The sequence below is a fragment of the Aulonocara sp. 'chitande type north' Nkhata Bay genome, linkage group LG23 (genome assembly GCF_057382095.1).
Source record: "Aulonocara sp. 'chitande type north' Nkhata Bay isolate Kocher_YH1m ecotype deep benthic linkage group LG23, A_spYH_male_GT1.1, whole genome shotgun sequence".
Classification (NCBI taxonomy): Eukaryota; Metazoa; Chordata; class Actinopteri; order Cichliformes; family Cichlidae; genus Aulonocara; species Aulonocara sp. 'chitande type north' Nkhata Bay.
In genome coordinates, this window is record NC_141365.1 from 13,952,533 (window position 1) to 14,021,769 (window position 69,237).

The 69,237-nt window shown below is 40.3% G+C and overlaps 8 protein-coding genes across 12 annotated transcripts; 3 read left to right on the plus strand and 5 right to left on the minus strand.

Moving 5' to 3' along the window:
* Positions 1-6,704: 6,704 nt before the first annotated feature.
* LOC147301391 (hydroxysteroid 11-beta-dehydrogenase 1-like protein) lies at positions 6,705-12,141 on the minus strand. Its single transcript, XM_086283671.1, has 6 exons — positions 11,977-12,141; positions 8,696-8,826; positions 8,291-8,494; positions 8,115-8,208; positions 7,538-7,703; positions 6,705-7,456 (listed from the first exon to the last, which is right to left on the minus strand). Exons 1-6 carry the CDS (start codon positions 12,056-12,058, stop codon positions 7,273-7,275), a joined length of 861 nt encoding a protein of 286 aa, XP_086139797.1. The 5' UTR covers positions 12,059-12,141; the 3' UTR covers positions 6,705-7,272.
* A 5,367-nt stretch (positions 12,142-17,508) lies between these two features.
* On the minus strand, positions 17,509-24,045 carry LOC147301392 (hydroxysteroid 11-beta-dehydrogenase 1-like protein). The gene is made up of 6 exons (XM_086284626.1): positions 23,881-24,045; positions 20,667-20,797; positions 20,321-20,524; positions 20,150-20,243; positions 18,351-18,516; positions 17,509-18,262 (listed from the first exon to the last, which is right to left on the minus strand). Exons 1-6 carry the CDS (start codon positions 23,963-23,965, stop codon positions 18,079-18,081), a joined length of 864 nt encoding a protein of 287 aa, XP_086140752.1. The 5' UTR covers positions 23,966-24,045; the 3' UTR covers positions 17,509-18,078.
* A 261-nt stretch (positions 24,046-24,306) lies between these two features.
* micos13 (mitochondrial contact site and cristae organizing system subunit 13) lies at positions 24,307-27,403 on the plus strand. Its single transcript, XM_086284634.1, has 4 exons — positions 24,307-24,477; positions 24,867-25,023; positions 26,209-26,266; positions 26,518-27,403. Exons 1-4 carry the CDS (start codon positions 24,449-24,451, stop codon positions 26,613-26,615), a joined length of 342 nt encoding a protein of 113 aa, XP_086140760.1. The 5' UTR covers positions 24,307-24,448; the 3' UTR covers positions 26,616-27,403.
* On the minus strand, positions 27,116-32,160 carry LOC147301394 (spindlin-1-like). The gene is made up of 5 exons (XM_086284630.1): positions 31,873-32,160; positions 31,179-31,220; positions 30,607-30,854; positions 30,280-30,513; positions 27,116-29,311 (listed from the first exon to the last, which is right to left on the minus strand). The coding sequence occupies exons 2-5, from the start codon at positions 31,196-31,198 to the stop codon at positions 29,106-29,108; spliced, it is 708 nt and encodes a 235-aa protein (XP_086140756.1). The 5' UTR covers positions 31,199-31,220; positions 31,873-32,160; the 3' UTR covers positions 27,116-29,105.
* Positions 32,161-33,198: 1,038 nt separating this feature from the next.
* Positions 33,199-35,566, minus strand: LOC147301395 (serine protease 57-like). 2 transcript variants are annotated; one of them, XM_086284628.1, is made up of 5 exons: positions 34,695-35,566; positions 34,399-34,564; positions 34,109-34,238; positions 33,712-33,966; positions 33,199-33,611 (listed from the first exon to the last, which is right to left on the minus strand). In XM_086284628.1, exons 1-5 carry the CDS (start codon positions 34,732-34,734, stop codon positions 33,459-33,461), a joined length of 744 nt encoding a protein of 247 aa, XP_086140754.1. In that variant the 5' UTR covers positions 34,735-35,566; the 3' UTR covers positions 33,199-33,458. The 2 variants fall into 2 exon arrangements, with proteins under 2 accessions (XP_086140754.1, XP_086140755.1); XM_086284629.1 differs by having other exon boundaries at positions 34,399-34,552; positions 34,695-35,561.
* A 3,380-nt stretch (positions 35,567-38,946) lies between these two features.
* Positions 38,947-42,073, plus strand: LOC147301396 (uncharacterized). 3 transcript variants are annotated; one of them, XM_086284633.1, is made up of 3 exons: positions 38,947-39,274; positions 40,766-40,921; positions 41,347-42,073. In XM_086284633.1, exons 2-3 carry the CDS (start codon positions 40,796-40,798, stop codon positions 41,578-41,580), a joined length of 360 nt encoding a protein of 119 aa, XP_086140759.1. In that variant the 5' UTR covers positions 38,947-39,274; positions 40,766-40,795; the 3' UTR covers positions 41,581-42,073. The 3 variants fall into 3 exon arrangements, with proteins under 3 accessions (XP_086140759.1, XP_086140757.1, XP_086140758.1); XM_086284631.1 differs by having other exon boundaries at positions 38,948-39,183; XM_086284632.1 differs by lacking the exon at positions 38,947-39,274 and adding an exon at positions 39,981-40,072.
* Positions 42,074-42,138: 65 nt separating this feature from the next.
* On the plus strand, positions 42,139-44,080 carry LOC147301397 (uncharacterized). The gene has a single exon (XM_086284625.1). The coding sequence runs from the start codon at positions 42,243-42,245 to the stop codon at positions 43,545-43,547; it is 1,305 nt and encodes a 434-aa protein (XP_086140751.1). The 5' UTR covers positions 42,139-42,242; the 3' UTR covers positions 43,548-44,080.
* Positions 44,081-54,128: 10,048 nt separating this feature from the next.
* On the minus strand, positions 54,129-68,066 carry LOC147301398 (duodenase-1-like). Of its 2 annotated transcripts, XM_086282437.1 has the most exons (6): positions 67,961-68,066; positions 55,815-55,857; positions 55,580-55,727; positions 55,181-55,307; positions 54,847-55,092; positions 54,129-54,747 (listed from the first exon to the last, which is right to left on the minus strand). In XM_086282437.1, the coding sequence occupies exons 1-6, from the start codon at positions 68,048-68,050 to the stop codon at positions 54,583-54,585; spliced, it is 819 nt and encodes a 272-aa protein (XP_086138563.1). In that variant the 5' UTR covers positions 68,051-68,066; the 3' UTR covers positions 54,129-54,582. The 2 variants fall into 2 exon arrangements, with proteins under 2 accessions (XP_086138563.1, XP_086138562.1); XM_086282436.1 differs by lacking the exon at positions 67,961-68,066 and having other exon boundaries at positions 55,580-55,872.
* Between the last annotated feature and the right edge of the window lie 1,171 nt (positions 68,067-69,237).

A 69,237-nucleotide genomic window follows, 5' to 3' on the forward strand; every position in this document is an offset into this window, starting at 1 on the left:
CTGCCATATGGAAGAGATGAAAATCAGAGATGAGCGAGCCCGACATGTGGAATTAATGGTGCCCACGTTTCTACCTTCAGACTTTATACATCTTTTACTCCATCTTAATACAAGTGAAAGCCTCTTCTTATGTCCTCATTTTGAATTTGTTCCTCTTAATCTTTCTGTACTTCCTCTATCTTGCCCAACCACTGCTGTCTACGCTGACCTCCTACCATCGCTCACTCTCTTTCGCTCTCGCCTCTATTCTTCTTTCCCTCGGACAGACAATAAAGCAAGCTTTTCCATGGCTGACCTGCAATTCACCCCTCCCTGTGCACCATCCCATACCAGAGACAGCGAGGGTGAGTTACAGCTCAGGCTCCAGTGTGGTGTTGTGCCGTCGCAGATTCTGGACCAGAATTTGGGTCCCACAGGACCAGTCTGCTGTGTACCGTTCAGCACTGATGGGGTCACGTAGACTCCTGACATGCACGCACTACTGTTCTTTGGGGAGGGGGAGTGAGATTTAAAATGTAGGAAAGAGCCAGCTCTGGCAAAGACCTGCAGTTCCACTTAGGTCAAGGTGACTCCTCTCACATGCACTCCTTCTTGAGACAAAACCAGAGCAAATTTTGACCTTCATCTTATCCCACGTATGCGCTTCTCTGGGCTTATCTCACGACCCTCCTTTGACACAGACACATCGTCGACCTTTGCATCTGTCAAATTATTCTTCATGCGAATCAGATGTTGCAGAGACGGGAAAGAGAGTTCTCCTTTGCTGCTTGGCCGTCACTAGAGGAGGAGCACCTGTTTCCAAATAAATCTAAGATTAAAAAAAATGATACACCGCAGCTCGATTGTGTGTCTGGAAATGTGGGAATCTGATTCCTTGTGCGCACACAGATATTCCCTCCCACGTGAAGTCTTCATTTATATCTCCTCAGGTTGCAAGTTTTTGCTTATCTTAAGTGAATTTAAGAATTTCTACATTTGAAATACCGGCTGAGAGTCACATGTTTTGCCAGCAGCTTTCATCCCAGTGAGGCTCAGAGCATTTTGACCTCAGGGTCCCAGGGTTGAGGTAGAGGCGCAGTCAGCCCTCACTGGTGGAACCATGAACCGTGTCAGGTCATGTCAGCTCTCTGCTCAGCTCCCCTTACTTGAATGTAAATAAAGCCAGTCTAGCTTGGTTCCACATCAACAATACTACTGACTCTCTTTTGTTCGGGCTAACGGATGACATTCTGAAGGGAGGCTCTGTTATTTAAACCTCTTTTTTTTGCCACTTTTGAAAGCTGGAGCCTCACATTAAATGGACAGACGCTTGAATGTTGATCCTCTCACCTATTTCTCTGCTGGACAGTAAATAAACAAATTCATCGAAGATGCAAGACGTATTGTGACCTAAAAGGACTAATCAGATGTTTTCTTGGCACAAGCGAAATCCAAATCGAGCATTGCTCCATCGCCAAGAATAACCCATTTTAACTCAGGACCTCATCCCAAAGTAAAGAACAAGGAGAGCAGAGACCAGGTCCCAAGAGGTCATAAATTGTTGAGACAGACCCAGTTTAGGCAGGGAATTGAGCGCAAGCAGAAGCTCCCTTAAAGAGTCTAGTGCTCTCTGTTTCTCCCAGAGTTTAACCCTATCACCTCTTCTTACTGGCTGCTCCTTTATTCAGTAGGCTGATTTATTGAAGTTCACAAGGGAGAAAAACAAGCGTAGCATAACCATCAGCCCTGCCTGTGATAAATGACCCACACCGCTATCTTTATCTCAAGTGGGACCTACAGTTCCAGTGGGTGAGAATGAGTCTGTTGGCATGTAGCAGGATTATATTTTTATCTTATTTTATTGTTTTACATAAGAGAGACACTTTTATGTTGGTTTTATGCTTATCCTTGTACAAAAGAATTAACAATACATGGATATAAATATTTCAAAGCAGCTCTTTTTGCTGTACTTCCACTACTACTTTGTAGTTTTCTCTATTGTCTTCCACTGTGTCGCCCAGTGTCCCCCTTATCCCTTGTCGTGCCCCTGGCTGTCCCAGTGCAACATAGCCCCTCTTCTCCCCAAATGAAATTCTTTGGAAAGTCATTTTATATCACCCTTTGACTGTGCATTGAACTGTAAAACCACCCCATTGGAAACAAAATAAAAGGATAGGAGAAGGAGAGAAGGGGGTGGGAGTGGTGGTGGGGGTGGGGGCGCAAGGAGGAGAATTATAATTCTTTGCAGGCCTTTGGTATTAACCCAAACACCAGAGCTGTCAGCAGTTCAGAGAGGGAGGTGCGAGGGGCAAACATTCAGTGTTAATTGGCACTTTGTAAGCTCTGAGTCTTCCTTTTGTGAGGGGAGTGGAAGAGAGAGTGAGCGTGCAAGAGGGAGGAGGAGGGTTGGAGGGGGGAGTGGTCAGCAGAGGGGGGGGGGGGGAGTGAGCTTGTTCTTGTAGGTTTGTTGGGCCTTGTTGAGGGTGTTTACGGTTCACTTCTTATCCTTTGTTAATTGGGCATTCTCTCCCCCAATGAAAAAAAAGAAAAAAGAATTCATGTAACCCCTAGCCTGCCACCCATGCTCCCTGTGACTCACCCCACCACAAAGATCAGCAAGAGAGGGATAAATGACAGGAACATAACGAAGGGATTGTCCCGGGCATGTCGTTTAAGTTTTACATGCTCTCAGTTTGACCAAAATCGCTCTGACATTGTCCTGTTTGTGGCAACTCCTACCAAACAATTGGGAAAAAATAACATTGAAATTATGTTATTTCTTAAATTTGCTCTGGGAAAATTTGGGCTTGTTTATTCTTATTTTCTCTTATCTCGTTTCTTCTTCTTCATCTTTTTTTTTTCGCCTCCACAGATGCCAAAGAAGCAAACGTGAAATCCTCGACTTTATTTTTAAGAGTTAAAATCGTATTTTTCTCCTTGGGAGCAAGAAGACTTTCTTCCGCAAACTTCCATCTGATGCCCTGGATGTTAATGATGATAGAGGACAGCAGGGATAGAACAATGTTAGACCATTTGGTACAGGATGTGAAAACACCCTGTCTGTCCTCTTTGTGGATCCGCTTCTTCCGGCAATGTGTTTGGAGTGTTCTGAAATAATTAGACAGGAACAGACTGGCACACACACACAAACACACACACACACACAAATAGAGAAGGAACGATAGGAAGGCACCTGTGTTTGAAAAAGTTCGGGGCAGAAGAGGGGGGTGTTGTTGGAATGAGGCTGTTGCACTCGGCTTCACAGCACCTCTGGCCTCTATCTGTCTCTCTCCCACCGACTGATGTAAATAATAATAGAACCAGTACTGAAAAGACACAGGTGTCAACCATTGTGCTGCTCTGAATGGACCTGTGGGAAAGAGGTCAGGGGTCACAGGGCCACCTCAGCCACCTCGCACACACCCACAGTTTATATTCACACTGGCGCTCCCTTTCATAGGTTCTCATCTCGTTGCCCTGTCCTCCCCCGTCTCACTTGCACACGTTCTCCTTTTGTTATCATAGCTGAATGTTTTGTGAAAACTTTTCAGAGGTCACGAACGAGCTCGGTGTTCAGGAAGATTAACGTTCTTTTAAACCAAATCATCTCACACAGCTAAAAAAAAAAAAAAAGAATGCATGGAATATATAAAATCTAACACTTACATGAAAGAAAAAATGAGAATATTTATGGTGTTTGTTTTGCAGTACCATGCTGGTACCTGCAATTCACGCAAGCGGCTCAGAATTCACATAAATTTCAGACTTGACCTTACACTCACACTCTACAGCTTTAAAGCTGTTTATATTTCTGAGATAACTTATAGAAGAAAAAGGAACTCTTTCAGTTTCACACTGGCATTGTAATGAAAATGAACCATTGCTTTAATAACCCATTGCTTTTCTGGATCTCAGATTTTGAAGCATGTTATTTGCATTGTCTAATAATTTGTTTGTTGTTGCTGTTGTTGTCATTAACAAGCCCCATCTTAGTAATGGACAAATCAAATACTAGACTCTCAGAAGGACCTCACAGTAGACCATATTTATTAGAAATTTCAACATCCAATGACGGGATTTAGACGAGAGGAAGCCAAGCAGGCAGCTACTAGCTACTACTGCTGCTGCATTCCTGTCATAGTACATAGTATACATAGTATAGATCTGTGTGTTACCTTTGACCCTGCATAGATATTAACAGTACCTTATCATGAGACACCTATTTCCCATTCTCAGCATTTGGTCAATTATTTTCACTGCAGCAGTGACCGTGATTAATGTCAAGCACGAAGGCAACATACACAAGCCAGCACACATGCACAGCATGCCAAGGCCCCATTTTCTGTTGAGTTCGACGAAATGATGGATGGAGCGGGACAGAATTTGTGGAGTAGTACCTTTGTGCTCAAAGAAGCAGGACAAGAAAGAGTTATAAACTGGGACTGGTGCATCAGATTATTTTCATGGATGGGTGACTATTTATGGTGTGAAACATGACATGTCTGCTGCATCAGCAAACTTTGTGTGCAAATGTAAAACTGAGGACACACTATATGATATGTGCAAAAAGGTAATAGACTTATTTTCCATTTAATTGATTTTACTACTGTAGCACACCTAAGGTCTGTCTGTAGATACAGAGATTAAATCATGCTGAATCACCGAGAAAAAGCTGGATTCAAACTGCACTACAGGCCTCAGTAAGTAGCAGTCTGATTGGCTGATCAGTCGACTACCTTCCAACTTTTATGTGCAGTCAGTAAAGCAGAGAGGATCTACTTTATTCCCGGCCTTGGCTGTTTGCGGTCACAATGAAAATGTTTGATCTTTATTTACAGCTTTGACTAGGAAAAAAAACCCTTGATGATAGAAGAAATATATCTGTAGCATTTGCAGAGGTGGATAATAATGGAAAGAAACGTAAATAAAATAGTGGATGTTTTAAAGATTTAGTATTTACTTTATCTTCTGTGTGTATTCTGCTGTCACTGTTGTGGGAGGATGCTCCTCAGCATGTCAGAGCCATGCACAGCGCAGATAGAGATGCTGGAGAAGGGTGAGAGGATTTATTACCCGGCATTAGGAGCACTAATCTGTTGCAGGTGTTTCAGGCTGTTCTCCCAGGCCATGCCTACTCCCCTCTCCAGGAGGCCCCACCATTGTGCGTGCATGTGTGACAGAAGAGAAGACAGAAGGAGGGAAAGGAACGGAAAGATTTTTCTCTTTCCGTGCTGTCTACAGGGAGATTATACCATTTCCAAAATCCTCTCCAATCACCAGCAGTGTCGAGATAAAGACAAAGAGAACATGTATTCTTCTTGTCATCAGTCATATCAGTCACAGAAAACTGCAGCGTGCAAGTGAACTGTGAAAACTCCTTTATTATATATCAAGGACGTCGTATTCTTCTTAGAGAATTTCGTGTAAATATATTCAAAAGGAACAGTTTGTTTCTCAACTTTTCAAACTACTTTTAGTGAGTCTTTTTTGTGACAAGGACAGCTCACTCCTGGTATACAGTAGAAAACTGCTTTGACAGCAGGGGACAACTTCTAGGTTGTGTTACAATAGAGAAAGACCACCAGGATGGATTGAACCAACAGCTTCACAGGAAGCCTGTGGTGCCTTTGGGGATGATGAACAAAGGCACAAAGGAAGCCACTGAGAAAGTCCCGCTCTATAGGAAGTCTGCACCTACTGTGGCCAGCTTTGGGAAGATGAAACTAAATGAAATGGAAAAGAAAGGAGAAGGAGGACAATCCAGGGTTTGGAACACAGAGGGTCACTATTGATATGTTGATGGGAGCTTAAAAATCTCAAAATTCAAATTCAACACAAGTCTATTAAAGATAAAATCTTTGACATTGATTTGTTTCATTGCCATCAAATAATTGTTGCTCTGATTTTTAGGCTTTTTTTTTCTTAACTGTTAATGTGCTTGAAGCTAAGACACTTCAACGGTTTGGCACTACTGCCCTCACGTGGACATTCAAAGTACTGATCAGGTTTGTGTAAACCTTTTTGTTACCTTTAAGATGAAGTAGAACAAATATTGCACTTCTTTAATGCAAAATGGTGTTATCTTTGCGTTTATGTGTGTGTGTGTGTGTGTGTGTGTGTGTGTGTGTGTGTGTGTGTGTGTGTGTGTATTTTGGGCTTAGATCCATTCCTTCACTTCACATATCCACCCAGCTATATTACTGTAGGGTTTTAGGGTTCAGCAGGGAAAACAAAGACTTAAGATTATTTATATTGTTTGTTGTCACTTGCTTTTGTCCTTTTGTCCTATCAAATAAAAAATGTAGAGTTATTTAAAAAAACAAACAACATTGAATTAATAAGAAGTGCTTCCGCTCCCTTAAGGCCAAAACAGAGAGAATGAGGAGGAGCTTCTTCCCCCAGGCTATTTTGGCCCTGAATCAGGTGTAGGGCTGGACTCTCACACACACATCGCATCACCACACGCACTCTGGTTTTTCTTTTTGCACACTTCTTATAATTTATCATTTCTTTTTTAAAATAATTTCCCACATGAACTGCTATTTGCACATTTTTACTGTAAATTTCTAAGTTAAAATCTGTAAATTTTTGTAGTAATCTGTAAATCTGTAATTCTTACTGTCATTTAATGGTCGAGTATTGCACAGCAATAAGCATTTCACCTCATGTCATACTGTGTATGGTTTGTGTGTGTGACAAATAAAATTTGAATTTGAATTTAAAGTATGAGAGGAAAGAATATGTTTATTGCTTTTCATCTTTTATTAGTGAATAGCAGAAATGTGAAACTCTAATATACCATTCATGGCTGAAAATCATGAAAGGAAAGTGTGTGAGAGAGACAGAGATAGTCTTATTTGTAGTAAATCAGGTGCCTTCTTTCTGAATTTTCACTTAGTGGTGCAGTAACGGTTGGACAGCGGTGGCTGTGCTATGCAGATAGGAGCTAATCTCTTTGAGGGAGACGAAAATGAAACAATTTCAAGCCGTAAGCTTTTTTCCCCGTAGACATTTCATAACTGGACAGCTCTCAAAAGCAAGGTGAGAAAAGTGGAAACTGGAAAAGTCAAAGATTATGCCATAAAACTGGGTGTATTAAAATATGAAGGCTAAGATTCAGAGGAATGAAAGTGACATACACCGGCTACAGACGAGCTGTCCATGGTATAATCCTGCCCAGTGTGTACATCAACATTTAAAAAAATCAATGGCAAAGCTGTAAGCCAACATCCAAGCCAAATTTCTGTGTTTTTAATTAAAGAGGTGTAGAACTGTGCTTTAGATAAATGTTCTTCATGGGTTGTAGTTGTAGGAACGCTGGACCACATAGTCTGTAAAAGAAGGAATCCAATCTTTGGTGAGAGTCCAAATGTATGTGAACCAGGGGTAGAAAAGCTCTGGCTGTCTCGTAGCTCCCGTGATGATGATGTTCAGGGCGGCCTCTGTGGCGGGGTAGGCTGGCATGTTAACCTTTCCCCTAGGACACAAAAAATTCTTGCAATTAACTCATGTAAACAGCACAAATGATTTGACTGCAAATCTTTTTATGCATACTAACTTGACTTTGCTCATAGCTGTTTCGGTGTCAATGAGCCCCAGTGTGCACACAGAGATGGACACATTGCTCTTCTTCATAGCCAACTCATGACGAAGAGACCCAAAGAACCCATTCAAGGCACTTTTTGTTGAGACGTATGGAGCTGTTAAGGGACTGGGCATTTTACCTGTGAAGCATCAACAGCTGTTAGGAATTTTCTGGAGTTTTCAAACTTAACATGTCTCGACTTTCCTCTGCTAATCGATTCTTGGAGCTGCTTTTGGTTGCTCCATTATGTGGTTCGATAACCAAGGAGTCACCACAGCGGGTCGCTCCGCATGCTTGACTAGGCAGCTTTTTCTTTCTTTACACTGGATCCCCTCAGGGAATGTGTCAGGAAAACTGGATGGTCCACTACAGGACATTAGGCAAAAACACATATGATGGGTAAGGTGATAAATATCACTAATGTGGCTAAATTAATTAAAACTTGAAATTTTGATTTTCTCCGAATTATTGCATGGTCTTTACTTTACGATGTAAAGTGGCTTAAGGTGACTGTTTTTGTGCTTTGGTTGAACTATAAAAACAAACCTACCTGCAAGTGAGGAAACAATCACCAGCGATCCTTTATTTTTCTCAAGGGAGGGCAAAGCTTTCCAGGCCATCTGAATATAGCTGAAGAAATTGATCTTTGTACACAAACAAACATTCATGACTGAGGGCATTCCTTTCATTTTATGTTTCTGATAGAGCATCAAAACGCTCCGTTACCTTCATCAGCCACTTGGCATGTTCTACGTCTCCATCCCACATGGCGACACGGGTCGAGCCGATGTGATTGAGAACCAGGTAATCCAAACCTCCCAGCTTCTTCAAGGCAAAATCTACCACTCGATCAAGGTCAGACTCATTGGACATGTCTGCTGCTATATAAAAAGCCTCCTGGGCTCCCAAACTCAGACACTTTTCTACTACCTGTTAGTCACAATCAATAAGAATGGCATGAGTCATATAGCTAAAACTGCTACTCCAAAGAACTAAAGAATATCCTCATGTACCTCATACTGCCTTCTGAGCTGCTTGATTTCTAAAATATCATCCCTGACATGACTTACATAAACACTAGAACTAAATGACAGCATCTTAGTAGATTTTGAGTAGTTTGTATTGACTGACCTTCTGCAGTGTGTCCTTGCTTCTTGCTGTAATAACAATCTTGGCTCCAAAGCGGGCATAATGATATGCCATTTGTTCGCCGATGCCTTTACTGGACCCAGTCACCAATACCTTGGCACCTCTGAGAGATTCTGTGGCAAAGATTAAATATACTATACTAATGGCATGTCATTATACTAATACACAAACATGGTAAAGGTGTAAGTGAAGCATTTAATAGGAATAATGCAGATGTGTTCAACGACCTGGAAACAATCCTTGCTGTTAATTGTCACTTTAATATAATACAAGCCAAAACTGTGTCCTCATATGCTCTTGGTGTTATGGTCTGTTTTGACTTTTTGCAACCATCCAAATAAAAAGATTGCACTTTGTTATTTTTGCCCGCCCAAGTATTGCATTTGGAACCCCTACACCACACAACCTGAAACTTTCAGGTTGAAGGACATTTGGAAAAGTTTCGGCCTTGACAGTAATGTATGAGGTGGTTAAAAAGTCATATACTGTGCTTAATCAATAATCTGCCTTTTCAGGGACTTCTCTTTGTCCAAGAAACACTGTTTTGTTTTTGAAGTGATTCTGAGATCTTATCTTATCTTTTAATGTCATTGACATCCAGTTTTTTAAGTGTTCACCCCTCATGCTTGATAATAGTTAAAGTCTTGTTTCCACACATTAACAAAAAGGAGAAATATACAGAACTGAAGTTTGGGAATATCAGATATCAGTATATCTGCAAATGTCTACTGTTAGGATGCCTGGGTCGTTGACCCAGGGTGTTTGAGTTTATGTTATTATTTATACTTTCTAGTTTTTGGTTTCTTTGAGTTCCGTCTTATGGCTTATGTCTCCCCTATCACCTGCATCCCCTTGTGTAGTTCGCGTCTGTGTATCCTAAGTTCCTATATCCCCGTGTTCAGTCAGTGTTTGTGTCTGCCCTGTTCCCACGTCTCTGTTCCCTTTGTAGTGCCTGCATATGAGTCTGTGCCTTTGTTCAGTCTGTGTTATGTGTTTCCTGTTTTACTTTGAAAGTCCATGTCTGATGTTAATGTGTCTGGTTTTGCTTCCTCTTGTCTCGTTAGGCCTGATTTGCCCCAGCTGTTTCCCTCCTGTTACCCATTCCCTGATTGCTCCCTCTGTGTATTTAAGCCCAGTGTTTCTCTGTGTCTGTGTCGCGATCTACTGTTTTCCTAGCTGTGTGTTCTGTCATTTCTCTAGTTTAAGTTTGTTTTGAGTTTTTTCAGTTATGTTATATTTTGAGTATTAAATTAAAGCCTTTTTTGAGTTCACGTCTGTCTCCGGAGTCTGCACCTTGGGTCCTATTCCTGCCTGCACACAGCCTTAACCTAACATCTACAGATGGAAACAAATTAAATGCTATTGTCCATTTGTGAAACATGCTTATTTAAAATGCCAGAGTGATATACAAGGTGTGGTAGGTTGTAAACCGGCTGGATGCAAAGCGTTGTAATTGTTGAATGGAGCACATGTCATGTGCAAGGGCATAACCAACAGTTCATTGACACAAATCAGATTAATTCAAATTCATTGCCTGTAAAAATCGAGGTGCAAATCTCATAAACACATATTCTATTCATATAGAAAACAGAAAACATATCAAATGTTTAAAGTGAGAGAACATACTATTTAAATAACATTGATCTTGCAGGGCGAGTGAGGAATTATTATTATTATTTTGATATATATTGGGTGGCTGTAGCTCAGGTGGTAGAGCAGGTCATCTACTGATCGGAAGGTTGGTGGTTCGATTCCCGGCTTCTCCTAGTCTGCATGCCAAATATCCTTGGGCAAGATACTAACCCGAAATTGCTCTCCGATGCATTCATCAGAGTATGAATGTGTGTGAATGTCAGTTGTGCTTGTGCGAATGGGTGTGAATGCACAAGTTGTGTAAAGCGCTTTGAGTGCTCAGAAGAGTGGAAAAGCGCTATATAAGAACTAGTCCATTTACCATATATAAATATAACCGTTACAATCAAACAGAATCAGAATGCAATGCTGCAGAGACACCTGATCTCTTGCATGTAGAAACTTTTCCATACTCCTGGAATCTTTTGATGACGTTATATAATGTCAGTGATAGGATATTTCAAGTTTTTGCTATTTTATGTTTTCCTCCAGCTTTTTCTTTTTGTACCACTTACTCTTCTAGTCTTTCGTTGCCCCTGCCCCAACATTTTTGAGACATGTGGCTTCCATCAAGTTCAAGATGAGCTAATATTATTCTTAAAATGGTGAATTTTCCCGGCTTTTGTAAGTTCTCCATGTTCTATTGTGAATAAAATACGGGTTTTGAGAGTTGCAAATCATTCCACTCAGATTTCATTTGCACTTTAAAGTCGTTAAATTGCTTACTGTTTTCATAAAATATCCTAAAAACAATAAACCTTTACTATCCTTGTTAAAGAGATATGTTTGGTCCATGCAAATCAGAAAATTATATTATATCAGTTTATTTATTATGTGTAATGACTTTACATGTTTCATTCGGATGAGCTTAAGTTTCACAGTCCTGACTGTATGGCAAACATTTGATACGGAAAATGCAAACTATAATATCTGGGAGTAGGTGACGAGGAGAATACAGGAATATATAATTCACAAATTCATTCACTTGGCTTGCTTTTGCTGTGTGTTTGGATCATTACTCATCTGTAATGGGAACTTCTGTGCCATCAGTTTTGCAGCATTTAACTGAATCTGACAAGTGGTAGCAGAATTCCTCCTGCTATTTCTATCAGCAGTCTTAGATTCATGTTATTTCCTGTGAACCATTTGAATGCAAGTTCAACAGTTGAACGTCACTTCAGACCTGTTATCTGCTTAATTGATGCACACGTCAACGTACAGATGTTTATTAGAAATTACTTTTAAGCCTCAATCAAAATCAAAAGCAAGGTCATGAGTTAAAAGATAACTACTTCAGTTTTGGAAGGCACTGCACGTTTTTATTGTCCGCACAACTGTTTCAATCAGTCAAACATTAACTACAGAGTGCAATGATCTTTTACCTCGTATGAATCTTTTAACTTTAACGTCTAACCTAAGTAAATGTCATATGCAGACTCCTTTAAAATGCTTTCATACACTGTTTTCACGCCATTCATTCCATAAACAACACCCCAGCCTGTTGCAACCTGTAGCTCTAATAGCACCGTCTTTTATCAGCAGAACTGCTCTTTAGGTCATTGAACCAAAGTTTACAGATAAATATAGATTAATACTTGCACTCAGTAACAATAAACATAATCGTACTTTACCTGCATCAAAATTGCTGGTCCATCTGATGGCCAGGAAAGCAACACATATACAACTTAAAATAATCTTTATGAAAGCTTTCATTTTTAACAGCTGGCTGCTAGTTGTTTTGAAGTGTTGGGCTTTAGACAGTTCACGTTTGAGGACACAAACTGCCTTTTATGCAACCGCATTCCATTCACACTCCTCCTGTCACTCTGTAAGGAGGCGTGTTTTCAAAAGTGGTGAACTTCAATAAGGCCCGCCCTCAAATGCAAAGAGAAAGTGCTTTTTTATCAACACATTTCCTTACAGTAGTGTAACCACAGTAACTTCTGACCCCACTTCCGCCAGTCCCTTTATTGTGGCGGGAATGAATCCTGTATAAGTTCCGGGTCAATCAGCTGTATGTCCCTGCTCCTCTGGCTGCTGTTGTCCCTGTGGTTGGCGTACTTGTCAGATATCGACAAATTTTGCACTACAGGCCAGTTGACAGCGTGCAATAACCCGGCCGATTCATTCATCTTTACACTACCTCACACTCGACTCAACGGTGAGTTATTTGTTTGTTTTGTTTTGTCACAATTAATGTATATGCGGAGCCGCGATCGCACATCCTACAATGCCGGTAAGCTAATGCTAGGCTAGCGACAGTAAGTGCAATTACTAGTGTCATCTATTGAATATTGTTGTTTTTGTTTATTCCATTATGGCCGAATGTTGATTTAACGTATCTAGAGTTGAATGAGTGATTTGATTTTTGTAGTTTTGTCCGTTTTGGATGTTTTTTGTTACTTTTCTGATGAAATGCCGAAACGGCCTATGAGATTTTGCATTGAGTTAAATTCCATTTACATTATTGAATCTGTTGCGCAACACCTGTGATTAAATGAGTTTTGTAAATATATTTGATTAACTTTGGATAATATTTATTAGCTTTAACGCTGATATACTTTGATGGGACCCATGAGAATGTCTTTCTATAATAGTATTTAGAATGACATTCATTATAAGAGATGATGGTTTATTGATTGTTGTATGAAACGTGGCATTGATTACTTGACTTTGTTATTTATGGATTTATGTATTTATTTTGTCACAGCAGTAGAATGCTGTTTCATTTTCTTCTGTGAATGATAATTTCTGTTTTTTGACCTTGTTTAGGTCAGGTTTTTTTTTTTTTTTTGTTCTCCCGCGATCAGCCCTGATCAGCGCGAGATGGCGAGCCACCCGACCACCGCTACGTTGCGGTAGGAATTGTGAACCTATGGACTGAATCACAAATTGTTGACAATGACCTATCACAGGTCCATGGAACTAAACTAAATCACATACTGGACTACACCTCATCCCACCTCCTTTTGGAACCTACTAAGCTGTTTTGTATTGCCAACATTGTTTGTGATATATATGCATATGTTTTTATTTCTTTTGTACATCCGTCTATACACTTCTCATAACGAACATAATATATATATATTTGAGCTCTACTTTTGTTTCCTGTGTTTTATTCACACCCTCAGGCTCCATAGTCGAATCTTATTCTGATAGCTCATTGTCTATGAGGCTGCAGTCAGGCGCCCTGGTCCTTTAACCGCGTTACAGTAGCTTTAACTTTTTATTTAATAAACTGCACAGTGTTTGATTTAATTAGCAATAAATAAATCCAAAAAGATAAGACATCAAATGCCAGTTTTAGTCCGTCATGTTTAGCATCTACATGGATGTTTAAAAAAAAATCACCCACAATAATTATTTATCTGAGCTGAGCACTAAATCAGACAAAAAGCCTGAGAAATCAGACAGAAACTCTGTGTACAGCCCAGTTGGATGATAGATGATAACAAATGAGACTGGTTTTTGAGTTTTCCAGTTGGGGTGGACAAGGCTAAGCATCTGGCTTTCAAATGAATTCAAACTCAGTCTTGGTCTTTGATTTTGGTTTAATAATCTAGTGTGGAAAATTGCTGCCACACTGCACCCTCGGCCTGAGCTTCGAGGATTCTGACAATTAGTGTTGATTCGTTTAAACTAACATAATCATCCTGCTGTAAACAGGTTTCTGTCAGGCAGAGTAAATCAATTTGTTGATCAATTATTAGTTAACATACTAACAGGGACTCAGAAGGAATGAGAACTAGCTTTACAGGTATACATAGTTACTCAACAGTCACCACAGATATGATGAGTCCCAGGGACGTCACTAGGTTTTAAGGACAGGGGGGGCTTAGCCCCCAAGAGATGCACACGATATGAACGAACGTAGTGAATGAGCACAAAATTTCACAAACAGAAAACAAGACTGAGAAATTGTTTTCCTACTTTTTTGGACAGATTAAACATCCTAGGCCACCAATAGATCTATTGTTTTATTTCAGTCTGTTTTATAATACAGTACAACAAGAAAACAGAAGAAATGTGTTTGCTGCATCAATAACAAGAAAAAAACTGAAAATAAAAAAATACATCATTTTTATGGCTGCAATCACCAGTTACTTGGTGGGTGGAAGCATCAAAGAATGACGTCTATTTAAGTGCTATTTATGACACTATGTTTGCACTGAAGCACCGCAGCAATTTCCTAATGTTGTAAACCTGCTCAACATTTGGCAATAAACCCCTTTCTGATTCTGATTCTGATTAAGAGTGGCAAATCGGTCAATCACTCTGTTGTGACTCAGATGCTTTTTCATGTCTTTTTCAATAGACATGACTGCAAGACCGTGAAGTCTTTTCTGACCCATTGTTTGACGCAGCCAGGAGTGCAGCCGACGCAGTGCAGCCGACGCAGTGCACTAAAGGACCTTTCGCACGAGCAGCTGCTGACAGGCACTGTTAGGGCAACTTGGATGGTTGCCTTCAGAGAGGGAAACATGTCTGAATCGAGGAGGTTGTACACAGACAACATATTTTTGGGTGGACATCCAGCCTCTGTTTTCCGGGTAAGAAAGTTTCTGGCCACCAGAACCTCCTCTTTTTTCAGGTCAAGTCTATAGTGCTTTGCAAGTTCATTCAAGTGTGGTTCACTCAAGAAGTTCTCAGATTTAGGACTGCATGCCTGGATGCCTTTTAGCAGCCCTGCGTCTACACTGCAAAATCTTTGATCAAGCTCGCCAACCATCCGATCCACACAAGGGAAAAGTAACTCTCTTTTCAATGTGTCTGAGTTGTTCAATTCAGTGCGTGAACCCACAGTTGCCTCCAGGACAAAATCCTCCATTTTCCTCTGCTTGTGCCTTGTCTTGGCACCTGGTTCAGGGATACTGTGGGTGTTACACAGGGCCTTGGTTTTCTCATACAGCTCTGTAGCAAATGCATCTGAGTGTTTGCCCTTAAGTGTCTCACACACAGCTTGTTTGCAGATAAAAGCTTCTGCCAGGTCTAAAGTCTCTTTCTGCAGGAATTTGTGGAGTCCTTCGGTTACAGACAGAAACATCAGTAGTGCATAGACTGCTGAGAACTTGTAGAGCTTTGCTCTGAGACCAACAGCTATGGGGGATCCAATTGCAAAAAAAAATTGAATAAATAAAATAAATAAATAAATAAACACCAAATTATTTAGGGGGGCTTAAGAATATTTTAGGGAGGCTTAAGCACCCCTAAAATAGGCCTAACGACGCCACTGATGAGTCCTCCATACTGTCACTAGATGGTGCTGAGGTCTCAATATTAAAGCAGCTCTAACCCTCATATTCTCCTCAAATATTACTATCATAGGCAATGGTTCACATACAATTGTGAACCAACATCATTGAAATAGTCAGAACATGGAAATGTTCTTGTCCAGCAGTCAAGTGTTTTGTCTGCATTACTGTACACATGATGTGCAGAGAGTGTGTGCATGCTCCTTGCAGATATATCTCTTGCATTGTGCACAGGTCTTCCTAATCTTTGAATCACTCCTGGTGGGACAAACCTGGCACCTGCCTGTGGTTTGTACCACTGGAAAATTTGGGCTGAGACTTTTCTTTCTGTTACTTTGCTTTCTGTTAAGTCTCCTTTTCTTTGGTTTTGCATTTCTAATTATTTCTCCCGAGTCCACATGCTGGCTTTCTTTATGAGCTTGGCTCTCTGCTTCAGGAGAGCTGTGGTCACTTTACTCATAAGGAGGAATCTCCATAAAGGTATCAGTCTCCTGCTTCAGTCCAACCTGCTTGCCCTCATGACTTCTACAAAGTTCCTCCTGTTACTCTTTAATCTGTGGAGGCTCTGGGCCATCCTGGTCCAGACTGGAGTTCCTCTCCTGCTGGTCTGTGAGAACCTTCTCCTCGTAAACATGCTGCTGTTAGAGGTCTGAAAAGACAAATACAGAATAAAATGGCAGAAAACAAACATTTGAGGAATATATACTGTTCTGAACCATTAGCAGGTGGCTCACATTTACCAGTGAAATTTAACGTGCACATATGTGACCAATTATTTGGGCGCTGATGCAGATGATGGTTTAGTCATAAACCATCATCTGCCAGTACTGACATCATTACTCCAGTGCAGTCACCTTCTTGCCTGCCTTCTGTGAGCTAATCAGCCTTTTAAATCTCAGTGCTCTTTTGACTTTCTGCCTTTTACACTCTCATTGTGCAACCACTGAACCTAGCCATGTGGGAAGGCACAAGCCCATTACTGCCACCTAATGGACTGGAGTGTGGAGAGAAGAATTGCAGGGGGAAAAAATCAAAAACTATATTCTTTCCATCAATTTTATAATTTGAAGATACTGATATAACAGATTGCAAATTTTCTGTGTTTCCTTCCTTGTGCTGGTAAGCTACGGTGAAACTTTAGTTTTGGTCAATTTCTTTCAACCAGTCTCTGGATCTTTTGAATATGAATATTTTACATTAAAGTTGATCTATAAGTCTTGTACTACTATTCCTTGTGATATTCTTTTTGATTTTTCCTTTCAACTTGTGCTGCAGACTTGGATCAACAGACCACATAACAAGTATCATTAATCATTATTTTAAATAATATGGTTTATTTGAAGAGTTTCAGTCAGGTTTCAGAGCTTCAAATAGTTTTCTTCCTATTCAAAAGGGAGTTTTTCCTTCCCACTGTCACCAAGTGCTTTGTCAAAGGGGGTCATATGATTGTTTTATGTATTATTGTAGGGTCTACCTTACAATATAAAGTGCCTTATTGACTGTTGTTGTGATTTGGCGCAGTATAAATGACCTAGGTTTCGTTGTGCCTGTGGCTGTCAGTCAAAGCAGACAATTGCAATAGTAGGCTAACCTTTTTGTAGCTCCATAGTTAAACACTAATAGTGGCATTGGGGTTAGCACATACAAGAAAAAATCTAAATTTAAAGTTATTAGGTCTTCATACCTTCAAGGTGCAGAACAAATATTTCACTGGCAAAAAAAACATTTTTTTCCATTTGCTTTTATGTGCATTATCATACCTCACGTTATTTCATTCTTGACTTTGTTTGCTTTGGGCTTCTCTATTGTGTCACCCAAGTAGCTTCCTGACTGCTCTTCTCCACTAAGCTGTACTGACCTGGAATATGCTAAACTGCATTTTATGGTAAAAATATATTTCTGTCAGACTATGGATGACTTATGTGGTCTGTTATTATGATCTACCTTTCCTTCCTTTCATTAACCACAATTAACACCAACAAACATGTCAGGAGGAAGCTGGTTTATTTTTTTGTGTTCATTATCAGCAGCAACAGCAGCAACACGAAACGTATTCATTTATTTCATAACCAAATCTCATGTGAGGTATTGTGTCTGTGTGTGGGAGGGCTGAATGGAGGGGTGAGGTTGTCTTATCAGTAGTAAATCAGACTTTTTTCTTCTGAGTTTTCAAGTACTAGTGCAATAATGTTTGGACAGCAGTGGCTGTACTATTGACACAGACACTAATGTCTAAAATGTTAAAATAGTAGCCTAAAAAGTAAAATCCCAAGTCCTGAGCTTTTCTATCTGTATACATTTTATTACTGGACTGTTCTCAAAGAAATGATGAGAAAAGTGGAAACTGAAATGTCAGAAATGTTCCCGCAAAACTGGGTGCATCAAAATGTCAAAGAGCTAGGCCAAAATCCAAATTAAATGTTGATATTTATAATTAGGAACATGTATAATTGTGCTTCAGTTGTGCTGAATAAATGCTCTTCATGGGATGTAGTTGTAGGAGTTCTGGGTCATATAATCTGTGACAGAAGGAAACCAGTCTTTGGTGATAACTATAAAGTATGTGAACCAAGGGTAGAAAAGCTCTGGCTGCCTTGTAGATCCCGTAATGATGATGTTCAATGCAGCATCTGTGGTGGGGTAGGCTGGTACATCAGTGACGCCCCTAGGATAGAGAAAATTCTTACACTTAATTCAAAAATATCTCAAAATACACAATGTCAAATATTTCTGCATACATATATTTGACTAACCGGACTTTCTCCATAGCTGAGTCGGTATCAATGAGACCGAGTGTGCAGACAGAGATGGACACGTTGCTCTTCTTCATAGCCAGCTCATGACGAAGAGACCCAAAGAACCCGTTCAAGGCAAATTTGGTTGAGGAATATGGCGCCACGAAAGGAGAAGTTATTTTACCTGTGAAGCATCAACAACTGTTAGAGTAGGAGAAGCGTCTTCAGTAGCTTTCTTGGAGCTTTCAAACACTGTCAGAACTGGTTACGACGGGGAGTCAAAGTCCATTTTAAACGCATTAGAGAACTGCTCTTTTGCTCAAGCCTGTGTTTAATATTGCTCTTGTAATCGTCTGTTATTGTATATGATTCACAAATTTCTATTCATTTGTCTGTACTGAATGTCAGTTGTTTGGTTTCTTCATTTGTTATATTGCTGTGTGTTGTAACTTCTGTTTCCCCTTTGGCCATTTCAAATCTCTGAGCTCTGGAAGTCCAACTTTTCATCTTTTGGTCTAGTTTAGCTGTTCTCAAACTGTGTTAAGGGGCTCTGCTGAGGGGCCCAGCGCCACTGCAGAAGGGAAGGTGGGCAGGTAATGAGCAGGAAAAAATAACCAACTTGATGCAGGTAAAATACTTTTCTTAGAGTTTGCTGATTCTAATATACTGACCTTTAGTTCACTTTTCAACTTTGGTCACTTTTATTCTAACAAAGCTTCTTTCAACTGCTCCCTGAATCACAAACCACAATGGATGGTTTTGGAAACTGTACTTCTTAAAGTACTTTTATTGCACCATGTTCATTCACTCATGAGCTGCTGTAACATGAATCAAATGGCTGAATTGCCACCTCAACATCCAGTCAAGTTCTGTAGAGTCTTGCTAATGACCTACTAATTTTATTCAGGTGTGTTGCAGCAGGGACACATTTAAAAGTTTCAGGACAACAGCCCTCGAGGACTGGAGTTTGACAACTGTGCTCTAGGGGAATACCCAGGCATTCCCATGGTACCCAATAGATCTAATTTCTCCTGTCATACTTGTGTGTGCCCTGAGGCCTCCTGCCAGTCTGACATGCCAGGAGAGGTCTACTTAAGAGTTCTACTTAAAGCACATTGTAAATGACTGAGGTCCTCACCCTATCTCTAAGAGTGAGCCCAGACACCCTGTGAAGGATACTTTTTTCAGCCACTTGTATCTGCAAATCTTATTCTTTTGGTCACTACCGCCAGCCCATATAAATAAACGAGCATAACAAGGTAGACTGACCAGGAAATCGATGGCTTTGCTTCTGCGGTCAGCTTTGTGGTCACTTTCATGCTTCATATTCCTCAACTTCCTACCAAAACTTAGGCTCCTTCCCCATTAAAGATGTCCCCACGTCCCTTACAGCAAAAAAGCCAACAACTAGACTATCAGTACTTGTGACTTTGACTAGCGCCCAATCCAGAAAACACTTTCCCTCTACAGATTCTCCTGCAGATAGTTGACCCATGGTACAATAGACCTTTTGGGCTTGTTTTAGTTGAGCTCCACAAGAATTTATGGCCCAGCCACCTGGTGCACACAATCAAGCTCCAGAGTGGCTTATTAACTCTTGTCATCATAATACATTAAGTTAATCTTAATTACTGTATTACTGTACTTATTTATCAGTTGCAGTAGAAAGTGCCTTTAAAAAATGTCAGTTTAATTGTATCTGGTGGGTGAAAGTATTAGGAGGTATATATGTGTACACACAATTTGTATTTGATAGTTTGTCATCATCTGCATAAAAAAGTATAAAGTATAAAAATGCTGAAGAAAAATAAACCTACCTAAGAGCGATGAGACAACAACCAGCGATCCTTTATTTTGCTCAAGGGAGGGCAAAGCTTTCCAGGCCATCTGAATATAGCTGAAGAAATTGACCTTCACAAAGAAACATTCATGAATCAGCATAGTCTCTCCATTTCCTGTTTTGAATGACCATCAAAATACTCAGTTACCTTCATCAGCCATTTGGTGTGATCCACATCTCCCTTCCACATGCTGAAGGGGCTAGGCCCAATGTGATTGAGGACCAGGTAATCCAAACCTCCCAGCTTCTCCAGAGCATAATCCACCACTTTGTCAGGGTCAGCCTCATTAGCCATGTCTGCTGCTATATAAAAAGCTTTCTGGGCTCCTAAACTCAGACATTTTTCTACTACCTAAAGGCCAAAATTATTAAAAATGCACATGGTTAGTTAATTGAGAGAACTACAGAATGTGTCTATTCATAACTGTCACAAACCAACACAAGTAAATGGCAATTTATGAGCAGAATTTCAACAGTTTATTACGTAAACTGACCTGCTGTAAGACTTTCTCCCTCCTTGCTGTGATAACAATTTTGGCTCCAAAGCGGGCATAATGATACGCCATTTGTTCACCAATACCTGTACTGGCCCCAGTCACCAGTACCCTAGCCCCTTTGAGAGAATCTGAAACAAAGGTTTACCGTATTCAACACGGAATGGAATTGTTTTAATACATGAAAGGTTAATAGAAACAACAAAAATATGTTATTTCTATTAGTCAACAATAAATAGAGTAAATGACCACAGTAACTATGGCATACATTATTAATGTGTCTATGCATGCAGAAAAAGTTTTTAAGTGAACTTGATGACAATGAAATAGTTTCCCATATGGAAAAGATATATATAAATCTTATAAAGTTTGTATCTGTCTTGTGTGAAACTTGTATGAAAAGCATACAAGAGTGAAAACAGATATAAGATCCCTTGAAAAATTATATAATGAAACTTGTATGTTTTGGATACTTACTAAAACAATATATGAAAGTAATGAGAAAGTGGCCACTTTCATGAGTAAATCATATAAGTTTTTACTATTTCTTTTCCATATGGGTTAGTTTATCTAGAATCATTCTTTAGGCAGATATAAACCCTAAAAAGATAAGATAAGCTTAGCCCTCCATATATTGCTTCAGGTCAAAGGGCATTTGAAACTTTTCCATCTTGAGAAATTGCAAAATGCATACTCTTCATTTGGACTAGTAAAATGCTTGGATATTGGATATTTATTTATTTCACCAGAATTTCCATGCTGTATTTTGTTTTTGAAGGTCCCATATCACTTGTTTGTTGCTTTAATTCTTTGCCTGGTGCTATAAAGATTTAAATATCCTGCAGGTTTGAAAATTTTCACTCCCCATGCTGGAGAATGGAGCCATATGTCAGTACCGTTTTCCCCTCAAAGGTTTAGCTAAATGTGCTATCAACTGCATGTTCTCTCTCTCTTATTCCACTTCTTATTCCCATTAAGGGTTAGGGTTCATGAAGCAGACATTCAAACTGCATTTTATTACTAACCAAAGCAAACACAAGGCATCTGAAACAAATCGTCCTGCGCTGTCGTACATTTGTGAAATATAGGCATTTAAGTAGGGCTGGGCGATATGACCCAAAATTCATATCTCGATATTTTTTAGCTGGATGGCGATATAAGATATATATCTCGATTTTTTTTTTAAAAGCCATAAGTTAAGAACAAAAAGAGAGTTCCTAGTCACACTGTGTCCCAGATGTCACACGGGCACTTTTATTTACATACAGCATAGATGTACATGAAGAAATTACTCAAAAATAAATTATCAGCATTTATTAAATAAGCATGGTCCATAAATAAAAGAAAACAATGTTGTTTTTGTGCATAACAAAAAGCTCACAATTGTGCAGTCAAAATGTAAACTAATAGACGCTGAGCATAATAACAAAGAGACAGATTTCACAGCTGCACCACGTCTCTGAACAGGTCCTTATACACACACAGTACGTATCACTCCGCGAGGCTCCTCCTCGGTAGCCGTAATCCTCCGACAATCCATCAAGTGGTGCAGCTCCGTAGCTTAGCAAAGTCATATTAAAACATTTTTTGACAGATTGCTGAGCGCTGTGTACCACATAAAATCGGTTCGCGGTCAGTAAGCACAACCAGAATTCATACATAAGGCGCACTGTCGATTTTTGAGAAAATGAAAGGATTTTAGGCCGTGCAGCCCCTCCTGGCTGCATGTCGTTAGCGCGGTTAGCTCGCTAGCGCGGTTAGCTCGCTAACACGTTGACGCCGTCCAGCCCCACGCACGGTAACTCGCTAACGGAGATATTCCGCTTTCATCTTGTCATTGCCTGCAGGTGAAGCTAAGGGGGAGGGGGGAGTTGTGTTCAGTGAAGGAGAGGTGAGGCCGAGTAACGTTGCGTAGAGACAAAAGTGGACGAAAGAGAGGTATACCTGCGGCTCCACAAGTATAATTATAACGTAACATAGACTATATCGATATAAACGATATTGTCACATCTTATATCTCGTATGAAAATATATCGATATTTTTAAAAAACTCGATATATCGCCCAGCCCTACATTTAAGCTTTAAAAAAATGTGGTATTTTATAAGGTTACAGTGTTGCAGAGTAGAGCACATGGGATATGCAAGTATACATAACACTAGTTCACTGACATGGACCGCATAATTTCATTGCTTGCGGAAAATTGACTCTACAGTGTGTTCTCAAAATGTGAATAAATGCTGGATTCTCTCTTTGGTAAGGCCTTGGTCACATGCGGAGAGCAGATTATTATCAATTACTCGCTCACTTTGTACTGTTTCTAATACATTTCTTGAACAAATCATTAAATTGTTACTATTACCTTTCCAAATTGGCAGTAATACACACCCACACCATAAAACTGCCTTTTATTTGTTAATAATGTGGCATGTATTCTATTATTTCTATAATTCTAATATGAATTGTTGGTTTCATTTTTTCAGATTTTATGTATAATTTTTTTTTAAATAGCAAAGTCTGACCTGGCATTTTTACTCAGAATGCTGATATCTATAGATATCTGCTGTTGTTTTTGTTGTTTTCCGGGCCTTCTGTACATTATTTTTTTTCAAGAATGTAACTGGTAATTTAAACATTCCTGTGGTTTCTGGTTTTATAGCTCATGTTTTTGCTTTTTCAGCCTTTGATTCCATCACTAATTCTTTGAAACCCATATTGAACATGCAAATTGATTTCTTGGACTCAACTTCAGATCTTTTATCTCCTTAATCTGGCTACACCTGACCATAAAGCCTCAAATTATTGGCCCGGGTGCTTTTGAGCTTCAAAAATCAAATCAAAGTTGACTGCACATGTATTAGATATCTATTAAAAACAGACTTCATATGTATAACAAACAAGAAAAAAAAAACAAGAAAATCCGTCATGATTTAATTCATAATAATTAGGAAAAAAATGACATAAAATATTGTAATTATGACTATAATAGTGAGGTGTTACGAGATACTAAGTTATAACTGTGACATAACCGAGTAGGCTATTTAGCTGTTTTCAACTTATACATTGCAAATCCATACCACGCATATGTATGGACCACTGTAGGTCCAACACCACCTAACACATTATTGTCTGCTGGACAAACCTGCATGCCTGCTGCAAGTTTGCAACTAAAAACAAACAAGTACTTTCTCACAATGACAAAGAACAGAGTTTACCAGCATCAAATCTGGGTGAAGTCCATTTGGCAGCCAGGAAAGCAACACATATACTAGCTAAAATAATTTTTGTGACAGCGCCCATTATGGCAGTTTGGTAGCAACTGATCGGAAATGCTAAGCTTTAGAAGTTTCTGCCAACTTTCACAATCCCAGTTTGAGAAAACTAAGCCCCTCCTTCCACTTTGTAAGGGGCGGGGGTTGGTCAGATAGGTCTGCCCTCTTTCATGGACACAAATCATTTTTTTGTTATTTTAATACTTTTAAAAAAATCTATCTATTTTTTTTAATTTATCGAAGCGCCAAAATCTTTAATTTATTTGCCTATACATTTATAGTATATTGTTACTATTGCTACAAAAAAAAATCAAGGCTGACGAATCTGCGCCTCTGAAATTACATCCGCCCTTACTTTTGAAATAGCAACTTTATTTACACAACGCTGGTGCACACGGATCATCAAGCAGGGTTGTCCTTCAGTACAGCTAACCAGCTAGCCTGATCTACGGCTCATTGTCAGAGTTCTCGTAATAACAGCTTCTTAAAGGAGAATAGACCGCGCTGAACGATGGCGACGAGGATTTGGCCTGTTATGAAGTTAGTATTTTTATTTCAACTCCCGCGGTTCCCTATACTATTACTGCTCTAAATGCTCTTATTGGTAATTAAGCTAACTTAGGCTAAGCTAGCTGTCAGTCATACCAGGTCATTTTCAGTTGATTTCGTTTTAGCTCCAAGTTTAAGACTTAAAATATGCTTTTCTTTATGGAGTTAAACTTGGGCTGATATATTAACTCTCTGAAATAACGTGAGCTTATGTGGGCGATTGTAAATTTCCCAACTATTAACTGCTAACTTGGCATCAAAGAATAATTTGTTGTTTACTTTGATAACAACGACGTGTGTCTGTAGTTTCAGTTTGCCCTGTTGGGAAATTGTGGTATTTCAGATTAATTGCATTACTGCATCTGTTCTTTCATTTCCAGACTGGCCACCAAGGTGACCATTGCAGGAGGAGCTGTCTATGTTGCCTATGACTCTGGTCTCTTGGGGAACAGTGAACAGGGCTCAGAGGCTCTGCGTAAGGCCAAAGCAGTAATCCCACCTGCCATGGAGGAATGGATGAAGTACTTTGGTGTGGAGGTAGAAGATGCACGTTATAAACAACTAGGTCTTCCTGGATCAGTGCCACTAGGCCTAATACAACAGAAAGTAAAATGGTTTTATAAAGTCGTTGCATTAAATGGATCAGTGCTGCAGACAGCAAATTTGATGACTTGTACCATAAATGTGTAGAAATTTCTTTTTGCTTTCTAGCCTTTCTCTTATGAGATCAGAAACGCTCTAATGCATACATAGTTACAGTACAATCATGACATCATAAACCTTTGTGAGGCATGTACTTTGATTCGTGGTAATGTATGCTGCAGACCTAACTAGCTCTGGAGCAGGTTGTGGTCTAGATTAGAGATCATCAGGTTGAAAATATAGTCAATAGCAATTCTTCAGATTCTCCTGTGCATTAAGTCTGGTAACTGAGACTTACCAGATTTAGGACTGAGACTTTATTAAAGTAAATATCTTTTCCAGCATTGCTGACCAAAGTGCTTAAAGTGCTCATGCTCTTTTAATACTACTGGACTGGCTGTTTCTTCCCACACACACTCACACCGCTCATTTAGCTTCAACACTGCTGTTGCTTTATGTCTGTATTATTTAATCTTTTCAAATGTTTCAGATATCATAGTTGTAGCTTTGTAAGATCCGCCCATGTTTTTGACTGGTCGACTGCTGCCAACATCTATTTGAATACACTCCTAGCTAGATTGTTAAACTCTGGCTTGGCTTAGTCGATAAACACCTTTGTAATTCTGCTTATCTTGGTTCTCAGTGTTATTTTAATTGAAGTCAGATAATGGAAAGATATCCAGGGAATGCTGAAATTGCTTCATAGTACAGGTCCTAGTTCTGCTGACAAACCAGTTCAGGTGATTTATTCACAAACTCCAACAAGCAAGTTTTCACTTGAAACAGTGTATAAGTGCGTCTGCTCTTCATGATTTTACTTTAAAACTTGATTTGTTTATTTATTCATTTATTTTTTTTTATTACTGTTTTGCACTGGACAGAATAGTAGTCGTATTGTCCAATTATAATAAACACTTTTCAAAATTTATTTACTTATTTAAACTTTTTATCTTTTTCTAAATCAGACCTAAGATAAATTAGACCTTACAAGGAGTGTTTTCACCTATACTAATAGAAAGTCTGTATACCAGCTCCAATATGTTGTTAACAGAAAATAATGCACCCTATCCCTCTTGTCAGGCTCAGCTTCCAACCATACCTAAGATTGAGTTCTCTCCTGTTGACGCGTGGAATTCTGGTAAGAATTCAATTATTTGTTCCTTTTTTAAAAAAAGCAAGGGTAAAATTTTGCTGTGGTCACAAGTTTGGCACAGACTTTCTTTTGTGTATTTCACTTGTTACATGTAGTAATAGTTTTAAAATTGTTTGGAGGCAGTAGTCTGTTTTAAAATAATTTTGGCATTGGTATTACTTTTGGTCTAGATCCTATATTGACCCTGATTTTTCACTATCTAAAACCTAAACTTCTCTTTTTTTCTTTTGTTGCAGGCGTACAGTGGACGATTTCAAATCTTTCTGAGGCCCCGACAAAAGCCACTGAATACACAAGTCAGGGGCTGCAGTACTTGAAGGACCTCACAAAGTGAACATGAACTCTCTGGACAGCCTCACATTATCAGTCCTTTTGACTTTTGCACTTCAGAATGACATTACTTCTTCAAATGTTGAACCCTGCCATAAGAATGATGCAACACACAACATCAAAGAAAACTGCTAGATTAAAAGATTAAAAGCAAGGAGGCTACTCTGCTGAATGGGTACTGTGGTTTTCTAACTGATAGTGGCCTTTGATGGGAGATGTACATAATGGGAAGGAAATTTTATTTTTAAGAAGGCAATCTTTCATTTTGTGTATACCTCAAAATTGTGTATACCAAATAGTTGCTATCGGCACTGTCCAGCAGAGAGTGTTATTCTGCCCTCACCTTGCCCAAAAAATGTTAAGAATATCTGTGTGTGTATATATATGCAATTTCACTATTTGTGAGCAATATATCAATCTTCAAACATCTTGTCTCATCTTTAGTTTGATCTATCAAGTCATATCACATATAGTGCTCGGTCGACAAAAAGTGTAAGACCATACAAATGTGCAAAAATCTTTATTAATCATGACAATAATAATGACACAGTTCACTGTTGATTCTGCTACAACTTGAAAAGAGGGGGAGATGACCTAAAGCGTGAGGAAGAGCACACGCAGCCATTTATGATCGGTTGACTCCACTGTACACGATGCAGACACACTCCACAGCACCGCGAGCGGCGATGTTTAGTGTCAACTTTTTTTTTTAAATCTAAATGTAAGAAAACATTACCCATTCTGCCACGTGTTATCACTTCTTCACATCCAAATAAAGTTTATAAACCTTGAGGCACTGATCAGATATGATGCATGCAGAAAAAAAAGGCAAAGGCTGAAAAGACTGAGGCCAGTTCAGCAACTACAACACGGTAACGAAAGCGAGATGACGTCCACGTGGCAAGCGAAGAGCCTTAGCTTCCCAAACATTGATTATGCCTAATCTTAAAATAAATTTCTGATCCCAGTGAAGCTCTTCATTGAATTTTTCTTTAAGTTTAGGACTATGTTTAATCCATGAGTGGGAAACTGGCTGCTCGTATTTGCAAGACTATGAGTTCCAAAGGGAGGAGTCGAGATTAGTCACTGAACAAATCAGTTGATTACAATCTTTAAATATTCATATTTTAATTAATGTACATTACTTTTTCACAAGAAGCTGGTGTGGCGTTTTAATGAGATACTCTTAATAAACTGAAGTAATCACAACAGGCAACATTACAAGTAATTTTACACAAGTTTCGTAGATTAAATACTGTCATTATGTACTGTAGCTATTTTTTTTCTTTTACATGCGTGTATCTTAAAGCGAAATTCTGCCACATTAGCATTTAAGGAAACACCGTTTGGGGGAAACTATTAAAGTGTACCATTACCTAAATATGTAAACTTTATACAATAAAGTGCTCCCCACAATGTCAACAGTGAGATTATACAACCAATGATAATGTGCATTATGTTTGACGAACTTTTTCAAACTGCATTAAGAGCACACACACACATCACTAATACAAATTGATAGTTTTAAAACTTTGCTCCAGCTGTCAGTGTTACCACTTTGAAATGAGGACCAAATAGCAGCCTCCCTGGGCAAAGATTAATTAAGAGCACAGTCAGAGAAATGGTAAGTACAGTATTGCAAAATGATAAGCCGGAAGGCACTTTATGATATCAGTGGGATCAAATTCATATGCAAATTTAGTACTTTAATTACCAGCACAAACATGATACTTGCACTCTTGATGTTAGGATTTAGGGCCTGTGCAGAAACCTTCCTTCAAGGTCATGTTCAGCACGAATGGCATATGCAGCGTGCAGCCACTTCATCCAGCTATGAAAGCTGAAATACTTCACGTGGTGCAAAGGTGCAGGAATATGTTGGCTTTTAAAAAGAATTGGCCTCAATTAAGATGGTTTTACAATGCAACTTCCATTTATCTCTTCTGGTGTTAAGTTAATTTGATATTCTTTGATGAACACACACACACACACACACATTTGCATCTGCCCATTTCTTTTAATAACTACCTCAGTGGAAAACACCTAGTCCATAGGTGTGTGTCAACACTTATCGTCAATTTAGATAAGCCAACATAAAGTGCCCTTTGAAAGGAGATATTAAGCAGCTTCGTTAGTCACTGGAATTTAATTAAGAGGAGCACTTTTGGGGACAGACGTGAAAGTGCTGCACAAATGTTGTGCAGTGCAATCTTTGACTTTGTCCAGACTTTAAAGTTGTATTTAAAGTAGAGCAGCAACAACAAAACAAAAACTTTCTCTCTGCAAAACAGCCAAGCATAGCAGTGCTACAGTTATGCTGTGCATACAAATAAAAAAAGAAAAAAGAAATGAAAAGAGATTGCACTGACTTCTGAACAATAAAGCATGTCAGCTATTTAACCCTGTCTAGGCTTTGAATAACAGATTGTAGCAATGAGTGGAACAGTAGCAGGTGGAGAGATGTCGGGGAATTAGATAAAAGTGTCCACTATCTCTAGGTGGTTTTGACAAGGTCATAGACATGAATATGAAAGTCATCGTCATATTTGATGTAGTAGACAGAGGGCTTGGCCGGGACCTGGTAGATGACCAGGCCTGTTCTTTTCACACCCTTGTCAGTAACGTACTCCACTTGTTTCCCAACGAGACTCTCCGTCTCTTCTCCTGGCTTCCTGTCTGCAGGCAACAGGTGCTTGTTTTCTGTGGAGAGAGGTTAATCATTACAACACCAAGATTATAATTACAGAAGAGATGAAGAGTAAAATAAAATCCTGCTGCTGGTGAAAGCTGTTGATAAAAAGAAAAAAATAATGGTGTCATTGTCATAATTTTCACAAATTAAAAAAAAACTTACTTTGTTTTTATACTTGGCTTTTTATACTCGTACTATAAAGGTCAAAGCATTTTGCATAAAGATCTCTCTATTTGCATTAAACTTCACTGGAAGTTAATGTGAATACCTATCTCTGACAAATCAGATGTGGAAATTTCTTCACATGCTGGAAATGGTCGTTTAGTGATACTATTATTCAATCCTTGGGCTTTATTTACACAGCATGGCAGCTATATTAGGTATCTGTAATACTCAAATTTAACTCAAAATACTTTATTTTAAGGGAAATAAAGTAGGGAAATGCTGCTCACTTCCTTCAAAACGCGTCATTCTGCCAGAGTGCTTCTGTAAGTAAATAATAATGGATTGCATTTATAAAGCGCTTTACAATTCCACTATTCATTCACTCTCACATTCACACACTGGTGGAGGCAAACCACAGTTGCCCTGGGGCAGACTGATAGAAGCGAGGCTGCCGTATCGTGCCATCAACACCAGTAGGAGGTAGGGTGAAGTGTCTTGCCCAAGGACACAACAACCAGGACGGACAGAGCTGGGGATTGAACCGGCAACCTTCCGGTTACAAGACGAGCTTCCCAACCCCGTGAACCATGGTTGCCCCAAATACGACTGATTAGATGATGAACACAGACACCGATCATGTTTTTGTTTGTTTTTTTAGCTCACATGGTATTCATGCCCAACAGAAGAAAAATGTATCAAATGATCTTCAAAGTGTAAAATTGATTTATATACATAAAATGGGCCCAGTTTAACTCATTTCTAATGCCATAGGACAAAAGTGTTTATAAATTTTTACAGAAATTAGCAATACCTGCTTCAGGCAGAATCCTGAGGTCTCCTTCAGCATAGTCGTCCCACAGCTGGTACATATAAAGAACGGGGTCCTTTTCATAAGTAATATAATACCAGTTGGTCATAACTGGTGCTTTGGAGAGGACCATGCCTCTCCACTCATTCTTCTCTCCATCTTCCTTTTCAAATAAATGCTCCACCGCTTTGCCAACCAACTCCTCCGCCCCTGGAGGTGTCTTGACTTTATTGTTTACTGTGGAGACAGAAGCATGAAAGAGAACAATACAGACCCAGCTGTAACTCCAGAATCTGAAGTATGAACTGATCAAGGCAGACGCTGACTTACCAACTTTTTCTGACAACACTTGTAGGTTGGACACTCTCTCATCCTTGAACAGCTCAATGCCATAGACGCAGTCAAAGCCATCGTATTTCACCATGAAGAGGGAAGGATTTACACAAACTCTGTCAAGTACTGTGCCCTTCCATTTGCTCTGATTCCCCCTCTCACGCCAGTTATGCTGAATGCGGACTCCCAGAATGTAGTTGGGGTCTGGGGTTACTGCGTCACTCAGTTCCCCGCTGCTCCGTTTTCTGGTAGAAACAAGACGAAGATGCAAGTCTGTGAGCCTGAGCCTTACACACAGGTCCAACAACCTAACCTAATTTGCTCTTTTAAAAATGCACCCGAGTCAAAATACAGATAAGATAAGATAAGATAGAACTTTATTAATCCCTCGGGTGGGTTCCTCTGGGAAATTATGTATGTATGACCTTTGTCACATTTCTCAGCTATTTGTTCATTTCTGTGGCTTCCACGTGATTAAAACACTTGGGGGGTTTCTTGCAGTGACTTCTTTGTGACAACGACGGCACAATGTGACATCAAATACATACAGCAGACGCAGATCGACATACCTGCCCCTTTTCTTGGACATGCCTCCAGAAATGCAAAGGTTACTAATTAAGAGAAAGACAGGACAATTAGTTTGGCTGCCAAACTGACAAGCACATGTATGATGATTATACAGTAAGAGATGCCACACACACATATATTTATGAAACAGATGCTGCCTGTTCAACAGACGGACAAGTCCTCGAGCCAATGAATTTGCATGACGGAATAACTTCCTGGGTATTTATTGACACAACATTACCATAGAGGTCACTGTATACTAAGACAAGACTGTGTGTGTTATAGCTGACACCAAGCCTCCCCTCATCTTAGGATCACAAAGTCTTAACAAAACCGACTGACAACTTTGAGAAAAGCCGTTTCACTGCTATGTGCGAAATTACAGGATTTAATGTTAGAAGGTTACAGTGTGGCGCAAAGGACTCACCAAGTTACACATAAAAGCTGACTGGCAAGGCCATTAGACCCTTTACGTCACATGTACCCTACCTGTCCTGGACTAAAGCCAGCACAACGCCTCTGTAGGTTATCGGAAACAGTCTTAGCTCTACCTCAATGCAGATGTTACTGTAGGTAAGTGTAGGCGGACACATACATCCAGCACACTCTTCGTTGTCTCTAATGGCAGCTAGCAAACACAGCTTAAAAACTGTGTGTTTACAGCCTTGTTCTCTATGTGGAACATATTTTCATTACCTTTAAGCAGATTTCATATCAGCATTGTGCAGTTCGTCTGGCAGAGAAATGTTGCCACACACCAACCCGCCTATGTAAAATCTCGCGAAACCTGTGGGAAAGGGAAAGGAGGGGGGAGAAGACTCTATATCCCGTCAAGCCGTGAGTCACCAGAGCCGTAGAGAAGAATGAGAGCAGGGCGCGGGGAGTGATGGGAAATGATGTTTTGGTTTCCGCGAAACTGACTTTTTTTTTTTTTTAACACAAAACATAAACAGTTTCAGACAGTGATTCGTGAATACTGTCAGCTCGTGTGTTTTAGAAATATGAGAAAGATAGCTACACAACACAGCCAACAAGCAGGAAAAATGAGGTCAGAATTTTCTATGACGCAGGAGTTGCCTATGGTTTCAATTAAAGGGACAGACGGTATTTGTTTTAGTTTTTTGGCGTCACTGTTTGAGCTGTGAGAGCATTTAGTTTGTAAAATTAGAATATTACTCTAAAACATGGGAATTTAAAGCTTACAACAATACTTTATAACAATAAGGAAGCTGTTTTAATTAGATGGACTTAAAATATTGTAAAAATAAATGTGCCGGCTTAGAATTAGGAGTTAATAGGTGTGGACAAATATTAGACACATGACAAGGACACTTGCATAGTGTGACCTTCATGTTTTGGGCTGCCTTAATCATCTGAATCAATCTTAGCAATCTTAATCTTATTTTAACATATGCACAGAGCAAGTAACATATATTCAGTATGATGTTATATAAGCTTTGTAGTGTTTCCCATAAAGCCATTACTAGCTGCTCTCCCCCTAAAGGTATGTTAGAGTACTGCAGTTGTTGTTGGGGTTTTTTTGGTTTGTTTATTTGATTTTTCAATATATTTTTTAAAAGTCAGTCAAGCATAATTTCAAAAACACATTTTAAAAAGTAAAAACTGGAGGTTAATTAAAAAATAGTATCCAATAAAATATTCTAGAGAGGAACAAATATAGTCAGGCTCAGTGTGGAGTGAGTTTTCAATATTTAACGGCAGAGACAAAAATGTTATATGGTTGAAATGCAGCAGTTATGAAGATGACAGTGTTGGAGGCCTTCTTTTTTTGTAATACCTAAAAAAACAAAAACAAACAAACAACCGGAACAGGATGCAGCTGCCTCCCTGTGACTGAGAATGACAAAGATATTCAGTGAGCCTGTGCTTCTTGCTAAATATTTTAACTCTTCCGTGAGGTATCATTATACTAGTATCACTGCATGATGAGGAAAATGATTTGCATGAATTGAGTGTTTCAATATTTAGTGTAATGTTCGGTACGCCATCCAGCTTTTTCAAAATAAATAAATAAAACCACAATGTACAATAACTCTCGAGCAAAAGTATTTTATTTTAGATTGTGCTCTTATTTGAAACACATTGAAGTGCACCAACAGCAAAGAAGAAGAGAAAAGCATGCATGAACCTTTCCTAACCCATCTGAAAGGCACACCTAAAGCAAAAGGATATCTGTGATGAGTGCAGAATTACAAAAATCAAGGCTACAGCACCATAATCCAATCAAGCGTTGCGACACATTATCAGTTAGTCTAACTGGCCTAATTGTCATTCAACACCCTTTGAATCCATGCCCGGAAAGAAGATATGCGTGTATAGACATCGGGGGTTTGGGGGTCTCCACATCGCCTCCCAGAGAAAGAGATAACACCTGCTGCATCTCCATCGCACACCAGCGGTCCACCTGAGTCTCCCTTGAAGAGAAATGATAAAGTACACTTAAGTACACTTACGCTTTGTTTAAAATACAGGTTTTTCAGGTTTTTCCAGTACTCAGACACTTTAATCTCTTACTGAGCAGAAGCCTTGAAGGCTGTGGGAGCCCACACCGCAAACCATCGACTGTGTGATGGGAACTTGTCCCCATCTCCTTTTGCATATCATTTGTGGCAGAGTGGTGACGTTGACTTCCTGAAGCGTTTTTGGTAAGGTGTTGTTATCGCCTATATCGCCCCAGCCTGCTGTGATGCACTGGCTGATTTGATTCAGCGTGCCAGGTTTCAGAGAGATCACCTGAACTGCTTGAGACACTTGGGCCCTCCGGTTCAGCTGAGAAGGAGATCAACAACAGGAAAAATACTTTAAAAAGCTGAACGGTGTTAGTATTTGCATAACCTTAACATCACAAGTTATGTTTCTGTGCAAATTAGAAATGATCATGATCATGTTAGCAGACAGCTGTTGTTCTCACCTTGAGGAGCATGATATCATTTTTGTGTCCATCATAGTCTGGATGCGGAAAAGATTTGACCACAAGGAATTGCTGCTTTGTTGGCTCAGTACCCGTCAGGGAATCAACTCCCAGCACGACTGTGGGTATTCTACAAATTGCAGCAACATTTATTATGTTATCAAGAATCCAAAGTTAATAATTTTTCTTCCATAACGAAGAAACCTATTATGATATTGAGAAAAACTGATAGAGGGGTTTTTTGTCAGTTCTGCAAATGCTGCCGATTAAAGCAAACACTGAATTCGTACCCACGTGTCTCACAATGTGCTGCTGTGAGTACAAAGTCCTCTCTCACTAGTGCTCCTCCACACAAATGGCGACCTTGAAGTTGCACTGAGGCCATGTAGGGGAGTGAGTGGGGGGCAGCGTCTCGGCCTCCAATAATCCGAGAACCGTCAGCTCCTGAAACACAAACTAAGACGTCATTTGTTTATAGCAATCCAGGACAATATGTAATTAGTAGTAGGATAGGTAGCAAATAAAAATATGCACAGTGTTTGTCAGATTTTAGATTATTTTTTATCAGAAAGACATGAAAGCTTACCACTGAGGACAAACAGCAGAAGGAAGAATCTGGCTACCATGGTCACTGGTGAAATCCGCACTAAAGTTTAGGGAAGCAAATGTCTCTTTTCATGTTCTTTTGTATTGCTTAAGTGTGTTTGCTAACATGCTGTAAGGTGTCTTGTAAAGGTCTTGGTAAAAATTACAAAACAAGGTTTCATAATTGATGTTAACGGGCAGTGGTATTTGAGCTGTAACTAGATGCACACAATGCTCAGGAAGTTTAGTTGTTCATAATTGTTCCTCCCTAATTCTAGTTTGCAGTTAACTACAAGTACTAGAGGTGGACGGATCGATTCAAGTATCGACAGCATCGATAACAACACTAGTATTGGTATCGAAATTCAGCGTGTAGCCCGCTGAACTCTGTTAATTATTTCTTTGGAAAAAATAAACCTCAAACATGCACTGTGAAAAATGTCAGAATCTTTTTGTGTGCGTTAGAGAAAGAAAAATGTAGATTCCAGGTCTCCAAAAACCCAGTTTTAAAACTCATGAAAAGCTCAAAGGTGTGTTTTGTTGTGTTAACTAGTTATTGTGGAAAGTAAAAAATCACACTTATATAGTGATGATGAAAATGTGTTCAGAATTTGCAAATTGAGAATTCATCTCATTAATCAACTTCAGCAATACTGGCTCTGTATTTACTTGTTATCAGATCGATACTAAAATTTGTAGTGTGGCGCAGCACTACTGTGAATGAGGGAAAGTGTGAATGTTGGACATTTTTGTTGGAATGTCCAGGCAATGTTAAATGACAAGATATACGTGTTCAAATAGCATCAATTAACACACAACTTCAGATTTTTTATTTCTATATGATAATATTCATGACTAAACAATAAGAACAAGTACTCTGATGTTGTCTGAGTTTTTGTGCAACGTATCGGTATCCGATCAGTGTCGTCAAGACCACCCTGAATTTTACTTGGTATCGGATCGGAAAGGAAATAAGTGGTATCGCACATCACTAATAAGTCTGTGTTTGAGTGTTTGTAGTTACGGGTAATATGGGATACTTACACTTCCCCTTTTGTTTGTTGAAAAGAGTGCTCTTAAGAAACGCTGCGATTTTGTATAGCACAATATACCACACCCCAAGAATACTTCTGCTTTAACCTAAAACTGGGTTTCTTGCTGCATGCATAAGATTTTAAATTTTAGATGCATGCTCCCGAAAAACTGTAGGAAACTGATTAATGCACTTCCTGTGATTTTGCATTTATAGAATCAGAAATGTGATGTTTGAGAAATGGCAGGAAGAGAGAATATCCCTTTAGTAACAGTAACAACATGTTTGTGGTGAGCTCAACTGAACACCGACAAAAAAGTTCTTTATTGTTGGTTCATTAAATAAAAAAAATAAAGCTCCAAAGCAAAATTGAACTTTGAGAAAACTTAATAATAAATACAGCAACTCTAAGTTTGGTTTTATTTTTGCATCTTGTTAAACAGCAGACAGCTGAGAAAAAACAAGAATTACATTAACAACAGGTGCACTAGAGGTGGCAACAATGAGACAATTCCCAAAACAGGAATAGTTTTACAGCTGATTCGCATTTTTTCCATCCTCACCTTTTTAATTTTGCATGCGTCTTGGGCAATGGCGTGTCCAGCGGGGTGGCCTGGGGGGGCACAGGCCACCCCCCCAACCAGACTGGCCACCCCAGGTGCCACCCCAAAGGCAAAACAATAAAATTCAATCAAATATCAAATGTCCGATTATGTTTTCACGGTGACGCTCAGATATCCGAGTGTAAGTGAATGCAGCATCGGCTTCTGCGCTATGCGCATCACGTTAGCAAAGGTAGGAGAGCCAAGCACGAAAGACGTCACTGCAGGAAACAATTTTTCGGTGAAAGAAAATGAGGACAGAATAAATGTCCCGGTAAGTAATATTAAGTTTGTTGAGTTTAGTAAACTTCGGCGAAATTAGAATACCAAGGAAAAAATAACACTTAAAGAATTATTGCAGCCGTGGAATATTTCAGACAGTATGCTACAGAGGGGAGCTAACATAAGAGTTATGAGTTATAAGATGTAATCTAAGTCGTAACATTGCTGTATGGAGCTGCAGATTTGGTTGCAGGTTAACATAGCTGGACTGGCCATCGGGCTTATTTGACTTATTTTTTATTTATTTTTGTAACGGCATGAACAATGAGAGGTGGTGGATTGGCCAGATGCAGGTCGATGTGTAGAAATAACTCCGTTGTTTGGTGGTGGCTATGGCGGGGCTTCCACAGAGGCAGCAGGTGGATGAGGGAAGGGGAGGCAGGAGGAGAGCCCCGAGGCAGCCGCCAGTCCGAGTGTCAGGTGAACTGAACTTCAGGTAAGAAGTTATGACCTGCAGTCTATCTGGGTCAGATATGAACTAAGTTTAGGTGGAGTTTATTTTCGTTGTGCTGACTTTTTACTGTCAGTTGCAATAACTCATACTGCGTTCTAGCCAGCTTGGAGTTTTTATACAGCTGTTCGGTTGCTATGATGTTACTGATAGTGAACTTTATTTTATTCATAAGGTTAGTTAGTAGAGTTGCCAACGGCTCCTTAAAAAAATGGAATGGTCCCTCAATCAGAGAAAATATTACACGTTTCGTGTTGAGCTGAGAAGAGACGCAGTTTGTCCCGAACTTCAGCTAGAATGGAAAAAGACACAAAGCTGGATTTATTCTGTCTTTACGCTGCACAGCTGCCTCTTCTCTCATCCTCCCTCTCCTGTTGCTACTTCAATCATGAAACTGATCGATGATCAGCTGATCGGCTTTTCTCTCTTGTTTGTTTATCGCCCACTTTGCGCCAGAAAGACGAAACCAGCAGATGTCGCGCTAAACAACAGCAGCACGTTTAAGCTTGATCGGCTGTTGTTAGAATTTATTTAATATTAATTTCTAGTATCAGCTGATGTTTGCTGGAGCCACAGCTGTAAAGCTGCTGGTCATGATGTCGGTTTGGATATCTGGTGAGAGGGAAACGTGAAGACCACCCACCAGGATCCTTTTTTATGTAGCTGACAGCTGGTAACTGTGCAGGGGCGGGTCTAGCAAAGTTTTGCCAGGGGGCCAGGTAGGGCATTAACAGGGAAAGGGGGCACAAAGAAATACTTTTCTTTCCTATTCTCATTTAAAATATCTAGCTTTTATTAAATAATTATCTAAATCTTACAACCAAAGTTTTTATCTGACGTAAAATGTATAGAAATCATACATATACCAAAAAGACTGTACATCACTGTCACAACAGGGTTTGTTTTCATTCAAAGGCTTTATGGCTTTAATACCTGGTGGGTCGGTCTGTAGTCAAAATGCCCGATTTTCTGTCCCAGTCCAGCCCTGCAGGTTATACTGGCAGTGTCACCATGCCAGCTGAATGTATTTCATCATCAGCCAGTGTTGTTCTTTATCAATATTACCAAAGTTTATCATAAGGCAGCATAGAAAGTATTTACTTGCTTTCAGGTTTTATTCAAATATTAGTCTTTTCAGTTGTTTCTCCACTTTTTTCCTGTTTCAAAATCAAACACCAGTTTGTGAGAAGATTATCTTCTTTTTTTAACAGGCAGAGAAAGTTTTGCATTGGAATGGCTAATTTGTCAATTGTTTGCTACAAATGTTCGTATTTTAATATTCAAAAATGTTTTTGCCCAAAACATATGTGCAGTATATGTCAGTAAAAATACTATGCAAATATTGCTGTCCTTGAATGCTGAGTAAACACTGACAAAGCACTGATTGTATCTCTTGTACTTTATCAACGCAGTATCTAAAAACTTTGCACCGTAGTGGTTAAAATCTCATTCTAATAAGAGTTAAAAGTGCATTTGGTTATTAGGTTTATAGGATTATTGAATTATGGTTAAGGGTTGGTAGAATTTTTTTTTAAAACATTATCTGCCAATTAAATCTGCCACCCTTCTCCAAATCTGTGCCCCTACCTGGCCCCCCCAACAAAAATTTTCTAGACACGCCACTGGTCTTGGGTCAGTATGCATATGGATCTCTGATTCATGAAGTGAATCAGATATTCTATCAGACTCTACTCTCTGTGTAATGTGCACTGGGTACTAATTGCACTGGTAACTGTACCATAAATATTACAACAGACCATAGCCTCAGACTTTGTGCCTCACAAGCCACCGTGAACTCACAGATAAGCTTTTAAGTAATAAGTAAGCTGTATCTACACTGAAAAAAATGCAATAGGGTGGTTGTTGAATCTGCATAGAATTACTTCATATATCCAGCATGACTAATTTAAATTTCACATCTAAACATATTTTTGTCTTTTAATTTTCACATATTCTTTAAGAATATTCATTCTTTTAGAACAAATCATGTTGAAAAGAAACAAGTTAGTCGTGTTTTATCCTCAAGCTCCGCCCCCTGGAAAGGAAAAATCGGCTGCACTGTCCGCCATTTTTGTCTCTCGCTTTGGAAAATCTACTACCATCTGGAGTTTTACACTTGAAGGTAAATAGGATTTTAAAGCTAACACACCAGTGAGAAAGAGTGTAGACCCTTTATATATGTGGACTTTTACTGGGGTGTTGTTATTTTACAGGTATGTGGGCTGTTTATCGAAAACCATGAAAGGCCAATGTTAGGCTCCAGTTAGCTAATGGTAACCGAAATTATGCGATAAGCAAATTAGTAATTAACATATATAATGTGAGTTAATATTGTTTGTATATTCTTTCAGTCTAAATTAACAGACTATTACAAACTTGCATCGGTGTCTGTAGTAAGTGGTGGTACCTGCAGTGTCTTAACCATTAAACAAGCTAATGTAGGGCCGGGATATGACTAGTTTGTTGAAACATGTCTGCTGCCAATGTGACTGCTCACACACGGTAACATTACCAGCACATAGCCACAGCCGCTATAAACATGCTGAAAGGTCAATCTAGCTTCTGTAGTCAGCAGCTGGAAGACTCAACACAGACCCAAGATTCAGTGTAACGGTTATCTAAATGTTGTGTGTCCTGTTTGTAAGCCCAGAAAAAGAAATTAAATAAAATGACGACCTTGAGCTTCAAGCTAATGTAAGCGTAATGCTATAGCATAAAGCGACTAATGCAATGATGACGTTGTTAAATTAGTAAAAATACAGTAAATATATCCAACATGAATCAGTTATATTTTTGGTCTAAACATAATTAAGTCTCACGCCTTTCACTTGTTTTAGAAGGATGTTCAGTCTTTTAAAACCAGTCATATCAAAATAACAGAAAATAGTTGTGTTTTCTGTTGAAACTCCACCCCCCCAGGGCGTGTTCTGCGAGGGAAAATTCACTGTGGCGGTCCGCCATTTTTTGTCGTTGCTTCGTTTACGTTTGGTGCTGAGCTTTACTTTGTCGAGGTAAACTGAAAACTACATGTTTGAGAGGAAACGAAGAGAACATCCATTATATGGGGAAGTTTTTCTCATGAATTCCTGTTGAGCAACATAATGGAAAAAACAAGTCATTCCTTAAGTTAACTAACGATAATGCTAGCTTAAGCTGCAGGACAATATTATGTGCATTAGCTTTTTTTCAGTGTGTGCCCAGTCACATTCGCTTGTTTTTTCTCAGTGAATACAGACTAACAAACTCGTGTCCATTTAGTTAACTGGTTGTACCTAAAATGTTTTAGTTAAACAGTTAAATAAGCTAGTTTGCCATGGGGTGGGCTCTGTTGGGGGGGGGGGGGGGGGGGGGGGTTGATTATTTGCATATGTTATCTCACATTCTGTAAGGTAAATTTTCTGGAAAGGTCAAATTAACTAATTTAACTAAGTATTAATGAAAGACCTTGATGTGTATATGACAATAATAGATGTAGTTTCTGGGTCATTTGGCAGAACTGCAAAATGGCCAGAAGGAGGCAACTGCTGTGATTGCAAACAGGCTTTGGGTGGTATGGAAGTAAGGGCAACTATGGAACTGCTCAGCAACATGGGACCCATAGCTAATAAATAGTAACATGACAAAAAATAACAACTTTGTGTGGATGTAACCTTGTGAGATTTGAGATTTTGACAGCATTTTTATGTGACAACTTGTCTTTTTAGATAAATGCAGAGTTTAAGCGCATTACCACCATGCCACTGCAGTCCAGATTACTCTCGCAGATAGATGTGCTATCTGACAAACTCATAAAGGTCTTCAAAAGGCGAGGAGGACAAATAGGAAGAAGACTGCAGAACATTCTGGAGCCCACGGCCCAGGTAAGAAAAAAATAATTTGTGTATACACTTTAGGGAAAATAATAATTTTAACAAAATGCTGCTTGTCACTCTATGCCAGGAGTATGTTGAAAATCACCTGGGATTTTCACAATTTACCATGGGTGCGTTTTTTGTTTTTGTTTTTTCTTTTACCTGCATCAGAACGATGTGTGGAGTTCATAGTTGAACACCTCTCTATGCTCTGACAGTATTCTGCTTCTTTGCATGGAGATTTCACTTCATGCATTACCTTTTTAAGCATTCTGAGGACTCAAATCACATGCTGTAATGAATCCATTTTTGTTCACCTAATGTGTTAATGTTAACATTTTTTGGAATAGTGACACAGATTAAAATAAGATTTGGTATAATGTTCTTTGACCAGTGTTCTGTTTAATTAAATTTTGGAATTCTGCATTTTCTAGGCCACAGATGAAGCCATTATCCAACGATCTAATAAGGAAACAACCATGGGAATTTACATCATAAAGTCAAGAGATGCCAATGGCAGCCCTGAGGACATCGGGATAGTCCTTGAAGGCCAGAGAGTCTGGCAGGATTTGGATAACTATACCCTAGCAGCTGCAATGCTGTTTGGACTAATGTACACTTTGAACCTCACCTACCCACTGGAAAAGTATACCTTCGAGGTATTATAGAAACTGGTTATGGAGCTCAAAAGGAACAGCCTTTCAAAGAAGGCCCAGGTTCTCAGGACCAGACTGTACGATTGAACAGTTTTCCAGTTATGATGTGGGAACAACATGTTTACCTCTTCGAATATGTACCATCCTTTCTTTTAAGCCAGCACTGGTAAAGTTGCAGTACATAGTGAAACTTATTTTTCTGGCACTTTTCAACTTGGGGCCTTTATTACTGCAGTTTTCACTTTTCAAGCCATGGTTTTTGTTTTTTTTTTAATTCAAACTTTGAATGTCCATTTTTCTCAATGGAAATGGCGCCTTGCACCAATTTCACCAATTTGCAATTTTTTTCCCAAGGTGCACCACTACAAACAGATTGCATCGTGTAGTATTAGTGATTGTGATGTTTAGTGATAGAAGCAAGCCAATACTAATCAGTTTAGGTCTCTTGGTTGTGTGCCTGTGGGTTAACAGCTAGTAGCAATCCAAACAATGTCAGGAGTGATTCCACTCCTGCAGATGATGTTAGGCCACTGCTAGAGGAATTGCTAAATAATGTTACACATGAGCAGTGGCAACAGTTGCGGTCTGATTACGCCGAAAATGCCACCATAGGAAGGCTGTGTAATTTTGTAGATAATGTCATAGCCCTATGCTCACTGTCGGCAGGTGCAGAAATGAGGTTTTGCCAGGACACTGCTGTCACTAGCACAACAACAGTGGCCTCAAATGAGACAGAAACAGCTCCTGAACAGACCTCTAACACAGTTGACCGCAACACGGAAATACCAGCTAATATTTCACAGAAAACAACAGTCAACTTGCACAGCACAGCAGAAAATTGCCCTGGTGTCACATATATCACTGATATCCAAAATACTACGGAAACACCTGAAAACTCAGAGGATAATGCATGGCTGGCAGATCAAATTCAGGCTGTGATTCTACAGAAAGAAATGGATTTGTTCAACATCCCAGAAAATAGCACAACAACAGTGTCCTTAAATGAGACAGAAACAGCTCCTGAATGTGCACAGACCTCTAACACAGTTGACCGCATCATGGAAAATCGAATCTGTGTGCCAGTTGTTATTGTACAGAAAGCAACAGTCAATGTGAACAGCACAGCAGAAAATTCCGCTGGTGCCACACTTATCACTAATGTCCAAAATACCATGGAAAGACCTGAAAACTCAGAGGATAATGCATCGCTGGCAGATCAAATTCAGGCTGTGATTCTACAGAAAACAAGGGATTTGTTCAACATCAGGGAAAATAGCACAACAACAGTGGCCTCAAAGGAGACACAGACAGCTCCTGAACAACAGAAAACAACAGACAACATGAACAACACAGCAGAAAATGTTGCCACAAATATCATTGATACAACTGACGAGCCCAGAACTCTAATAGACAAGAAAAACCGTGACACCACGCAGGCTGTAGATAAAGCAGGAACCTCTTTGGAAAATAATGTAACCCCAAAGAAATCCTCTGCTCAACATGAAGCCAGCATGCAAAATCAATTCAAAAAACACCCTTTGGCAGCAAAGGAGGAATTGCCTCAAAACAAAGAAAAATACCGATTTTTTGTGGAAATATGTATGGAAGAACTAGTTAAGCGGGTTATAAAAAAATCAGGTAAAGTCATAAGTCCAGAAAGAGTTTTAGCCATCTACAAGAGGCTTAGCAAAAAGATCTGGGCTAAGATCGGGGATGAAATTGATCAAATCCCCTTAAGGAAGTTCAAAAACTTTGAGAAGGTGATTTTCAAAGCCCTGTGTAAACAGTGGCAAGAGGCAGAAGTAGTTCTGCGAAACATGGAATTAAATGACCCAACAGTCGACAATACGATTGTTAAAATTTTCACAGAAGAGGCAGCCAAACTCTCGAAGAAGCCAAGTTGCATACGTCGGTTTTTCTCATCTATAGGCCGACTGTTTTGTTTCACCAGGAGACAAAACAAGGTTGATGCACTGTAAAATGGTAAATGGCCTGTATTTGTGTAGCGCTTTCCTAGTCCCTAAGGACCCCAAAGCGCTTTACACGTCCAGTCATCCACCCATTCACACACACATTCACACACTGGTGATGGCAAGCTACGTTGTAGCCACAGCCGCCCTGGGGCGCACTGACAGAGGCGAGGCTGCCGGACACTGGCGCCGCCGGGCCCTCTGACCACCACCAGTAGGCGTAGGGTGAAGTGTCTTGAGCCACGATCGCCCCTGATGCACTGTAGAAAAAATTGTGATAACCCCTTGGAACGGTCGCGGCAGATGGCTGTCCCCTCACTGAGCCTGGTTCTGCCGGAAGTTTCTTCCTCTTAAAAGGGAGTTTTTCTTTCCCACTGTCGCCAAGTGCTTGCTCAGAGGGGTTTTTCTGTTGGGGTTTTCTTTTTAATAACTTTCAAAAAAGTTATCAATAAAAGTTATTAAATTTTACACTGATTTCTGTTTTTTTTATTGTCTGTAAGTTGAATAAATACATTTGTTATTTCTTACTCAGTTCAAACTGTGGGTAGAAAATGCTATGCTGTCATGTGACCTGTTCTCTCTGTCTCTCTCTCTCTCACACACACACGCACACACACACAAACAAAGGTTTGATTAAACAAAAAAAAAAGAAAGGAGCAATTTAAAAAACACCAGCATGCTCTCACCCAGGTGATACTTGAGCATACCTGACAGCTGCTGAGGGTCACCTGGACACAGAAACACAAACAGGTCTGATCTCATTTCCTTCTTCATGCTAAGCTCTGCTATAAGCCATAAGTGTTTGTAGATGACTGGAATCAGAGCAGAGTCTCTGCATGTCTTTATTAGGGTGGAAGCTGCTACTGATATTTGTGCAGCAGACTAAACAAACAGTTTGTGAACATTCAGCATGTTCAGTCCAATCAAAAAGCAGGAAAATAGCCCCACTGAGAAATCTCTACAAGGCACCGCTGAGAGGTGCCTTGTAGAGATTCATACATTCGGTCTTCATACTCGACTCCAGATCTGGACTTGTGTTGAACTCGACTGAGGTGGTGTGATCAGACACAGCGCTGCTCTTCACTGCAGCTGTCCACAAATCACAGAGGAAGTCAGGAGTGTTTTTACCTCGTCTAGCTGCCTCTGTGTGTGTGTGTCTCTTTAATTCATTTTTCTTTGTAGGCTACAGAGACCTTCACAGGACAATAATTGTTCCTCGTGTTCGCATGAAATCACTAAATACATGCAGCAAAGCCCAGAGGACACAGGTAACCGATACAGGAGACTTTTCCTGCCCTTCCAGGGAGAAAGTCGATTTCTTCAGTTATACTTCCTGTTGGTTTTTTGGTTTTTACGTTGAAGATTTTAGATGTTTGGCTTTTAATTCTGGTACTCCTGTTTTAATTTCAAGGACTGAGGTTGTTCTTCTTGCACCTGTGGACAGAATCGTCTGTTTTTATAGTTTTATAGTTGTTTTGGAGTCAATTTTGCTTCAGTTAGTTCATTTAAAATATTTTAAATAGTTTTTTTTTTTCAGTGGTAGTTTGCTGTGTATTGTGTTGTGTGAACTTGGCAAACTAACTAAAGGAAACATGTCCCAGGTCTGGTTTGTGGGTGGTTGTCTGCTTAGTAATGAACTCTGCAGACCACATCAAGCTTTCTGCTTCCCACAGGTGTAGCATATGGACTGAAAGCAAACAGAGGTGTTAGTGTGTTGTTGTGTAGTTTCTATTCAAGCTGACATCATTTAATGCTGTTTCTGCATGCTGGTCAGTGCCATCCAGACAGCAGGTATGACTGAGCTTTTGAACCAGGAGAAGGTGTTTACCTTCTTCGCTCCCAACGACGATGCCTTCAATGCACTGCCGCAGGATGAACTCAGCAGGCTGATGTGTGAGTTTTATTCACCTACACAGCTTCTCTTCATTCACATTCTTAATTTATCCACATGGACACTTTCCACACACGTGTGTAAAGCGTCTCTCTTCTTTACAGCAGCTTATGCTGAGACAACCCGTTCTCACTCCCGACGCGTAAAATAATGACGATTTGTCACGTCCCTTAACTTCTCATGCTGACGCCTAAGGTACCCTTCCACGTTTTTATGTTCATTCCAATATGAACCCGCTCGCGGCGATCGCGCGCTGTGTACTCTGTGTGTTAACAAGAAAAACGCATATAAGAAAGTGGTGCGCAAAAGCAGGGTAGTGACAGAATTGATATTTGAAGCATGTGTACCTGCACATTAACACACGGGTACTGTGGAATATATTTTTTACTCACCTAAAGCGCTCGTGCTCTCGTCCACTCCCCGCAAAAAAATAGCAGCTGTGCGGTGTGTGTGGCATCGGTGCTCTCATCGCATGCGATGGAGTAAAAATCAAAAGCACAGCTTTATCAGATAGTTGCAGTTTAATGTTGGCTGACAAGTCTTCAGTGCGTCGCACAACTGGATTTCTGGACATGCTGACGTTGTTGAAGTCCTGAATTTGTTCCGGGCACATTATTTTTGGTGACTTTAATGAGGCAGTGTTTTATGAGTTTATGAGGTCTCCATCTGAAAAAGGCTCGCCATGTCTTGCGATGAGTTGGGCGACTTCATAGCTGGCTATTGTAGCCTTTTACTGGACCTTTTGAGCACAAAGAAAATACTGTTGCTGACCCCGCAGATCAAACAGACACACTTCCCCTTGAATTCTTTGAAGAAATATTCACTCTCCCACCGTGTCTGAAATTTTCTGCATTCACTTTCTACCTTTCGCTTCTTTGGTTCTGCCATGTTTAGTAACTTGCATAGCTGGACTGGCCATCGGGCATTTGCCCGGTATGCCCGATGGTGATTTTTCGTTTTTATGGGCCGATGGGGCTATTGCGGAGCTTCCACAGATTCAGTAACATTAGCAAGTGGTGGAGGCCAGCAGATGCAACACGCTGGCAGGTGGATGACGGAAAGGCAGGAGGAGCAGAGACCCGAGGCGGTGAACTGAACTTCAGGTAAGAAGTTATGACCTGCAGTCTATCTGGGTCAGATATAAACCAAGTTTAGGTGGAGTTTATTTTCGTTATGCTGGCTTTTTACAGTCAGTTACAGTAACTCGTACTGCGTACTAGCTAGCATGATGGAGTTTCTATACTGCTGTTTCAGCTACAATGAAAAAGACACAAAGCTGGAGTTATTCTGTGTCTTTGCTGCACAGCTGCCTCTTCTTCTCTCATTCTCCCCCCTTCCTCTCCTGTTCAATCACGAAACTGATCAATGATCAGCTGATCGCTTTTCTCTCTTGTTTGTTTATCTCCCACTTGGCGCCAGAAAGAGGAAACCGGCGGATGTTGTGCTAAACAACAGCAGCACATTTAAGCTTGATCAGCTGTTGTTAGAATTTATTTAATATTAATTTCTAGTATCAGCTGAGGTTTGCCAAGCCACAGCTGTAAAAGCTGCTGGTCATGATATCGGTTTGGTTATCTGGTGAGAGGGAAACATGAAGATGAAACCAGGCCTGGTTTCATCTTCATGTTTGCCTTTACTGGATCATCAGAGCTGAACAGGTGATGGAGAAACAGGTTTACCTTTTAGGTGACACGAATGAGTGGAAGGGAAGTTATGAACAGTTTCTGAGAGACAAATAACACCAGGATCATTTTCTAAGTAGCTGACAGCTGGTAACTGTGCAGGGGCGGGTCTAGCAAAGTTTTGCCAGGGGGGCCATGTGGCATTAACAGGGAAAGGAGGGCACAAAGAAATACTTCTCTTTGTTATGTCATTTAAAACTTTGAATAAATAATTATCTGAATCTTACAACAAACGTTTTCATCTGATGTAAAATGTATAGAAATCCATTATTGTACATAGTAATTTTTTCAGGGTCCCAACATAATTTCTTCAGAAGTAAGTACTGTATATGATGCCAGTATTTTCCCACATTTTCTAGATACTGTACCAGTACTGTGTGTAAAATGCCATCAAAAAGTCAATTAGGTTTTATTCTTCCTTACCTGTCTTTCTATCTCCTTTCACTTTTTAAAGGTTGCCATGTTAGAAAAAATGTTTTGCCCTGCCATGCTGTTTATTGATGTGGCAAATGAATGGTTTATGAAAATATATCTAAATCTGTCATCAGTAGTCAGTAATGATCATGTCTCACCTCTAGTCTTCTCTGTCTTAATTTCAGGTTTTCACCATGTGTTCTAGATAGTTTAGGAGGTTAACTCGACCAAGCAGTCTACTTTTGGGTACTGTTTAGAATACCAGAATAGGGAGGATGGTGTAGGTTTAAGTTTATTAGATTGATACATATATACCAACAAGACAGTGTACATCACTGTGACAACAGCGTTTTTTTTTTTCATTCAAAGGCTTTATGGTTTTTCCTATAATACCTGGTGGGCCAGTCTCTAGTCAAAATGCCCAGGCCGATTTTTTGTCCCAGTCCAGCCCTGGTAACTTGGGGTAAATTTCTTCTGTGATTGTCCTTTTTGGTGGAGCAACTGCCTTGATCAACAGTAGCTCCTCCTGGTGTTAAAACTGAGAAGTGCAATACACTCAGGCAAAAGTTGAAGTGTGGGCCATATTCTATTCTATTTATAAAATTACTTGTGGGCCAATTAAAAATGGACCGCGGGCCGGAGTTTGGACACCCCTGATTTACATTGTAGATTCTTACTGAAGGCATAAAAACTATGAACGAACACATGTGAAATTATGTGATAATGAAAAAACAGTGTGAAATAACTCAAAACATTTATTATTTTTATTTTATATTCATCAAAATAGCCACCCTTTGCTTTGATTACTGCTTTGCACTCTCTTGGCATTCTCTCGATAAGCTTCATGAGGTGGTCATCCTAAAATGGTTTTCCAACAGTCTTGAAGGAGTTACCAGGGACGCTGAGCACTTGTTGGTCCTTTCGCCTTCACTCTGCGGTCCATCTCATCCCAGACCATCTTGACTGGGTTTAGGTCAGGTGACTGTGGAGGCCAGGCCATTTAGCGCAGCACTCCATCCCTCTCCTTCTTGGTCAAATAGCCCTTAAACAGCCTGGAGGTGTGTTTGGGCTCATTGTCCTGTTGAAAAATAAATGATGGCCCAACTAAACTGGATGGGATGGCATGTTGCTGCAGGATGCTGTAGTAGCCATGCTGGTTCAGTGTGCCTTCAGTTTTGAATAAATCCCCAACAGTGTCACCAGCAAAGCACCCCCACACCATCTCACCTCCTCCTCCATGCTTCAAGGTGGGAACCATGCATGTAGAGACCATGCGTTCAACTTTTCTGCATCACACAAAGACACAAAGGGTGGAACCAAAGATCTCAAATTTGGACTCATCAGACCAAAGCACAGATTTCCACTGGTCTAATTTTACATTCCTTGTGTTTCTTGGCAAAAACAAATCTCCTCTGCTTGTTGCTTTTCCTTAGTTGTGGTTTAATAGCAGCTATTTGACCATAAAGACCTGATTGTCACAGTCTCCTCTGAACAGTTGATGTAGAGCTGTGTCTGCTACTGGATCTCTGTGTGTCATTTATCTGGGCTCTAATCTGAGGTGCTGCTAAATTGCGATTTTTGAGGCTGGTGACTCGGATGAATTTATCCTCAGCAGCAGAAGTGACTCTTGGTCTTCCTTTCCTGTCCTCACTTGAGCCAGTTTCGTTGTAACACTTGATTGTTTTTCCGACTGTACTTGGGGACGCATTAAAAGTTTTAGCAATTTTCCGGACTGACTGACATTAAGTTTTTAAAGTAATGATGAACTGTCGTTTCTCTTTACTTAGCTGATTGGTTCTTGCCATAATATGAATTCTAACAGTTGTCAAATAAGGCTGTCAGTTGTGTACCAACCTGACTTCCAAGCATATGTGCCAACAAAGCCAAGGGTAGCTACTTTGAGGAATCTAAACTATAAGATATATTTAGAGTTATTTATTTAAAGAAATAACGCCAACAGCTAATCCTTTACAGGACCACCAGAATCACCATGTATGATGTCACCACCGTGCACTGAAAAAAGTACAAAAAAAAGAAAAAAGAAATATAAGCTGTTGCGTCATTAAATGGTTGAAGAATAATTGTGAAGCAGGTCAGAACACAGAGGAGACAAAACCATGCATGATGTCAGCAAAATGGTTAACTTTTCTTTGTACTGGTGTCAGGGGGACCCTTTTATGGAGCGGTTTGCTTTGTTGGCAAGTATGATTATCATCTACCATATTTTGACTTTCAACCACATCCTTTATTCAAGGTAAGTTTGTCTGTTTGACACTTATCTTTGCAACTTTATCTTTATATTGTTTCCTCATCAGTCTGAAATACATTCACTACTGTATGATTATTCGTCATTAATTTTGCACCACTTGCTGCTGTTGTACCTCACTGTCATTTATCAACTTCTTCTTTGGTCTAAATGTTCTTATTTGCACCTTAGAGCTTCTCAATTTTTGTGAAGTTAAATACCTTCGTATGTATGATTTCCAGCTGTTATCTTTTACTTATTTTGGGTTTTATGGAGAAAAAAAAATGTAATCCATCTACTAAACACAATATGAGTAATTTGACTTTTCAGTTATATCCAGCCGGCGACACAGAGTTGATAGTTAGGACTTTTTCACCATATTTCGAGCCAAATGTTCCCTGCAGTATTTTTTTTTTAACTTTTATGTAATCAGTGGATTGAATATTGAAACTTTAAACTATTCTCTGTAGATATACTCTGTGATATTGTATGTTTTCTTTCATGTTGTATGAATCCTTAAACAACAGCCAATGTAACAACTGACTGTAGAACTGTTGATATGGCAGATTAAGCAAATAGTATGCAAAGTATAATTGATAAAAACAAAAATTCCTTTCTTTATTTCTCTTATTTTCAATCTCTTCTGTTTAATTATACTCACAAGTAAAGAAGGCAGATATCTGACGTGACAGAGCTGAATGATATCATCTTTGAGTTCTGCAGCAAACTAGATGAACCATAGATTGAAGATAAGCTGTCACTATAGTAGATCAACATGTGCATAAACAGGTCTTCAAACTTTCACACTTGTTGATGTATCACTCATTTAGTGTTTGAAGCACAAATCTGACTTCGTTATTCAATATTTACTCTGTAAAAAATAATTGTACTTCATGTGCTCATTAGCTATCTGGTGCTGTATAGCCCAAATATGTGGAGACGGCGTCTGATGCTCAGTCGTTTTAAGATAGTTGAACATTTTAGACTTTCTGTATATATCTCTAAATCATACTTATGTGTGTGTGGGTGTGTGTGTGTGTGTGTGTGTGTGTGGGTGTGTAGAAGCAGACGCTCTCACAGTGCAGGGTTCTTAGAAAACAGAACTAATCCAAGAAAATAGAAAAAAGAATCCATTTAAAAAAATTTCTGAGAACTTTTGTGAATGTTTTGTGTGTTCTGATGAAAATGTTTTCAATTGAAGGAAATCTTGGAACATCTGGTGGTGCAGCAACAGCAGGAATGTCTCCCTGCACCCCCTGCAGCTATAGGACCCTAGTCTTCCCCTCAACAAGTTTTCCTTCTAGACTCTACAGCTGACTTCCACATGCTTCTCTATACTCAGTTGTCAGATCAAGGTACGAGTCCTTCTTTCTCTCACAGGGTAACTTCATCCTTCCCTTCCACTGGACAGTGAGTTCTGCCATGATCAGTTGTTGGCTGAGGGCTCTGATTTAATACCTCCTCTATCCAGGCTACCGAAATTATGACTAGCTCCTTCCTCTCCTTATTGGTGGATTATAATCATATAGAATAGAATAGAATAGAATAGAATAGAATAGAATAGAATGCCTTTATTGTCACTATACAGTTGTACAATGAGATACAGAGCATCTCCTACTCAGTGTAAACATGCTGGGGGGGGGGGGGGGGTAAAGTTCTGCAGCGCTATGTACATATGGACAGTATTAACATAGGGAAAAACATATATATATATAAAATGTACAATATACAAGCCATAAGTAATATGTAATAAATAGTGTTATGTATATACAGTTGAATTATTGCACCAAGGAACTGGAAAGTGTGGACCCTCTCCACACACTCCCCTTCAACTCCTCACTGCAGGCATGTCATGTGCCTGCCTGCTTCAAGTCCTCCACCATAATCCCTGTCCCCAAGAAACCTAGGATCACTGGACTAAATGACTACAGACCCGTGGCTCTGACATCTGTGGTCATGAAGTCTTTTGAGCGCCTGGTTCTCTCCTATCTCAAGACCCTCACGGCCCCCCTCCTGGACCCCCTGCAGTTTGCATACAGAGCCAACAGGTCTGTAGATGACACCATCAACATGGCCCTACACTTCATCCTGCAGCATCTGGACTCCCCAGGAACCTACGCCAGGATCCTGTTTGTGGACTTCAGCTCTGCCTTCAACACCATCCTTCCAGACCATCTCCGAGACAAGCTTTCCCAGATGAATGTGCCTGATCCCATCTGCCGGTGGATCACTGACTTCCTGGCGGACAGGAAACAGCATGTGAGGCTGGGAAAGAATGTCTCGGACTCCCGGACCATCAGCACCGGCTCCCCTCAGGGCTGTGTTCTTTCTCCCCTGCTCTTCTCCCTGTATACTGGGTGGAGGTGCACTGGTGGGTGCACCTCCACCCACCAGTCTGTCAAGCTAATCAAGTTTGCAGATGACACCACCGTTATTGGACTCATCTCGGACGGGGATGAGTCTGCCTACAGGAGGGAGGTTGAACGTCTGGTGTCCTGGTGCAGCCACAACAACCTGGTGCTGAATGCCCAGAAGACAGTGGAGATTATTGTGGACTTCAGGAAGCACACAGCTCCACTCCCCCCCATCATCCTGACTGACACCCCCATCACCTCTGTGGACTTATTCCGCTTCCTGGGTACCACCATCACCCAGGACCTGAAGTGGGAGCCCACCATCACCTCCGTCATTAAGAAAGCCCAGCAGAGGATGTACTTTCTGAGGCAGCTGAAGAAATTCAACCTGCCAACACGGACGATGATGCAGTTCTACACTGCAATCATCGAGTCCATCCTCACCTCCTCCATCACCGTGTGGTACGCTGGAGCCACTAGCAGGGACAAACAGAGACTGCAGCGTGTTGTGCGCTCTGCTGAGAAGGTGATTGGCTGCAGACTCCCATCTCTGCAGGACCTGTACACCTCCAGGACACTGGGGCGTGCAGCTCGGATCACAGATGACCCTTCTCACCCTGGACACAGTCTGTTTGACCTGCTCCCCTCAGGCAGGAGGCTCCGGTCCATTCGCACCAGAACCTCTCGCCATAAGAACAGTTTCTTCCCCTCTGCTGTTGGACACATGAACAATAACCGTATGACTGTTCCCACCACTAACACATGACCCTACGCTGTGTCACTGCATCATTCCATGTTTGGCACTGATCACCACCTGCACTCATGTATATATCATGTATATATCTATCTATCTATCTATCTATCTATCTATCTATCTATCTATCTACTTAGCACTTTTAATTCTTATTCTCATTTTTATTTTCATGTCTATTAAAGCTTAATTTATAACAGTATGTTTGCACTGAAGCACCGCAGCAATTTCCTAATGTTGTAAACCCGCTCAACATTTGGCAATAAAACCCTTTCTGATTCTGATTCTGATTCTAGAGGGGGGCCAAGTCGGTGCTGTGTCTCCTGAAGTCAACAATGAGCTCTTTGGTTTTCTTAGTGTTCAGTGCCAGGTTGTTTTCTGAACACCATGCTGCCAGCTTCAGGACTTCCTCTCTGTACTCTGCCTCGTCTCCCTTCGAGGAGAGTCCGACTACCGTGGTGTCATCAGCAAACTTGATGATGAGAGTGTTGTTGTGGGTCGAACTGCAGTCGTGGGTGTAGAGAGAATTCATGAGAATATATGAACAATAACAGTGGCATCCTCTCTCCATCCACTGTAAAACAGATGAGTTCTTCCCTGCCACCTTTCTGTATGGAGAGAATGTGATATTTGGACGATTTAACATTAATCCTGGTCCACGCATGAAGTTCTTCAAACCTTTCCAGGAGCCAAATGATGTTTGAAGAAGAGTTATTAAATCATCCATGTAACCCTTCAAAGCTGGCAATCATTGGCCTGGCTGCGTTCTTACTTCTCTGACTCCTGTTTATATTTTGTTTGAGATACAGTACTGTATCTGACAAGTATAGAAAGGCACTACCTTCCTCACTGTGGAAACACTTGATGCAGTCAAAAACCTAGCATAAAATGTTACGCTTTGGGATGAGAACGTGTTGGAATGACACTACCTGCAGCAAACAAGATGAACCACAGAAACCACATTTTCCAGATTAAGATTTGAGCTCTGATGCTCAAGAGTGAGTTTTTTGTCAGGACTTTACTGATCAACCTTTAGAAAATACCATTTTAATAGACTAACTCATCTTGTTTTTAATGGAAAATCATTTTCTTCTTGTTCTTTCATCTGCTACCTTTAAGAATAAACACAAAATTATGGAATACTTGGCTGTCCCAACTCCACTTGATGTTTGTATAGTGGGAAAGTTATGGGTGATTAAGACCTGGGATTTGAAAAATTCAGCAAAATGACTCAGTGTGTCGCTTGGATTTTTTTATACTGCAAAATACACACAGGTAATAATCCACATGTAGTAGGAGAACAGGACACTTTATTAAAACCAGATTTAAATGTTTGTGCTTTTTATGCCCCAGAACTTTTAAACACATTTGTATTTGTTCATAAATGATTATCACAGTAGTTCCTCATCAATATTGACTCTTAATAATTTTTAATTTGTCACAGTGATTCTTTCTCATGCAGGTTCACTGATTTGAATCAAGGAAAAGTGTAGATGTCACAATGACCTCACACTACAAATCTAAATATTCCATTTCAGTTTGTGGAAATTGAGCTAAATGCTAAAATGATCACTGTTACAGAAGAAAAACCACAGTTTCATGCGGGGAATATTTTTAATTTCTGTCTCGGCTACATTGACAGAGCAATCAGAAATGCTGACATTTCAATAATGCTGTTCAATAACAGCAAAACTTCAGGGATTTTACTCAAAATGTTTTGTGGTTTTGTAGAATCATGTCGATCCATTGGAGGTATTTTGTGATGTCCGTGTAGACGTTGGGTTTATCTGGGTAGTTACAATTGCTGTTGTGGTTGAAAGAAACGATACCAACAGCAAACCCTTTGCACACCAGAGGACCACCAGAATCACCCTGTGAGGAGGAAGCATTTTAATTGGTCAGTTTATAGTAAGTGTTTAATACAGTACATTTATCAAAAAGAAACCTGCTGACATTGGACAGAATACATACCTGACAGAATCCTTTGCTTGTGCCATATCCACCTGCACAGATAACATTGGCAGGAAGTTGAGGCCATTGATTCTTACAGACTTGTGGGTTAATGACAGACACGTCCACCACCCTCAGCTCACCAACAGTTTTACCATCATTCATAGTTTTTCCCCATCCAGCCACCTGGCACACTTCATTTTCTGTTAGATCTATTTCAGCATGCGGAAGTTGAATTTCATCGTGTAGATCGTTTGTGGTTGCCAACTGGACACACACAATAAAAAGTAAAAATATAAATAAGACCACAAATATATTTCATGTGAAACTGTTGTCAGTATAAAGATGTACTTACTTGTAGGAGCATGATGTCATCACCCTTCTCAGGTGTGTTGTAACTGCTATAGACGAATTTTTTTTTAATCTCTACTATTTGGCCATTCTTGAGATTGTGGTTGCCAAGAACAACATGCGTGGGGAAGCTGAAGGAATAATCATTAAGAGGTTTTCAATTCATTTTCTAAATCTGTTTTAATGACATGAATCAGAGATTGAAGCAGGAGGTCGTCCGTTTAGCTCACTGGTTTGGCAGTGAACCATATGCCACATGACTGAAATTGAGCAGAGCTTTGCTGCGCATCTTTCCCTGCTCTCAACTTATGTTCCTGTCTAATCTTCACTGCTCCACTATCCAATAAAGGCAAAGAATTATCTGTAGGAAAGAGACTTAAGCAGAAGATGTTTGATTACTCACTCGTCAAAACAGTGTGCGGCAGTGACCACAAAGTTATTAGTGATGAGAAACCCTCCACACACATGACCGCCGTTGTTTTGCACAGAGACCATATATCGCATTGAACTCTCCGGTGCTTTTCCTCCATGTATGATGCCACCCCCATGCACTGAATAAAGTAAAAGAAAAAAAGGAAAATTAAATGGATGCCTCATTAAATGGTTGAAGAATAACAACAAGGACTTGTGATTCTTACCGAGTTGTCCAAAGCAGGTCAGAACAAGGAGGAGGAGAACTTTCTGCAGACCGAACATGATGCAAGCAAAATGGTTAGCCTTTGTTTGTACTGTAGGAATCTCAGGTTCAGCCTTTTATAGAGCAGCTTCCTTTTGGCAAGTATGATTATCATCTGTCATTTTTTGCCTTTTGACCACTTCCTTTGCTACGTCTATGTTTGCATATTTGAAACTTGTGTTATCTTTGCATGGTCTTGCTTATCATAAGTACAGTGCATCATCAGTCAGCAACACACTGCTTTGCACACAGAAATAAAATTCTTCACAAAAGCCTTTCACATTATTTTACAAATTATTTATCCTTTTTGCTGATAGCAACCTGCAGTCATTTGATGTATTTTTCACAAGTATTATATTTATCTGCTGAGGAATCCCCAACCATTCTACTTTTGGCAGATCTCACCAAGGTTTCTCATATTTATGGTCTTCTGGCATGGATCTTGATGTTCAGTTCACCCCACAGATTTTAAAGTCAGGGCGTCATGCAGGCCAGTCAGTAACATTCCTTTTGGTATTTTGAAAGCAGTTCTTGACCGGGTATGTTTTGGGTCGATGTCATGCTGGAAGACAAAGCAATGACAATGACCCAGTTTTACTGCTGACTGCTTGAGGATTTCTTTCAAAATCTTCACATATCTTCCTTCTTCATGATTTCTTCCACCTTGAAGAAATCCCCGGTTCCGAATGTGTCTCCCTGTTGATGCCTAAAGAGCTCTTTTTTTCATCTCATCTGACCAAAGGACGCACTTCAAGTATATATAATATTTTTTCAGCTTGTCCTTAGCATGCATCAGTCTGACTTGAAAGTTTCTCTTTTTCTTGGTCTGCAAGTCAATTCTTGTGCAGTGTTCTGGTGACAGTCTTCTTTGAGACTTCAATTCCTGAGTTGTCTGAGTCATTCACTTGTGTCTTGGCAGTTGTTCCAGGGCAGGGTTCTCAAACTTGCAGCCCAGGGGCCACTTGCGGCCCATGTCACCCCTACTTGCAGCCCGTATCTCATTTTTAAGTCTGACATCATTAGCCGTTTCTGGGTCCAAACTCCGCTTCAGGTCCCAAAGTCAACACTGTGGCATCACTGAGAGTTACAAACTGTGTAAATTCTTTCATCTTTAATAAAATGATCGGTGTGGCTGCTCTACCAGGTGTAACAATTAAGTTTAACATCCAGGCATCAAAGAAAAGAGAATTTATTAAGTTTAATGGAGTTCGAAGTTAGCAGGGAGTTAGCTCGCTAGTTTCCATCTAAAAATGACATACTGTGGCGACCCACTAGAGGGCTCCACTCACACCCAAGCTTGTAGGAGGGGTTCTGTTGTGTTTGGGCGCGATATGCTCAGTCAATGTATGGAGGTGAATAAAGTTGGAGTGGAAAACTAGAGCTCCTGTGTTGTGTGTCACATTCCTCCATAATACCTTGTTCTGACTGAGGGATTTCTGAAAAAATGAAAACATACAGCTCTGCTATCACTTCAGATATAAGTGAAGACAGAAAACTAAACAGTAGTGGTGTTTGTAGGGTATATCATGATGTGCTATGTGGTACTAGCTACATAACTATGGTTAGCATAATATAAACACATTAGCACAGTGAAGCTGGAGGATGAACGCTAAGTTTTTTCCACTCAATAAAAGTCAACACAAAGGTTACCGATGGTTAGGGACAAATGCAATTGCATGGCAGGAAAAAGATGCTGTAAATGGACCAAACTTCAGTCAGTTGAACAACTGAGATAATCCATCCACAATAGAGGTTAGTCATTAACACACTGCTGCATGGGCTGGGCCATAGTTATATCATAAGGTTTGAAAAACCGAGCTTTAAAACGTGCTGCTGATGAATAGTAATAATAAAAACTAATAGAGGGCGACAGTGATCACTGACTTTTTAGGGGCTTGTTCAGATTAAATAGAACAAGATACAAAGCATTAAAATACGTTAAAAATACAACAGCCAGGGGAGAGAGCAGCGACATGTGAAGACGTGTTTTTGCGAGCTCTGCTTAGATTGACCATTTGCGTAATTTTCCCGCTCCCCTTCTAGTACTTCCCGGCGCGAACCCGTCTCACAAGTGCCTAATCTTTCGAATCAGTTGTATTTTGTAGTCTAAAGCTGTTCAACATGCCTAAATCGCTCAAGCAGAAGCCGGGGCCTGATGCCTCGGACTTGCCTGGTGCGGATCCGGCCGCGGGGGTGGGGGCCGGGCCGGATCTCGACACAATCATGGCTGCCATAAAGCAAACGGAGCAGAATGTGCTAGCCAAGATCGACTCGTCTGTGATGACAGCTGCAGGTGAACTACACAAGAAAATAGACGACTTGGTGGGTGATTTAAGGTCAGAGGTCCTGAGTGTGCGCGCAGAGTTTGCGAAGGCTATCGAAGACATGCAGAAAGAAAACGCCACGCTCTCGACCCGCACTGATGATCTTGAGGAGGAAGCTAATGGCCAGGCTAACCGTGTTGTAGCACTGGAAGCTAAAGTTGATGCGCTATCTGCCCAAGTCGTCCGGTTGGCAGACAAGGCCGATGATTTGGAGTCCCGGCAACGTCGTGATAACTGCAGACTAATTGGAGTGGAAGAGGGATTCGGAAATATTCGACCGGAGAAAGCCGTGGCTGAATTGTTGAAGGAAGCGCTCGCCCTCGACTATACGCCGACGCTCGATCGGGCGCATAGGAGCCTGCAGCCGAGGCCAAAGGATGGAGATGCCCCGAGACCGATAATCGTCAAGTTCCACTATTTTCAGGAGAAAGTGGATGTTCTTCGAAAGGCCATGGGGGCAGGTCCCATTACCCGTAATGGGAAGCGTTTCTACATCTACCCAGATTACTCGGCCACCGTTAGAAAGAAGAGATCGGCCTTTACCGAGGTGAGAAGATTGCTTCGCCGGTGTACGGGAGTGAAATATGGTCTCCTGTATCCAGCTACATTGAAAATCACGACCCCGGCTGGCGAACAGATGTCTTTCGAAGACCCGATCAAGGCAAGGCACTACGTCGAGACCAATCTGCGCCCGCGGGAGACGGAGGGAGAGTGACAGTTAATTCACGGACCACAACAAGTATCACACGCTGCGTGCTACCATTGAGGTAGTCTGCACAGGCTGTGCATTGACTGGTGAACGTCGCCACGCTACGGTTGGATGCCCTTTATGATTGGACAAGGTATAGCTATAAGATGTTGGGGATTTCTGTGGATGTCATGTGGCCTGGGGAATATTTTATTTCAGAATATCTTCGGTATCCTCATTGGTCTTAGTTCCAGCCCGACACCATAACCCCAACAGTGCCTTTATTTTGCTTTTTGATGTATTCTGATTAATTAATCCCCTTTTTCTTATCACCAGTGTCATTATTTTTATTGGGTTTTACCCCTTTCTTGTGGGATTATTTTCCTACCGTGAGTGTTCAGAGCCGTACCGGCCTGTAAGTGGATGGGTGCCGACATGCATGCGGCAATAATGATGCTGAGTCAAGGGTCCTATTATACTTTGTTCTGTCTTTGCTGAGTTCATGTAAGAGTTTAAGCTAGTGTAAACGTGTTATATGCCTAGGAGAGAGAGGAGTGTTTTCAGGGCAGTCTCAGGTTTGTGGAAGACCAGCCCAGGGGTCCAGGATGGTGAGAGGTTTATCTATGTTTATCTGTTTGTTTTTGTTAGTTTTGCTTTGGGTTTATCTGTGGTTTATGTTGTGGCTCAAACAGGCACTGAAACACTGAGATATAACCAACGTGCAGGATCAGTCTATTATCGATTGTGGCACTATGACTCTGGATAATGTGAATAATCAACAGAAATCGGTCTCATTCATTAGCTGGAACGTCAAAGGGCTGAATAATTTGGTTAAAAGAAGCAAGGTATTTAGTCATTTGAAATCGCTCAAACCTGACGTGATGTTTCTACAGGAGACACACTTAAATACTAACTCCCAAAAAAGATTAGGTTGTAAGTGGATTGGACAAATATATCATTCACGTTTTAACTACAAAGCCAGGGGAACAGCAATCTTAATTAGGAAGGGGGTTCCATTTGAACACTCTGAAGTGATATCAGATCCTAATGGCAGATATGTTGTTGTAGTGGGCAAGCTGTTTAACACACCACTAATACTGGCTAATATTTATGGACCTAACTGGGACAACGCACAGTTCTTTCTTAATTTTTTTTCGACTCTCCCAGACCTTGTCTCCTATAAACTAATTCTAGGTGGAGACTTTAATTGTGTCCTTTCTCCCCAGCTGGACCGATCAAGCGTAAGGTCGAGCAACACCCTCTCGTCAGCAGCAGTGGCTATTAATTCCCTACTTCGTTCTTACGGCCTATCAGACCCTTGGCGTGCAACAAACCCATCTACGAAGCAATTTTCCTTTTTTTCCCCTGTACATCATAGTTACTCCAGGATTGATTACTTCATTGTCGATAACCAGCTACTTCCCTTAATTTCCAGCACCAAATACCACAGTATAGTGTTGTCAGATCATAGCCCTGTGCAGATGGGTCTGGTTTTTCCAGGTAATGTAGCGCCCCAACGAACGTGGTGGCTAGACCCCCTATTACTTTTATGTGAACGCTTTAAAACGTTTCTCAGCAATCAGATTGACTTCTTTCTAGAAATTAATGACACCCAGGATGTGTCGAGGGGAGTCTTGTGGGAGTCTATGAAAGCCTATATTAGGGGCCAAGTTATTTCTTATGTGGCACACAGAGACAAGGAGCGCTCTAAACAACTTAAAGAACTGGCCGACAAGATTGCGGATATGGATAGGCGTTACGCTCTTTCACCTACGCCAGATCTTTTTAAGGAGAAATTACTGTTGCAAACTGAATTTGACACGCTTATGACATGGAGAGCCGAAAGAAATATTTTTAAATCCAGGCAGGTATATTATGAGCATGGAGATAAAGCGGGGAGGCTCCTTGCACTTCAACTCAAACAGCGGTCAGCTGAGCGCGTGATTTCGGGAATTGAAATAGGTGCTGATTCGATATCTCACGACCCCCGAGTCATTAATGACCAGTTCAAATATTTTTACTCTACCCTATATCAATCAGAGGTGGGCAGTAATTCATCCGAGATCTACTCGTTTCTTGACTCGCTGGATCTTCCCAAGCTCTCTCCGGACGCTCAGTCGCCTTTGGAACAGCCGTTGTCGATTGAAGAGATAACGAACGCTATTAAATTATCTCAGACTGGAAGGTCGCCAGGTCCGGACGGTTTCCCCATGGAGTTTTACAAGGAATTCTCTTCGAAGCTCACACCTATTTTAGAATCAGTATATGCTGAATCTTTTGCTACTGGCAATCTGCCGCAGACGCTTACCCAGGCCACGATCTCAGTCTTACTAAAGAAAGATAAAGATCCTGTACAGTGTAGCTCATACAGGCCAATAAGTCTTTTGTGCTGTGACTATAAGATTTTAACCAAAACTCTTGCACTACGGTTGGACCCTATTATTTCCACCATTATTAATGAGGACCAAACGGGCTTCATTCCCGGACGGCAGTCATTTTTTAATGTGAGACGACTGTTTAATGTGGTATTCTCCCCCCATTCGACAATACAACCGGAAGTTATTCTGAGCCTTGACGCTGAAAAGGCGTTTGATAGAATCGAATGGTCCTACCTTTTCACAGTTCTGGAGAAATTCGGCATGGGACCTACTTTTTGTAGATGGATTAAAGTCCTATATTCAACGCCTATGGCTGCAGTCAGGACAAATGGTCTGATTTCGGAATATTTTTCGCTCTACAGGGGGACGAGGCAGGGCTGTTGCCTGTCACCCTTCCTGTTTGACATTGCGATCGAACCGCTGGCAATTGCTATCAGATCTGATGAGAGGATTAAAGGTATATCCAGGGGTGAGGTGACTCATAAAACTCTGCTTTATGCTGATGATCTCCTTTTGCAGATATCAGACCCAATTGGGAGTATGCCCCACCTTTTCCGCTGGCTGCGGGAGTTCAGCAACATATCGGGGTATAAGGTTAATTTATCAAAATCTTTACTGTTTCCATTGAACAATCTGGCAAAACAGACCACTTATGACGATTTGCCTTTTAAAATTGAAAATGACAAATTCACATATTTGGGACTGGAAATAGCTGGCTCGATTAAGACTATTTTCCAGTATAACTACAGGTCTATTCTGGACAGTACTAAATCTGATCTGGGTAGGTGGTCAAAACTTCCACTTTCGCTGGCAGGACGGATAAATGTGGTGAAGATGACTGTAATGCCCAGGTTTCTTTATCTATTCCAAATGATCCCCATCTTTCTCCCCAAATCCTATTTTGCCCAGCTGGATCGCTCTGTCTCTTTGTTCATATGGAACAAAAAACCTGCACGCATAAGGAGAGCAAGCCTGGAGAGAGCTAAAGCTGATGGTGGTTTGGGCTTACCTAATTTCTTATTCTATTATTGGGCTGCTAACATTGTCAAGCTGACATATTGGATAACCATGTTTGCGGATGGGGAGGGTCCAGTCTGGGCAGATATGGAACTGAGAGCTACACTCCCAATCTCTCCGATTTCGATCTTAACTGCCCCTCTCCCACTGAATGTCAAAGCATCTGGGCTGAACTCCAATTTGGTGGTTCAAAATTCAATTAAGATCTGGGGTCAATTCAGGAAACATTTTAACTTGACAAATACTTGTAGCTTTTCTCCGATAATGTTCAACCATCTTTTTACACCATCTCAAATAGATCATTCATTTGCAGTCTGGCGCAGAAACGGTCTGGTTTTCTTTCAAGATCTCTTCACTGAGGATGGCTTTGTCTCATTTAAATATTTGTGTGAAGACCATAACTTACCAAAGTCTCACTACTTCAGATACCTTCAGGCTCGGAGTTTTGCCTCTAAATTTCTCCCGGGGTACCCGTCTCTGCCCTCTAAGGACCTACTGTATCTAGTTCTTAATGTGAGTCAGCCCACTAAAAGAGCAATATCGAAGATTTATGCATTGATTCTTGAAAGCTGCCCTCATACATGGGACAAACCTAAGGCGGCGTGGGAAGGGGAGGTTGGAGAACTCATATCAGAAGACATCTGGAAGAAAGCCATACAGCGTATACATACGTCTTCTCTCTGTATTAGACATGGCCTGATTCAATTTAAGGTCGTCCACAGGCTCCACTATTCTAATGACAGACTGTCTAAACTGTACCCTGATGTTGCACCGAATTGTCCTAGATGTGATTACTCTCCTGTTTCTTTGGGGCACATGTTTTGGTCATGTCCCTCCCTGTATGGTTTCTGGACATCAATTTTTCAATCACTGTCAGCTATATCGGGTGAAACACTGCGGCCTGACTCTTTGATAGCTATCTTCGGTGTACCTCGGGAAGAGCTGAGACTCTCTCCCCTCCACAAAAACGCAATAGCCTTTGCCTCGTTGCATGCCCGCCGTCTGATACTGCTGAGCTGGAAGGCGTCGAACCCTCCTTCCTACGTCCATTGGATTAGAGAGGTGATGTTGGGATTAGCTCTGGAAAAAATTAGGTATACCGTGCGCGGCTTGGAGAGTAAATATGACAAAACCTGGTCACGGTTCATAACTCATGTCAAGAGTCTGTCTTTTGCCTGATTTATTGTTCTTTACTTGTTGGTAATTTATGCTCTTGCTCTCTTCTCGGACTGCTGTCCATAGTCTCCTCAATGCCCGTACTTTGACTGTTGGGATTTCTTTATTCCCTTTTTCTTCTTTGTTTCTTCTCTCATGTGCCGGGGTCCGGCTGTTGGTGCTATAATGACTGTCACAGATTGGTTTGAGTGTTTCTCCCCTTTTTTTTTTTTTTTTTTTTTTTTTTTTGTGTTGTGTGTATTGTGCTTCCTGGTTGTGGGGATGCCACCTGGATGGGGGTGGGGGGTAGGGTTCGCAACTTTTGTAAGAAATTCTGGACTGTTTTGTTGGAAAACTATAAATAAAGTTGTAAAAAAAAAAAAAAAAAAATACAACAGCCTTAATAAACACAGAAGTAGCTTTCGAACATCATCACTCAATAATAACCGGATATTGATGTGAAGAAATATAATGCAATTTGGCCCTCGAAGTTACTTTTTTTATTGAGGATTTGTTTGTTGTTGAGTACAATGTTAAAATAACCTTTTTAAAAAGCAAACAGATTTTTAATATGAAGGCAATATGAGCAGAGAGTGCAAAGATGCTGAGGCACTAGCTGTGTTGGTTCAGTGAGAGATTCAAAAACTAATGTGTACACTTATGTCTGCATTTTTATTTTGTTAAATATGAGCACAATGATAGCAGAAGTGCTGCCACGTGTCTGGCCAGAGACTAAGTACCAATGTGTTTATTTGGTAGTTCAATGAAAGGCTTCAGTTAGTTAAGAGTGGGGGGGGGGGACTGCATTCACGTTTGCAGTTTTGTCACATTATACAGTATTTAAAAAAATAATATTTGTGAGTGTTTTCTTGATGTTTGTTTGCTTTTTTTTTTTTTGTACTGCTTGAACACTAAAGTGGCTGTCCAATGAAATGACAGTGCCAGTGGCCCACAGCTCATTTAAGCTTGAGACCCCTCCTCTAGGGTCTTTAGATACATCTCTCACTAGGTTTTCTTTGCATAGTTTTTCACTTCCTACCTCTGCCAAGCTTGTTCTGTACTGCATGGCTCTCTTGGATCATCCTTGATCATGCTTTTCAGTCCAGTTCTTAACACACGGAAAAGCTGTGATAACTTTGTATATCCATCTTCTGCTTTGTTTTGGGAGCATCAACAATTCTTTTTCTTGAGTCTAACTGATTTCTTTTGCTTTTGGCATGATGCTGATGTTGATGTATGTTTTTATTGTTATTACTGGTTATTGTTTCTACCAGTGCTTAGTTAGTGCACATACCATACAGATCTAGAGGCAACATCATAAGTGGATTACATTTGATTGCATAAGTATTTCTTTTACAATTGTAGCTGCTGCTCATTGAGCAGCCATGTCCAGTTTCTGTGTTTGTTAGAAATAAGTCTGGTTTGTTTAATATTAACACCTATCCTAATCACAAAAACATAATTTTCATCCTTCTACTAAACACAATATGAATATTTTTACTTATATCCAGCAGATGATACAGAGTTGATAGTTAGTTTTCTCACATATTAAACGCTGATGTCTGACGTGACACATTTAAACGATATTATCTTGGAGTTCTGCAGCAAACTACATAAACCATAGAAACCAAAGCATGAAGATAAGATGTTACTATAGTAGAACAACACGTACATAAACAGGTCTTCAAAGTTTCACATTTGTTGATGTATCACTCATTTAGTGTTTGCAACACTAATCTGACTTTGTTAGTATTTTTTAAGAATACTGAAGTACGTGTGCTCGTTAAGTGTACATGCTGGTGCTGTATATTTCAAATCTTATTACCCCGTGGAGAGGGTGCCTCCCGTCGGCCATTAGAAAATGCTATTTAATATTCAGTTCACTGAGATGTCTGATAAAGCTTTTTGAAAAAGTCCATATCAGATGCTGTGTCATTTCTTTCATCATACAAATGTCACCTCTTTCTTATTCATGCCTGTCATTGGTAGCTAAAGAACTGATTTCACTCCTGCCCGCCTCTACAACCTGATGAATTTCTTAAGGCTGCATCTGCTGTGTGTGTGTGTGTGTGTGTGTGTGTGTGTGTGTGTCTAAATCTCAGAAGGTTATACTATGATATTGTAACACATTGTCTCTGTTTTAACGAAAACCTGTGTGTATTCAGTGTTACTTTTCTAAGCTGTTTACGTACTTCAAAGACCTTGCCCCCGAGTCGCCCTCGTGTCACCGGGCTGCTTCCTCTATGTAGTCACAGATATGATCAGATCTGATTACAGCTGAAGGCACGAAATGCAAAGACTAAGACTCACTTAGTCAATCAGTACATCTGTTAATGTACTGATTGGAAAAGTCTTGTTTAATAATCTAGAAAATGTTGCTGACTCAAATTTCTGGCTTTAGACAAAGATAACCGCAAAAAATACAGCAGTTTGTTTTTGTATTAGTTTTTTTTTTTTTTTTTGGCTCATATTCTCTGCACCATATTTGGGGAGAAAAGTTCATCTTTTGTACCGAGTCTGTAGTTCTCATAGGCTCTTTATCTGCATCATCTTTGTCTCTGCAGATGTGTGGAGTGTAGAAAGATGGGACCCAAGTCCAGATGCTGACAATGGACTTAACTGTGAGTGAACCTTTATTAGCAGCAGGGACAGAATACAAAAATCAGAAAGTGGCAAAGACTAAATTAAAAAAAACCTAAACTGGGAGGCAACTACAAAAGCAATACAAAGGAACTAAAAACCTAAAAACCTGAGAGGAGATGTCAAGCACAGAACATGAAAACCTGAGACTCTGGAACATGGAGAAATGCAGGCAATACCCAGACAACCCATCAACAAACAGAGGAAGAAAAAGGGCTTGAATACACAGGGATAATGAGGGAATGAGACACAGGAAGAGAGCACAGCTGGGAGAAATCACACTAACATAGCACATGATACTGTCAAAGTAAAACAGGAAACATGAGACAGGCACAGACATGAACACATAACTTGACTACGTGGCACAAGGAACACAGGGGAAGCACAGAGACAGAAACCAAGAGACTAGAAACTATAAATAACAATGAAATCCAAGACTACAAATATTTCAAAACACTGGGTCACCGACTCAGGACTGCAACAATGTCAGCATGTTGCTGGGTGTTTGTTACATACTCAATTTCCAGGACCAACACCCCAATACAGGAAGTCTGGTTTGGCTTTCTGTTTAAAAAAGCCAGAATATTTGATCCTATGGGTCTTAACCAACCAGCAATGCAAAGCTTAGATGGACCCTCAGGGGACTCACCTAGTTTTAAGTCCAGGTGTCTTCCCTGCCACCTCTGTTACACCAGCTCCCCTCACGAGCTGCATTCAGAATACCTGGTTTAATTTTAGGGGCCTGGACAGTAGGCCTCAAGGGTCAATTTGGACCTCCTCGGCTTTACTGCTGCTAAATTGCTTTAATAAAATTTCCTGCAATGAAAGTCTAAATTATGGACATTCCCTTTTTAACCCTTTGGGAAATGGTAAAGGTAAAAATCTGAGTATTAACTCATTTTTGGTAAATCACTCTTACGGGTTACTCCGGCCCTTTATCGTAACCAACCATTGCCAAAAAAATACCAAAAAGATACAGAACCAATTTGTAAGTTTACAGTTTGAGCAACGGTTCAGCCTCTGGAATCTCTGCTGAAATATCCAACGGTGAACTTCTGAGATCCAATCTTCTGAACTGCTCATCTCACAGAAGACAAAGGGAAGAACAAAGGATGTTCCTGGGCGCTCTCCTTTATACTCTGCCAAGTGCCCATTACCCACCTCTCCTCGTATCTAAACATTCAGTCATGTTGTTTACATAATATCATCCGAAGTATAGCCACGCCCTTATCAGCCTCCCATCTGACGTCTCCACATAAATTCAGAGAGTAGTGACTTCTGTGTGTCACTCTCACTCATTTCCCCCCTTCCACAAACATGATCCTATTTTTCAAGGCTGCTTTTTACACATCCTCTCAGTTAGGCCTGTCTTGGAATCATTATTATATTTTCTTATGCATTGTATTGGTTAAACTTAAACACACTTATATTGTATTATATTATATATTATATATCGTTCCGGGAAAAGCAGAACAGATGCAGGGCTAACACAGAGAAACAGACAATTTAGAGACAATTTATCACAATTAATCACCAGGTAAACAATCCACACAGGGAGAACATCAGTGCTGCTATTCTGAACATTATTAGACATAACTAACTATCAGCAAAATCACATATGAATTATGGTTCCATCTTCGATAATTGCAACACTTAACAACAATTCTCTCATTCAAAATCATATATGATGATAGGTTGGAGACTCATTTCTTATCTCTTGTGATGGCATCAGCCACACAGGGGTAAATTAGTCCATTTTTCACTTTATTAGTTTGCTTTGCAGTTTTCTTCATTAATCATTTGGTTAAACCTAACACTGATATTATGAGGCGCGCACATAGTAACATTGTGTGGTTTTTCTAAAATGTTTTGTTATATTAATTATGTTTCTCTTTCTTTGAGTTACCTGGGTTTGGGCGGTGGCTGTTTCCTGTCTGGGCAAAAGGCGTGGCTGAGGACTCTGGGGACAAAATGCCTGCTCAGCAGGACCAACCATGGGCTTACCAGGAGCAGGGGTGTTTTAGGCTTAGTTAGGTTATTCTGTGCTTAGTTAATATTAGTGTGTGTTTTTGTTTTCCCCCTATTGTGTTCAAATGGTTTGGCCAAATCATTATAAAAGCTACCCTCATGTGTCTTTTTAATTAGGTCAGTTTGTGAGTTAAGTTGTGTCTCACTTTGTTGTTTAAGTTTTGGAAATTACTTTTTGTAGAGTTATATTTAGTTGACCTGTTTTATGGGCCTGCTAAGTATGGTTTTGAATTTTGTTAATTTTGGACTTTTTGAGGGTTAAAATAAAGAAAATCCTTTTTGAAGATATTTTTGCTTGTGTCCTCTTTGCTTTGGCTGCTTGGTCCCTCACAATTGGTGGCAGCAGTGGGATCTGCCAGTTGAGGACACAGTATTTTTTTCTTTGAGGCTTTTTCACCCCCAGAAAAAAAAAGAAAAATGCATCGTGGAGGAAAGGTGGAAAAGAAGAAAGGAGTAACTGTTCAGAAGGAAGCTGATGCTGAGGAGGAAATTGGAGTCTCTGAAATGGTGGAGAGCACTGAGGTTGAAGAAAGGGAGCCATCTCTGTCAGATCTGATGTCAATATTGCAAGCTCATATGGGTCAACAGGAGGCTCGGGAAGCAAGGCAAGAAGAGGTAACTGCACGACAAGAACAAAAATTCAAAGCATTGCAACATCAGTTTCAGCTTTTACAGTTAGAGGTGCAGTCCCGGACATCACCAGTACCAGAGCTACCATTACCTACCACAGAGTCACCAGAGTCAAGGGAGCTACCTCACATTCCTAGTTCTCCTCAAGCTCAAGCTGAATCCAGTCAGTCATTATCAGGTCAGTTTTCATTGCATGAACCCAGATTGGAAAAGTTGACTGATAGTGATGATATTGAGCATTTTTTGACTACATTTGAACGCATTGCCTTAGCATATCGTTGGGAAAAAACAGACTGGGTTTTTCGATTAATACCACTGCTAACGGGCAAGGCAAGAGGGGCATACGTTCATATGGATATTGATGACTCTCTCAGCTATGACAAAGTTAAAGCTGCAATTTTGTCCAAATATGATGTTAACCCTGAGACCTACAGGCAGCGATTCCATTCACTGGAAGTCAGGCTTGATGAGAACCCTAAGGAGTTGTATGCTCGACTTAAAGATCTGTACGGGAAATGGATTCAG

Bases quoted from the DNA above. Each gene is read 5' to 3' on its own strand.
- LOC147301391 (XM_086283671.1), bottom strand. From the start codon at position 12,058: ATGAAAGCTTTCATAAAGATTATTTTAAGTTGTATATGTGTTGCTTTC. The intron at 8,209-8,290 runs GTAACGGAGCGT...TTGTGTACAAAG, and splicing joins ATGCCAAGTGGCTGATGAAG to ATCAATTTCTTCAGCTATAT. The intron at 7,457-7,537 runs GTTAGTATGCAT...TTTGTGTCCTAG, and splicing joins ACAGCTATGAGCAAAGTCAA to GGGAAAGGTTAACATGCCAG.
- LOC147301392 (XM_086284626.1), bottom strand. From the start codon at position 23,965: ATGGGCGCTGTCACAAAAATTATTTTAGCTAGTATATGTGTTGCTTTC. The intron at 20,525-20,666 runs GTCAGTTTACGT...TTTGGCCTTTAG, and splicing joins GGGAGAAAGTCTTACAGCAG to GTAGTAGAAAAATGTCTGAG. The intron at 18,263-18,350 runs GTTAGTCAAATA...TCTCTATCCTAG, and splicing joins TCAGCTATGGAGAAAGTCCG to GGGCGTCACTGATGTACCAG.
- micos13 (XM_086284634.1), top strand. From the start codon at position 24,449: ATGGCGACGAGGATTTGGCCTGTTATGAA. The intron at 25,024-26,208 runs GTAGAAGATGCA...CCCTCTTGTCAG, and splicing joins TGAAGTACTTTGGTGTGGAG to GCTCAGCTTCCAACCATACC. The intron at 26,267-26,517 runs GTAAGAATTCAA...CTTTTGTTGCAG, and splicing joins TGTTGACGCGTGGAATTCTG to GCGTACAGTGGACGATTTCA.
- LOC147301394 (XM_086284630.1), bottom strand. From the start codon at position 31,198: ATGTCCAAGAAAAGGGGCAG. The intron at 30,514-30,606 runs GTAAGTCAGCGT...CTGTCTCCACAG, and splicing joins AGTGTTGTCAGAAAAAGTTG to TAAACAATAAAGTCAAGACA. The intron at 29,312-30,279 runs GTATTGCTAATT...CTCTCTCCACAG, and splicing joins CAGGATTCTGCCTGAAGCAG to AAAACAAGCACCTGTTGCCT.
- LOC147301395 (XM_086284628.1), bottom strand. From the start codon at position 34,734: ATGGTAGCCAGATTCTTCCTTCTGCTGTTTGTCCTCAGTG. The intron at 34,565-34,694 runs GTAAGCTTTCAT...ATGACGTCTTAG, and splicing joins TCTGCTGTTTGTCCTCAGTG to TTTGTGTTTCAGGAGCTGAC. The intron at 33,967-34,108 runs GTGAGAACAACA...TCTCCTTCTCAG, and splicing joins ATGATATCATGCTCCTCAAG to CTGAACCGGAGGGCCCAAGT.
- LOC147301396 (XM_086284633.1), top strand. From the start codon at position 40,796: ATGCCACTGCAGTCCAGATTACTCTCGCAGATAGATGTGCTATCTGAC. The intron at 40,922-41,346 runs GTAAGAAAAAAA...TGCATTTTCTAG, and splicing joins TTCTGGAGCCCACGGCCCAG to GCCACAGATGAAGCCATTAT.
- LOC147301397 (XM_086284625.1), top strand. From the start codon at position 42,243: ATGAGGTTTTGCCAGGACACTGCTGTCACTAGCACAACAACAGTGGCC.
- LOC147301398 (XM_086282436.1), bottom strand. From the start codon at position 55,872: ATGTTCGGTCTGCAGAAAGTTCTCCTCCTCCTTGTTCTGACCTGCTTT. The intron at 55,093-55,180 runs GTAAGTACATCT...GTGTGTGTCCAG, and splicing joins ATGACATCATGCTCCTACAA to TTGGCAACCACAAACGATCT. The intron at 54,748-54,846 runs GTATGTATTCTG...TCCTCCTCACAG, and splicing joins CAAGCAAAGGATTCTGTCAG to GGTGATTCTGGTGGTCCTCT.